Below are 72,089 nucleotides of genomic sequence, written 5' to 3'. Positions count from 1 at the left end.
TGATTGTACCGGTGCCAGCTGAGCAGTACTGACTTGTCGCATTAATGTCTGCTGACACTGCATAATCTGTGCTTATTTATTTATTTATTAACAGTTTCTTATATAGCGCAGCAAATTCCGTTGCGCTTTACAATTTGAATCAAGATTAACATTATACTGGGTTGTAAAAGACATAGATACATGACATACATAAGGGTAAGAGGGCCCTGCTCACAAGCTTACAATCTATAGGGAAATAGGTGTTTGAACACAAGGAGAGGTGCTATTGCAAATAGGTCCAGCCCAATTGCAGATATTCTTGGTGGGCTGTATAATCCAATCACACTGGAAAGTTGGCCTAGGGTTAGGAGGATGTTCAATTGAAGAAAGAGAAGATGTGATAGGTGTTTACTATAAGAAGAGAGTTAGATAGGGAGCTATAAAAGGTTAGGTGGGCGGTCCTGGAATCTGATAAGCTTGTCTAAAGAGGTGAGTTTTCAGAGAACGCTTGAATGTTTGGAAACTAGTGGAAAGTCTTATTGTGCATGGGAGGGCATTCCACAGGGTGGGTGCAGCCCGAAAAAAGTCCTGTAACCGTGCATGGGAACAAGTAATGCGCGGAGATGAGAGACGCAGATCTTGTGCAGAACGGAGATGTCGGGTTGGAAGATATTTTGAGATAAGTGAAGAGATGTATGTTGGTGTGGTTTGGTTAATAGCTTTATGTGTGAGTGTAAGTATTTTAAATTGAATACGGTAGAAGACCGGCAGCCAATGGAGGGACTGACAGAGTGGATCAGCAGACACTGAACGTTTGGTGAGAAAGATCAACCTCGCAGCTGCATTCAAAATGGATTGTAGTGGGGAGAGCCTGTTTTTGGGAAGACCAATAAGGAGACTATTGCAATAGTCAATGCGGGAAATTATGAGTGCGTGTATAAGAGTTTTTGCAGTGTCTTGAGTAAGATATGATCGAATTTTGGCTATGTTTCTTAGATGTATGTAACAGGATTTAGAGACAGATTGAATGTGGGGAACAAAAGACAGTTCAGAGTCAAGGATGACACCTAGGCAGCGAGCTTGTGGGGTGGGGTAGATTGTCGAGTTGTCAACAGTAATAGAGATATCAGATTGGTAACTGCTATTGGCTGGTGGAAATATAATTAATTCTGTTTTGGATATATTAAGTTTGAGGTGGCGAGATGACATCCAAGATGAAATGGCAGAGAGACATTCAGTGACACGGACCAGCACAGATGGTGACAAATCTGGGGAGGATAGGTAAATTTGAGTATCGTCCGCGTACAGATGATACTGAAAACCAAAAGAGCTGATTAGTTTGCCAAGAGAGGTGGTATATATTGAGAAAAGCAGAGGACCTAATACTGAACCTTGTGGTACTCCAACTGATAGAGGTAGCGAAGTGGAGGTAGAATCAGAAAAGCGAACAGTGAAAGAGCGATTAGATAGGTAAGATGAGAACCAAGAAAGGGCTGTGTCTTGAAGACCTATGGATTGTAGTGTTTGTATGAGAAGAGAGTGGTCAACAGTGTCAAAGGCAGCTGAGAGATCTAGAAAAATTAGAAGTGAATAATGGCCTTTAGCCTTGGCAGTGACCAGATCATTTACTACCTTAGCCAGTGCTGTCTCAGTGGAGTGTTGGGAACGAAAGCCTGACTGAAGTGGATCCAATAAGTTGTGGGTGTTAAGAAAGTGTGTGAGGCGAGTGTAGGCAAGTCTCTCCAGTAGCTTGGAGGGGCAAGGTAGCTGGGAGATAGGATGGTAATTTGAGAGAGAGTTAGGGTCAGAATTTTGTTTTTTCAAAATGGGAGTGATCACTGCATGCTTGAACAGTGATGGAAAGATACCAGTAGAGAAAGAGAGATTACAGATTTTAGTTAAGTGTGGAATGAGCACAGGAGACAGAGCTTTACTGATTTGTGAGGGTGTAGGATCAAGAGGAGAGGTAGTAGAGTAGGAGGATGAGAAGAGTGTAGCTACTTCATCTTCATTAGTGGGGTCAAATGATGAGAACGTGCCATTGGGTTCAGGTAGGGAATTGAACAAGACCCTGGCTGAGGAAGTGCATACCATTTCATTTCGGATATTATCAATCTTGTTTTTGAAATAGGAAGCAAGATCTTGTGCACTGATAGTAGCAGGTGGGTTGGGTGATGGAGGGTTAAGAAGTAATTTAAATGTATTAAAAAGTCGCTTGGGGTTAGAGGCTTGGTCAGAGATAACAGATTGGAAATATATCTGTTTGGCATTATCCAGTGCATTATGATAAGAGTGGTAGATTGTCTTATACGTGAGGAAGTCACTTGGAGTATGAGACTTTCGCCACTGACGTTCTACTTTACGTGAGAGTTTTTGTAGGTGTCTTGTGCTTGATCCTGATCTTGCTTCTTGACTCTAGCAAGTAAGTTCTCGAGCAGGTCTCATGGTGATGGATTACCAGCAGCATCCATGGTTTGGGCCAGAGTATTCTGTCACAAACTCTCGGACAGATAGTAGATGCAACACGTATTCAGGGAATTGGCTAGACCTATTCCTGAGGCGCGGGGTCTAATGTGCTGGCAGTGTTCACCAGGGACCCTCGCAAGAAGGTATGGACTTTCGACATACAGGTCGCAGCCCTCTGGTTAGGTTTCCCTATACAGGTGCTGGTGTGTACTAGTTGAAGTGCAAAGAACTTAAGCGTAGTCGACAAGCCGGGTCAGAGCCAAACAGACGAGACAGTACCAGGGAGCAGGCGTAAACGGGTCACAGGGAATAGCCGAGGTCAGAGCCAAACAGATGAGACGGTACCAGGGAGCAGGCGTAAATGGGTCACAGGGAATAGCCGAGGTTAGAACCAATTATGAGGATATGCACAGGAATGCTGGAGTATGGTAATGGAGCCTATACTCTGGCACTGAAGTGCTCCTAGGAACTTCCTTATATAGGTTAGGGTTCAACCCAGCCCCAATCAGCAACTCCCTAATCCTACCTGTACCTTTAACTCTACTTGCAGTACAGCGCGCGCGCCCCTAGGGGAGCTGCGGCCGTCTGCACATTCCACAGTAGGAGCCAGTGGTAGCAGACGCTGGGATCTCCCTGCTTGCTGCTCGCCGAAGAACCTGACAGTAGCCAGGGTGGACGCCAGCGGGTGCGGGGATCTCCCCGCCCGCTGTCCGTCAGGAAGCCAGTGCTGCCGGAACCGCTAAGTGACGACCGGTGTCCGGCGCACTGTGACACCCTGCAGTATTTTCAGGACTTAATCAAAGTTGTCCTTCCTGGACAAGTATAGTCATCAATTATTTGGATGACATTCTTATTTACTGCACTTCCCTTTGTCAGCATTGAGGTCATGTTAGTTTGGCATTACAGAAACTCAGGGAAGATCCACTTTATGCAAAATTGGAATAAGGTTTTACATTTCCAAAGTGGTATTCTTAGGATATATTATCTCAAATCTTAAGGTCATTCAAAGGTCTCAGATGTAACTGCTGTGATTAAGATCTTTGCACATTGTTGAGGTGATGTTGTTAATGTTTAGTCCTCTAGGAGATAGTGTTTTCAGTGTGTATATCGATTTTAATTATTGTCTATTGATTCAATCTAGAAAATTACCTCTTCTCCAATTCCCATGGACTTCCTCTATAGTGAAATTTGTATCTCTGTTGTTTGCTGGTTATGGTGTTCTTTAACCACTTAACTGGATAATAAAAAAAATTAAAAAAATAGCTCAGAAATTGTAATTTTTTTAATGATTGAATTAGGTCAAGAACATATTTATAACGTATCCAACATGATTTTATTACATAAATGTAATTTTTTTAAACACATCATATTGGTTTAAATATTATATCAACAATATGTCGGACCATCGATGATCTGAACATGATCTGAACATTGAGGCTTTACATTTTTCAGATGGCTGATGGTTTTCAGGTAGTTTATTTTTTTTTTAACTTTAGTATACTGTATACAGAGGATGCAACAAAGTCAGGTAACAGCAGAAATTCGAAGGTTAAATTGCATTGAAAATGGATAGCATCTGGTATGAAATCAAGCTTTTCATTTTTAATCTGAGTATGAACCTGTTATGAACACTGAATAAAGTAGCTTAAAACAATACTTGTAATTTAAATAAAACATTAAATATTTTATTCAAACTGCAAACAGTGTGACAGGAAATACTGGAGAAATACTGGAAACAGCTTTTTAAAGGACTCACAGATACAGCTAATGTGGGCAGTAGAAATACTGCAAAAATCAGGTATACAAACACAGAACTTGAGGAAATATCTGGAAGAGGCTGAAACTGTAATCTACATGATAACAAAGCATGTCTGACAGCAGTAAAGAATCTAGAGCCAGATTTCCAAATGCAATACAAATAAACTATAAACCAGAAGAGTCCAGACACAAGTGATGCAAGCTTGGAATTAGCAGGGTATGTAGTAATAACAGAAATCAAAACAAGAAAATTAATTAAATGAAGTTGATACTCTTGATGCAAATCCAGTACAAACAGATAATTACTCATAGGATGATTATTATCATTATTATTATCCTTTATTTATATGGCGCCACAAGGGTTCTGCAGCGCCTTACAAAGTACAGAAACAAATGAGCACACAAGACAGTTATTAACAGTAAAGACAATGCAGGACAAGTACATGATTTATAAACAATGCTGCATAACACTTAAATAAGCAGCAGGGTGTCAGTAACCAAGTTTTAGGTGCCATTGTAAAAGTAAGGCAAGAAGAAGCACGTGAGGAAAGAGGGCCCTGCTCGCAAGAGCTTACATTCTGAGGGGAGGGTCAGACAAACAGGGGTGACACAGATGGGGAGCATAGAGTAGTGGGTTAGGATGAGCGCTGGAAAGCATTGAGGAAGAAATGGGTCTTGAGGGCCCATTTGAAGATTAAGAGTCAGGAAGCCAAGTAATGGAGGAATTTTGCAGGAGCAGTGGTGTCAGAAAGGTATATCCAGGATTTGGTGATGGCAAGGAGAATCAAGGCATTGCAAATGAAGTGCTCATGAACGGAAACCAGTTTATTATAGACAAAACTGGCTTTCCAGAGGGAACAGGAGAAAGGGACAGAGTTAAGAGGCGAGAGGAGAATGAGATTATTAGGGTTGATGTAGTGTGGAGGTGATATTGATCTAGAGAAGGGGGATAAGGAGTGTGGGGTTATGTAGCTGGCTTCTGAATGAGGAAGGGTGACAGCAGGTGGTGGGTAAGGTGGAGGTTTAGTGTGGTGTGTGGGGGGGAAAGGATAGGTAACTTGGAGAAAAGAGAGGGTGCAGGGTTTAGTGGTGGTGCAGCAGGATCATGGTGGAAGAGAAGTTAATAATACTGGAGTTGTGGGAGATGCAGTGGAGAGACTGACATGTGATGAAGAGAGACAGAGGAGGGGAAGGAGGGGGAGAACGTAGAGGGGACTATGGATGGAGAAAAGAGGTGAAAACTGGTGGTAGAGGAGAAAATAATGAAGCAGCTGAGTGAGGGAGGAGTATAAGAGAAGAGACATCGTGTAGATGAGGCAGTTGGGGAAAAACTCAGTAGTAGTAATGAGTGTGAGATGAGGGAGCAGTACAGGTCAAAATCAGATAAAAGGAAGAACAGTGCTGGAAGATGTAAAGGCACAACTACAATAGTATATTATAACCAAATAAGGAGTATAGAGCTGTTAAAGTAGCAAGACTTGAGAATTAGTATACAGTATGAATATATAAAAAAAAATAAAAGGTATAGGTGTGAAACAATGGTAGATACTACAGTGGTATAAAGATAAATTGACAGTGGTATTGGAATGACTTAAACAATGTAGAGAAGAAACACAAACATACAAGAATTAAATGTTCAGTAAGCAGGTAGTTGCTTGCAATGCTGAAGCAGGGTGTTGGCAAAAGGTGTGTCCAGGTTATAATGGAAGCTGGTTGCTGAGTAGCAGGGTTTCCAGAAGCTCAGAAGATCCTTTGTTTTTTTTTCCAAGTTATAGAGAGTTCTGCTGTACATGTAGTCCCACTTAGAAAAAGACCCACTTTGAAATAAAACCTAGCAGCCTTGTTCAAGCCTAAAGCCTTGTGACCTACTGATTATATAGTTAAGCATAACATGTGTAGTCACTGATTACACCCACCCTTAATACCCTCACCCACACCAGATACAAGTCATAAAATTCTAATACAAACAAGCAGAGCCAAAACAGCAACCCATGAAGCTAGGAGATAAGATCTGACTATATAATTAAATTTAAAGTTACTCTGGAGTTTACTGATATTAAATAAAGACAGTATACCTAGCAAATCAGACAATTCCAGACAGCATTGGTTTTTCTACAATAGATGCCTGGTGCAAATATATGATTACCTAGCAAATCAGACAATTCCAGACAGCATTGGTTTTTCTACAATAGATGCCTGGTGCAAATACAGTCCATAAATATTGGGACATTGACAGAATTTTCATATTTTGTCCTCTATTCACCACCACAATGGCTTTGAAATGAAACAAACAAGATGTGCTTTAACTGCAGACTTTCAGATTTAATTTGAGGGTAATTACATCCAAATCAGGTGAACGGTGTAGGAATTACAACGGTTTCTATATGTGCCTCCCACTTTTTAAGGGGACAAAAGTAATGGGACAAACTAAACAATCCTAAATCTAACTTTCACTTTTTAATACTTTGTTCCAAATCCTTTGCAGACAATTACAGCCTGAAGTATGGAACGCATAGACATCACCAGACGCTGGGTTTCATCCCTGGTGATGCTCTGCCAGGCCTCTACTGTAAATGTCTTCAGTTCCTGCTTGTTCTTGGGGCATTTTCCCTTCAGTTTTGTCTTCATCAAGTGAAATGCATGCTCAATCGGATTCAGGTCAGGGGATTGACTTGGCCATTGCATAACATTCCACTTTTTAGCCTTAAAAAACTCTTTGGTTGCTTTTGCAGTATGCTTCGGGTCATTGTCCATCTGCACTGTGAAGCGCCGTCCAATGAGCTCTGAAGCATTTGACTGAATATGAGCATATAATATTGCCCGAAACACTTCAGAATTCATTCTGCTGCTTTTGTCAGCAGTCACATCATCAATAAATACAAGGGAACCAGTTCCATTGGCAGCCATACATGCCCACGCCATGACACTACCACCACCATGCTTCACTGATGATGTGGTATGTTTTGGATCGTGAGCAGTTCCTTTCCTTCTCTTCTCATCACTCTGGTACAAGTTGATCTTTGTCTCTTCTGTCAATAGGATGTTGTTCCAGAACTGTAATGGCTTTTTTAGATGTTGTTTGGCAAACTCTAATCTGGTCTTCCTGTTTTTGAGGCTCACCAATGGTTTGCATCTTGTGGTGAACCCTCTATATTCACTCTTGTGAAGTCTTGTCTTGATTGTTGACTTTGACACATATACATCTACCTCCTGGAGAGTGTTCTTGATTTGGCCAACTGTTGTGAAGGGGTTTTTCTTCACCAGGGAAATAATTATTTTGTCATCCACCACAGTTGTTTTCCGTGGTCTTCCGGGTCTTTTGGTGTTGCTGAGCTCTCCGATGCGTTCTTTCTTTTTAAGAATGTTCCAAACAGTTGATTTGGCCACACCTAATATTTTTGCTATCTGTTTGTTGGGTTTGTTTTGATTTTTCAGCCTACTGATGGCTTGCTTCACTGATAGTGAAAGCTCTTTGGATCTCATATTGAGAGTTGACAGCAACTGATTCCAAATGCAAATGTCACACCTAGAATCAACTCCAGACCTTTTACCTGCTTAATTGATAATAAAATAACAAGGGAATAGCCCACACCTGTCCATGAAATAGCTTTTGAGTTGATAGTCCCATTACTTTTGGCCCCTTAAAAAGTGGGAGGCACACATTGAAACTGTTGTAATTCCTACACCGTTCACCCGATTTGCATGTAATTACCCTCAAATTAAATCTGAAAGTCTGCAGTTAAAGCACATCTTGTTTGTTTCATTTCAAAACCATTGTGGTGGTGAATAGAGGCCAAAATCTGAAAATTCTGTCAATGTCCCAATATTTATGGACCTGACTATATATGGTTACCTAGCAAATCAGACAATTCCAGACAGCATTGGTTTTTCTACAATAGATGCCTGGTGCAAATATATGATTACCTAGCAAATCAGACAATTCCAGACAGCATTGGTTTTTCTACAATAGATGCCTGGTGCAAATATATGATTACCTAGCAAATCAGACAATTCCAGACAGCATTGGTTTTTCTACAATAGATGCCTGGGGCAAATATATGATTACCTAGCAAATCAGACAACTCCAGACAGCATTGGTTTTTCTACAATAGATGCCTGGTGCAAATATATGATTACCTAGCAATAGGAAGAATCAAAGTGAAGTACTAGCACAAACCAAAAAAAGTTTATGGCTTACAAGCAGGGTTTTCCACCAGAAATATCTAACAGCACAAGGTAAAATGCATGGAGACACACACATCTAACATGAACAAATAAACTGCACTGAGGGATAAGAGAACCAGTCCTAAATAGCCAGTACACAGGTGCAGATGATGAGGGATAATCAGTCGGGTGAAGCTGGCCATACACCAGACCAACTTCCACCAACCATCCAACTAGTTGGTTGGTTGGAATGAAAATCCGGTAATGCATGGGAGAAAATGACAATGTTTGGGAGCAGATTGCTGATTGTCATTTGCTCCCATGCATTACCGGTATTTCATTCCAACCAACCAACTAGTTGGATGGTTGGAGGAAAGTTGGTCTGGTGTATGGCCAGCTTAATGCTGGGTACACACGGAACGATCTGTACAGGCGCAGATCCACTAGACGATATTAATGTGCAATCGCTCATTAATCGTGCACTATAAAGTAAGAAACGACCAGCGATGACTGCTCCCGGTGGTCGTTTCCGACATCAATCATCGCCTGAAAATGCCGGTAAATCTGCCGATAAGGACAGATTGACCATGTTTGGGAATGATGGAGGGTGCCTACACTGAACGACTAATCTTTTCCTAGTCGCCTAACGGATGTGCGGCTTACCACCAATGACTTGAAAGATATCTTTCAGTGACGTCATCCTGCCACATCTCTGAACAGGCAAAGTTGACGATATCGTCCAAAGTGGCCTGCATGTACAAACGATCATAAATATCGTTTTCGTTCATGCGGGAACACATATCGTTGGTCATTCACTGCATAAAAATGAACGATATATCTTTGAACAATATCATTATCGTTCATAGAAATCGTACCATGTGTACGCACGTTTACTCTTGAAGGGTAGTGAAGACTGTGTAGGACAGCAGCACCTCTGGTGGACTAGAGGTACTGCAGCCCACACCAAAACAACAGTATATCGTAACAGGATCGAGTTCAATTTTGCACACAAACTAACCTGACCTGTGTGTATGCACCATGACTTGTATCCATGCCACAATTTTGTCCTTGGATTGAGATTGCCTTTTTGAAAGTTCAGTCTTATGCACACATGTGTAATAAGCAAAACAATCTTGAAAATGTTTATTTTCTGTGGTAAACATTGTGTACTACTGTTACAAGTCAGTATAAGTAACATTTTTAAATTTAAAATAAAAATAAAGGTTAAGATCAACAGTTGCCTTGCCTTATTTATCAATGAGTTTTATCATTCACAACGAGTAAAAAAAACTTGTTGCGTATGATAAATGGTGTTTAAGCCAATCAGCTCCTAACGGTCATCTGTTTGAAAAATGACAGTTGGGAGCTGATTGGCTGGAGCACCATTTATAATACGCAACGGGTTTTATCATTCATTATGCATGATAAAACTTGTTGATAAATGAGGCCCTTTAGTGTGGAATATTTAATTATACCTGCGATGCATGATTATCAAGTATATTCAACTAATACAGTGTTATCAGTGAAAATAGTAATCGGCATATGCCTTAAAGAAATAATCCTATGCATACCAGCTTATTATACGTATAACACTGTAATTACTTCTAAATTAAATGTTTGTTTGCCACATTTTTAAATGTTAAGTTGGACCTAAGCCTACATTTTATTTATTTAAATACGCTAAAAAAAAGCAAACTTACTTGTAATGTTTGTATTAAAAAAAACGTAATCTTACTTGTAATGTTTGTATTAAAAAAAAAGTAATCTTACTTGTAATGTTTGTATTAAAATAAAAAAGTACAAAAATTGTTTACAATGTTGTGTATATGGCATTCAGTAATAAATACTCAATGTGGATATTTCATTGGGTTTTTGTTTTTATAGACATACGAGATAAAGAGGAAAAAAAAGTAACTAGTGCCATCTAGTGACAACACAATTAAACAATCTAGTTTCTGCATAGAATAATCTTGACATTTTTAATATTAATAATACTTACATTTATTATGTTTTATGCATAATTATATTAATAAAATGATAAATGTATTAATTATTGGATTTTCTCATTCTGAATTACATTAGAACAATAGAGAAAATGATGTAATGCACGACTAAAAAAGGTAATCTACAGGTTTTATTATAGACCAGAGAGAAGAGACAGGGAAGGACACCCTATAAGGTATCATTTGTGAGAAAAGAGTTCAGGAAGACAAGAACCAGGATAGGTCCAAATTTGTAGCCATTTCTGACCTCTAAGTGTAACAAGCACTGCAATGTATATTAATGTGTCTGTCTATCACGGCACAACTGGAACAAAAATTGTTAGAAATTACTAGAACATCAAGTAAAAGGGACAGTGTAAACCAAAAGTTGCATCCCTAAGTATCCTGACATTTTCTGTCATTTGTTTTCAGGGAATATTTCCAAATTCTTTTGGAGTATACAGGTTTTGTAACATTGTGGGCAAAAAGAGCATTGCCAGGAATGAGACAAAGGCATAAAGGCCATGTGGATTAATGGTTCATTAATTATTATTCTTTTACTAGTATATTGGACACATCAGTCTCCACCCCATTCCACCAGTCACTGTTGTTCCTTCCCCACATAATTCTCTCCCCCCCTTCCCCACATCACTCTTCCTCCCTTCACCAGTCTCTTTCTATAGAAGGAACATACATGGCAACAGTGTAACTTGATATGTATTAGAAATACATTACAGTGTAAATTGACATACAGTATCTAGGGACAAAAACCAGCAATAATATGACAGACTAGGTAGAACGAGGACACGGGACAAGGATAGGACAACGCACTATCATGTACGGCAAGCAGTGGTCATATGGAGATGGGCAGTTCACCACTTAATGAGCCTTTACACAAAGTGAGTGTTCGGTGTCAGAGTCACTGAGAGGACTTGTAGGTAGATTTACTAAAGCTTCTAAAAAAAGACAAGTGGTGGTGTTGCCCATATCAACCAATCAGACTATCATTTTCTAGAATGTAATAGAGAAATTATAGCCACCATTTGTCTGTTTTAGAAGCTTTAGAAAATCTACCCCCTTGAATCAAAAGAAGCACAAGTGGCATGGGTGAGATATAGATAAAGTTAAGAGACAAAAATTTCTCTCTCTTAACGAAGCGGACACGGTGAAGCGCGCGTCAGCTTTCTGAAGCTGGGTGTGGGCTCTGCCACTGTGTCCTCATATACATACAAATTGTATTTGATTATTTCCACCTACACTGTGTACTACCTACCAAACCTGGGAGGGATTGTAGAGGGAGGGAGCTGGAACTACAGCTGCATAAGGAATATCTTCATAACCATGCTATGCAGATCTCACTGTGACAGATATAGGGCAGCACACAGCACTATGACAGTAATATCTGGACTGTAAAGTACAGTGCTTGTTAATGAAAGATTACGGATATCCATATAGTAGATTCATCTTAATAGATGTGTACAAGAGAGGGGGATTACTTTCGTGCAGATTCATATTTATATCTGTGAACACATAATGTTCTTCCTGAACCTTTGAAGTGAATCACCCAATTAAAATGTAAGAATTCTCTTGGATATTAGCAACAATATTACCACTCATTTAAAGAATATTACAACACAGTAGATATTACACCACACTCTGGATATCCTCTGCAATGAATATTTTCCTTATCTGATACTAAAGTATCAATTTATTTATACAATACAATATTAATAGAGACACAGTGGTATTCCTGCACACAGCAGCTTTTAATCACTATTTCCATTTCTGTAATCTGAGTATTATTTTGCAGTCATTTTTATTCATGGTATTTTAATATATGAAATAAAAGTTATATTTTATTAAATTCTATTCCTTTGCACCACAGAACACAAATCTTTCTCTTAACTTTTTCTGTATCTAAACTAATTGTGAAGTGTTAGCACCTAGCCTAATATGCACTTATATTTTAAAACATGGCAGTAGGGGTTCTATAATTTATATGAAATAATCTACATCCTGTGCAGTTGGTTTCTTTATTTTTCTTGTATTTAAATGGATAGGATATATAAAAAAAATGAAAGGAAGCAGCATTACTCAATCCAAATACAAGATGCAGTACTTTACATGAGACGGTGCCCGCCAAAAGCCAACTCCATGAGAGATGCAGTATGTAAAAGTTCCATGATGGCGCCAATCGGAATTAATATACAGGCAGGCTGGATTACCAATGTTTCAGTGCTTTATGTGTTGCATTTTGCCACCATCATGGTCCAAGTGGGACTGTGGCAGCTAGAGTCCAGTGTGCCTGTAGGCCAGTGTCCAGACCTGCAAAGGGGAAGGGAGGACCACAAATCTCTGACTGTGTTTATGTGAATTTGTGGCAGCCAAGCCAGGCCAATGGGCCTTGAAGCTTAAGGCCAGAACCATAAGAGACTTTGTGTGACTATACCTGTGAGAGACAAGACTATAAGAGACAGTGGGCCTGATTCAGTACAGATCGCTATTGAGATCGCAGCTGTGATTACGCACGCAGATCTACTGCGAAAATATGCTGTTTGCAAACGCACCGTCAGCATAGAGATGCCCACTACCGCTATCTTGCATCCGTAATACCTCACAGACCTGCGTATACATCGGTACCATCGAATAACATCAGACCCTCATGCAGAATTACAGCAGGTCTGACCTTACTTAGTGGCTTATTTATGCACACCTAGGAAACAGCGTTCAAATGGACAGGCACGCCTGTATTTCCCCAACCACTCCCCAATCACCACCCACAAACACTGATGTCCCATCCCTCGATCTGCGAAGGCTTTGTAACTGCGTGATTGCAGTGCAATCGCAATGCTAACTCACGCACGCACACTGAGGTGCATAAGCATGCGCAGTCTGCACCATCGGCTGATCTGCATACGCTGTTGCATTTGCAATCTGTAATGAATCAGGCCCAGTATTGTTTGCAGACTAGCTGCCCATTATAGTCAGGGTTCAAGCAGTGAACCCTGAATGGGGGATAGGTTTCTGTTATTTTGTTCCTGAATGCGGAGTGTAAAGCTGTGTGGACCCTTATTTAAGCACCTAGACACTGCACCACTAACCCATCTACCAAGCTAATAACCCCAGGTCATCATAATTATATATATATTTTTTGTATTATTGTTTTTTCAGATGGGAGGTTTTAACAGGTAAGGTTGCCGGTAGGGAAGTAGCACTGGGGAGAGTAGCAGGCAGCATGAAGCTAACAAGCGGCCTCTGTGACCAATTCAGAGATGGACTCTAATGCGATTTTCATGCAGATCAAACATTTGCCATTGCACATGCGTATAAGCCCAGAGACCGCATTGCAATTACCGACGCACAGAGGATCCCATCACAGAGTGACTGACAGGCTGTCAGCGTTTGGGTGTGGTAACGGGGAGTGGTCAGAAAAACGCAGGCGTGCCTGTCCATTTGTACGCCATTACATGCACACACATAAATTAGCCACTGTGAGTGCATGCACAGCGCTGTGTCAGAAGAGCTCCAACGGCTGCGGCAGGTCAGACTTTCCGCAAGGGTCAGATGACCGCTGATGTGCATCGATGTTACCAATATTTCCACAGGCATGAGTCGTCACATGCAGGTAAGAAGGCAGCAGTGGGCGTCTTTATGCTCGGGTGATCTTTGCTAACATTAGCATGATTTCGCTGCCACGTTGTGTTTGAAATTGCAGCTGTGATCGCATTGGCGTCCATCTCTGAATCAGTCTCTCTATCAACCTGTCTCTGGCTCATCTCTCACACTTTCAACAACATTGTTTAATGATAATGGACTAATATCTGCCAGTCATTAAATTCTAGTAGAACTTAGCGTAGCCTCCCACAGCAAGCAGCGGCCATCTCTCCACATTTACAAGTGTAAAATGGGAACTGAGAGCGAAACTAGATTATGTTGGTTTTGCCCTACTCCATACCAATCATCACTAACTATAAAAGAAGCTTCACTAAAATGTTAATGTTTTGTTTGATTCATACAGATTACATTCACAGATTGTGTCAGAAATCACAGTTTGTCTGTAAGATGGCATGGTGGAGTAACCTATGGGTCCTGACAGGAAAAGCGGGATAAGCACAGGACATCGTTTGCATGGAAGGAAGGCTGGAATCAATCTCTACTTTACAAAACTACAGTGCAAGCTAGCACTCCTTTCCAGAACTCAGGCTGCTGCAGTGCTCTACTCCTTCCTATAATCACCACTGCTTTCCTGTATTAAATGAATCGCCATACCAACTTGTTGTTGTATGTGCCAAAGTGAAACACAAAGTATACATACTGGAAGTCATTGGGAGAGCACGGCTATATCTGTGGGGCAGTTCTTTTGAAAGCTGTGAAATGTATATATGTGGTTATTAAAGATCCTCATTTTATTTTTGGTTTGGGAATTCCTCTGAGGTGAAAAACAAAATAATGACCATATTTGCCTAGCAGGTTGCCACTTGTGTAGACATAAGGGATTCACAGGTCTAGTCTACACAACGCATCAGATTAGGGAAAAGATAAATGTATTAATGTACATTTTTTAAGGTATTTTTGTACTGACAATTTACAATTTTTGCAACATTTTTTGTCAAGTTACTGCTCAATTTAGTACAAGTAACAGGTGGCTTATGTTTGTCATAATAGAACAGTGGGAGATAATACAAATCCCTACCTACTCCACAGGCTTATGACTGTATGAATTGCAAGTATCTACATGTCAGTCATTTGTCATTTTGCAGAAACCAGAACACAGTGTCCTTTGTACTTTTCACTGGAAAATTATCAAACACCATGAACGTGTTGCTCAGAAACTGCGGCAACCAAAAACTAAACGTGTTCTGTTTCTGCAAATGTACCTTTTCTTTCTTTTGTCTCTGGAGACCATTGATTAACTTAGTTTGGTAAAGTGAACAGTTAAGCGCCAATCCCTGATATACAAACTACTAATTAAATGCGTAATAAAGTGTATAATCAGAACTACTGTTTTGAGATAATTACATTTATATAACAGTGGCAGGTTCATTTTAAACCATCTGACAGAAACACATTTCCATTAGAGCCCTGTCACCGTAAAATGTACCTACTCATGTCTCTTTACATTAGCTGTCAGTTTCAGTGAATGCAACAACAAATGATATTGAACTAGGCCGCTTTAAATGCTGTATTGGCTTATCAGTACTTTTGTTTAACCGAGCTACAAAAATCTGCCTTAAATTTTATTTTTGCATCACCTATTCGTTTTTAGACAGTAACTCGTTACTTGTGAATATGCATTTCTCCTGTATCGGTGTCTGTCAGAAGTATACAAGTTCCATGTAGTAATCTTTAAGAATATTTATTATATGCAAAAAAAGTTTAAATATAACTGGAGGTTTGATTGTCTAACAATTAAAACATTTTTATTGTTTTTGCCATTTTAAAAATATTTTGATCAAATTGACAATATTAGTTTTTACAGTAGCTATTTCCAGAAAATAAAACTAAACAAAAACAAGAAAATCAATCAAACATACCAAAAGTAAAAAAAAAAACTAAGAAAAACAAACAGGCAAGTATGCACTATGCATGTATAACAGCAAAATAATGCGTTTATCTGTCATTCAGTGGATGCAAGAGACAAAAAAACCACTTAAAACATAATACAGAATTAAAAGGCAGATTGTGAATAATGTTTTGGAAGGTTTCTGGAACACAATCTTGTTGCAGTTCGGTCCTTTACAAATGAAGGTGCACACCGGAATGTCAAGTAGCTAAACCGTTCACATTCATTACTACAGCGGGAAACTAATCTGAGTCTTCATCATCAAGATATTCTTCTGCATTGCTGGATGTCCGCACAATACCTATAAAAAGAAATGATAGCGAATTCATGACAGCAGTAACCTATTTTTTTTTTCTTTTTTTTAAGATATAGTCTATAATTTAAAGCATTAAAATTAATTAATAATGCTGATCCTGTATACGTTTATGGTAGAGTTTTGAGATACTCACAACTTGCGTAATTAGTATTTCATACATTGCTCTTCCTTTAGGTTCATTCTCCTCAGATTAATGTACTTCCCACACACATCCCTTTATATTGGAATGGGTATGAAATACCGCCGGGCACATTCCCGTCAGCGGCAGCCCGACAGGAGCAGAGTGCGACGCAGCGGAAGCCCGACAGCGCTGGAAATCCCGATCGTGGATAGGAAAGTATCCACTAACCTAACCCCCCTAACCCTAACCCTCCTTAGGGGTGCCAAACCCTATCTTCCCCCCCAAGTACTTAACCCTAACCACCCCCTTCCCCACTACCTAAACCTAAGTCCCCGGGGGGGTGCCTAACCCTAAGTCCCCCCCGGGGGTGCCGAACCCTAACCCTCCCTCCCCCTAGCCTAACCCTCCCGGGGGGGTGCCTAACCCTAAGTCCCCCCCGGGAGCCCTAAACCTAACCCTCCCCCCCTGCGGCTGTCCGCTCGCGGCGCCCGGCATCACTACGATCGTGATGCCGGGCGCCAGTCTCCTGGCGTCGGGGAAATGCGGGCGTCTACATCTAGACGCCCGGCATTTCACCCTTGCCGTGATAAGACAGTCGGGAAGCCGGCTGCCGGTATATAGGCAGTCGGCTTCCCGATTGCTTCCCCTTTATATTACATGCTACATGTGTTCTACAAGGGCGGACTAAGTACAGAATTTATCAGACACATATGATTAAACAAAGTCAGACGCTAACCCATATGCATGGATCCAGGGCCGGATTAAGGTTCTTGGGGGCCCCTGGGCAACAAATATGTGGGGGCCCCAATCACTAAAAGTTGTATGTGTGTATATTATATATAAATACATATTTTATATATAATTATATATATATATATATATATATATATATACATACACACACACACTCACAAACATACACACCGGGCTACTATATATATATATATATATATATATATATATATATATATATATATATATATATATATATATATATATATATAGATAGATAGATAGATATACATACACACACATACATACATACAGCAGCATTCCATGCAAGGAAGGAATGCCGCCATATGCTGGTTTTGGATACATACAGTGTGTGTATATATACACAAATACATACATACATATATATATATATATATATATATATACACACATACATACATAAACATATACACACACACACACACATGCATGCATACATATATATACATGTATACATACACACACACATACAGTGCTGCTTACCTCTCCTGGTTTCAGAGGCAGCAGCAGCAGAAATCATCGCGATTCCCGGCTCTCTGAAAAGGGGGCGGGCCAAATGCAGGGGGCGGGGCTTAATCACGGGCCGCGGAAGTCGGCTCCGTCGAAAGAAAAAAAAATGTTCATCAGGGCCCTTGGTATGTGGCCGGGTGCTGGGGACAGCGTGTGGGGGCCCCCTATGTGTGGGGGCCCCGGGACGACCGCCCCTGTCGCCCTGCCTATAATCCGGCCCGGATGGCATCACTACAGCTGGGGGCATATGCTCCAGAGAATGTCTGTAAACTTGTAAATCAAGCCTAGGAGACAGCATTGGTTTTCTGCATACTTACCTACTTTTTGTTCTTCCTCCCAGAGAGAAGCTTGGGGAGGAGAAGCAGGTGGGAGGTGATGGGGACGGATGTTTCTTGTCATTAAGCCACGCCCCCAGCGGTAAATTGACACGAATACCTCTTATTTAAATAGGGGGTAGAGAGAAGTGATGCAATTCTTATAGAATTACTCTCGGACCGCCGATCTCCAGGAAAGTTCTCCCAATTCTGCCCACTTCACTAGGAAGTGGGCTGGATATGGGGGAAGTGCATACTCTTATGTGGGTATGGGGGGCAACCCGAAAAATGTGAGCCTCCCGCAGGTTCCGGGAGAGTAGGCAAGTATGCTTTTGTGTAACAAAGTCAATTGCCCGATATGACTGCAAATTTTCAGATGTGCTTAGCTGTAAATATTATCCACTGAGGAACTTTCATCATGCAAGGTATTCAAATCAACAAAATATGAGATATGGTAAGAACTTACCTTTGTTATCTCTATTTCTACGAAGTCCATAGGGTTCCACAGGATACCTTGGGGTATAGGTGATGACGTCAGGCATCGGGCACCATTGAGTTAAGTTTTCAGTCCTCCCAGGAAGCACTAGGGTCCCCCTCCTATACCCCGCCCCCGAGCCACGGCATCTCAGTTAGTTACCTTAGCCATAGGCCGGAGGAGGAGAAGGAAGAGAGAGAAAAAAGATCTGGACACACACAAGAATCACATTCTCACCAGAGGGAGACAGAAAAAAACGGTGACCAGAGTAAAGCCCATCTGCAGCACAGGTGCGACAGGGCGGGAGTCCTGTGGAACCCTATGGACTTCATAGAAATAGAGATAACAAAGGTAAGTTCTTACCATATCTCATATTTTCTACTTCAGGGTCCATAGGGTATCCACAGGATACCTTGGGGATGTCCCAAAGCAGTATCCTTTAAGGGCGGGGACGCTCCTGTGCTGAAAGGAGAATCCGCCGCCCGAAGGAAGAATCCTGAGAGGCAAAGGTGTCAAACCTGTAATACCTCACGAAGGTATGGACAGAGGACCACGTAGCAGCCTTGCAGATCTGGACTGCAGAGGCACCACGTCGAGCTGCCCACGAAGGACCCACAGACCTAGTGGAATGAGCCCTCACAGAACGAGGAACCGGCAGGCCTTCATGAAGATAAGCTTCAGAAATAGCCATACGGATCCAGGCTGCCAAAGTTTGTTTTGAAGCAGGCCAACCCTTTTTACGGAAGCCATAGAGGACAAACAAAGCGTCTGACTTCCTAAACGAAGAAGTGCGGTCAACATAAGTCCTTAAAGGAATGCCGCCATATGCTGGTTTTGGATACATACATCCAAAGTGGCCTCACCCACTGAAAGGCCAGGTGAGTTAAAGGCCGGAACAACTATTTCCTCGTTAACATGAAACTGGGAAACAACTTTGGGAAGTAATTCAGGATGAGTGCGCAGCACTGCCCTGTTCCCATGAAAAATCAAGAAAAGGGGTCTACAAGAGAGAGCCCCTAAATCCGAAACACGTCTGGCCGAAGCTATGGCCAGACGGAAAACAGTCTTAGCTGTTAGCCATTTAAGATCCACTGAGCCCAGTGGTTCAAACGGCGGTCCTTGGAGAGCCCTCAGGACCACAGCCAAGTCCCAAGGCGCCACAGGTGGAACAAAAGGTGGCTGAATACGCAGAACGCCCTGCATAAAGGTGCGTACATCTGGGATTGTAGCAATCCTACGGTGAAACCAGACAGACAGGGCCGAAACCTGTACCTTCAAAGAAGCAAGGCGAAGCCCATGGTCTAGTCCCGCCTGTAGGAAGGCGAGTACCCGAGACAGACGAAACTCCCGCGGTGCATAACCTCTCGGTCGACACCACTGGAAGAACGTATGCCACACGCGATGGTATATTCTCGCGGAAGACGGTTTCCGAGCTCTTAGCATGGTCCGCACTACAGAGCTGGAAAACCCCCTGGACCTTAACATCGCCGTCTCAACAGCCACGCCGTCAAAGACAGCAGAGTCAGGTCCGGGTGAAGACAAGGACCCTGTGACAGAAGGTCCTGACGTAGCGGCAACCGCAGAGGACTGTCCACAGACAGACCCTGAAGATCTGAGAACCAGTGCCGTCTGGGCCATGCGGGAGCTATCAACAGAAGCGTCCCTCCTTCCTGTTTGAATTTCAGGATTACCCGTGGAAGAAGAGAAACCGGAGGAAAGAGATAAGCAAACCGGAACGTCCACCGGACGGAGAGAGCATCCACCAGAGACGCCTCTTCGTCTCTTGTGCGAGACCCATACACCGGCAACTTGTTGTTGTGCCGGGACGCCATGAGGTCGATCTCTGGAAGACCCCACCTGTCCACCAGCAGTTGAAAAACGTCCGGGTGCAGGGACCCTCCCCCGGATGAACGTCCTGGCGACTGAGAAAGTCGGCCTCCCAGTTTAGCACTCCCGGGATGAAGACCGCTGATATGGCCGGAAGATTGCGCTCCGCCCATACCAGGATCCGAGACACCTCTACGAGAGCTGCCCGACTTCGGGTTCCTCCTTGCCGGTTTATGTAGGCCACGGTGGTAGCGTTGTCCGACTGGACCTGCACTGGGCGACCCTGGAGAACCCGATGTGCCTGCTGGAGAGCATTGAAAACCGCTCGGAGTTCCAAGATGTTTATTGGAAGCTCCGCTTCCGCCGGAGTCCACCTGCCCTGGAACAAGTGTGGACCCGAAACTGCTCCCCAGCCCTGAAGACTGGCGTCCATTGTCAACAGGACCCAATTCGCCACCCAGAACAGACGACCCCTGTTGAGATGGGTCGTCAGCAACCACCAGGCCAGGGACAGGCGAACCTCCGGAGTGAGCACTATCGACTGGGATTTCAGAGACTGAGGCAGTCCATTCCATTTGGACAGGATCATTCGCTGCAGAGGTCTTGAGTGAAACTGGGCATATTCCACCATGTCGAATACCGACACCATGGAGCCCAGTAACCTCATCGCCGAGTGCAGAGACACCCGGCGGCTCTGCAGACAACTGCGTACCCTCGACTGTAAGGCAGCGATCTTTTCCCCCGTCACAAAGATCCTTTGCTGTCCCGAGTCCAATAAGGCTCCAAGGTGCAGAATCCGCTGAGACGGGATCAGGGTGGACTTCTGCCAGTTTATCAACCAGCCGTGCCGTTGCAGTAGCGCAATGATCAGGTCCAAGTGTCGGAGAAGGAGCTCCGGATATCCTGCCACTAAGAGAAGGTCGTCCAAGTACGGCAACATGCGGACCCCCTGCAGCCGCAGGGAAGCCGCCATGACCGCCATCACCTTGGTGAAAACACGAGGTGCTGTTGCCAGGCCAAAAGGTAACGCCCGGAACTGGAAGTGGTCGCTGCGGATTGCAAACCTGAGGAACTGCTGATGGCGCAAAAGAATAGGGACATGCAGGTAAGCGTCCTGTATGTCCAATGACACCATGTAGTCCCCAGGTTCCAGCGCCAGATTTATGGACCGTAGGGTCTCCATCCGAAACTTCGGTACCCGCAAAGATTTGTTGAGAGCTTTGAGGTTGATAATCGGACGAAACGACCCATTGGGTTTCTGCACCAAAAAGAGATTGGAATAGAAACCCTGGCCCCTCTGGGAGAATGGAACAGGCACTATAACCCCAGCCTGGATCATAGTGTGCAAAACCTTCCGCAGCTCCATGGCTTTGTTCCGGTCTGATGGTAGACCCGTGGTGAAGAATCGAGCCGGGGGTCTGTGCCGGAAGGAGAGGGCATACCCGTGTGAGACCACCTCGAGAACCCAAGTGTCTGTCGTGGTGACCGACCAACACCAGGCGGCCTCCCACTTTGGGATCCCCCAAAGGGAGGCCCGGACCGTCAGGCCGCAGGCTTGTCATCTGGCTTAGGGACCGTACGTCTGGTACTCCAGGCCTGCTTTCGAGGCTTGGCCGATTTTTTGGGGCCAGCCTGATGTGGAAAAGACTGTGCTTTAGGCCTACCCTGGGCCCTGTAAGCCCGAAAGGACGATGTACCTGAACCAGAAGGAACAGCAGCCGACGGGAGACATGCTGATTTAGCTGCCGCCAGCGTGGCTATAATCTTGTCCAGGTCCGGACCGAAGAGAACCTCTCCGTTAAAAGGCAATGCCTCCAAACCCTTTTTGGAATCAGCATCTGCCTTCCAGGATCGCAACCACAAAGTGTGACGAGCAGCCACCGCTGCCGAAGAAATTCAAGACGCCAGGGTACTAATATCTAAGGCCGCTTCGTTGATAAAAGTGGCCGAATCCCGGAGATTGCCTATCAACTCCGCCTGCTCAGCCAAACAGTCGGGATCGAAGGACGCCTCCAACGTATCAGCCCAGCGCTCCATAGCTCTGGCTACCCAGCAAATGGCCATAGCTGGCCGTGCTGCCCCCCCTGCAAGGGAATAGACGGACTTCAGGCAGATCTCTACCTTGAGGTCCGTAGCATCCTTAATGGAGGACATGGATGGCATGGGTAACGTGGCACTACGGTCAAGGCGTGTCACATGAGAATCCACCTGTGGAGGTGATTCCCACTTAGCAAAATAATTGTCCGCAAACGGATACGCCACTGCTAAACGCCTTTGAGGCTGATATCGTTTGCCTGGCTGTTTCCACGCTTCCTCTAGGTGGTCAACTAAATGTTCCGAAAGAGGAAACACTGTGGCATCTCCTTTACCCTCTTTGAAAAAGGCATATTTGGACTTAGATACCGGAGGTTCCTCATCCTCAATAACTAAAGCAGTCCGGACTGCACGAATAAGGCCAGGTATATACACCTTAGACTTAGCGTCCGACTCTTTAGGACGGGAAGGTTCCTGTTCAGAAAGATCCAGAATCTCCCCATCATCGGACGTCCCGTCACATCCTCATAAGGAGCGGACTGACAACTGCTGTACAGAGCTTGTTAACGAATTAACCCACGCAGGCTCATGAGAGACCTGAGGAGGAGAAATAGGGAGACCGTGGGGTACCATTAATTGTCTCGGGAAACCCTGCATGGGTGACGACACCACTGACTGCTGGGACAATCCCATCTGAGTGAATGGAGGCTGCGGAGCTAACTGGCCCACGAGGGTTGTAAGCGCCTTGGCGAATCAAGCCCAGGGCGGCTCCTGTACCGTGCTGTGACCATAATAGGTCGCGCCAATAAATAACACGGACGGCATAGCCCTTCTGCGCTACCCTCCCCCTCCGCTATAGGTGCCTTGCACGTAGCACACCGAAATCACTCAGGGAAATCACTCTCAGACATAATGGTAAATATGTGACCCCTCTCAACAATACTTGTTCGTATAGTGAGAGACCACCCTGCAGCACCGCACCACAAGGGCTTTAGCAGAAAGACAGGGACAGTAATAAGGCTGACAGTAATAGAAGTAAAGTACAGGCAGCAGCTCTAGCACAGTCATGTACAATGCAAAGAAAAATCAATTCCTGCACTATCAACGCTGATTCTCAACTACCCAGACAGAGTCTGGTAGGACACAGCGCTGCATACACAGACCTGTACCAAAACGGAGGAGAGGTATGCGGGGGGACCCAGACCACGATGCCTCTGATTCCAGGCTTCCAGCAGCATTCACCATGCGGTTGTGAAGATGGCCGCCGAGGAGCTTAGGGGAAGCTGGCCTGGGGGAGGAGCGCTGCCACAGGGCCAGTCGGCGTGTGTAGAGAGGGCTGTGTGCAGCGGGGGAGGCGCCGGCTGTGAGACAGGGAAGGCGCGCTCCCCTGGCATGCATTTAACCCCCGGGTCGCTGCAGCGCTACCGCTGTCCCAGGGGCGTAGTGGAAGCGCAGGTTATATACCTGGCTCCACGCTGCAGCCAGTCCCCAGGGAGCCCCCTGCCTGGGGACTCTGGACCATGTAACAGCGGGGACCCACTGCGGGACCCCGCTGCTTACCTTACTGTCCCCCTTGATTCCGGCCATGGTCCTGAACATCTGGGGTCACCGCTAGTGGTGACCCCAGATGTCTACCAGCATCCCCGAATCAGTACCGGCGTTCTGGTACCGGCGGGGGTGTAGGGAAGACAGCATGGACGTCAGGACTGACTGTCCATGCTGTACTTCCAGATGTGCAGCCACAGCTGCTTGAAGAAAACTTCAGGGGCTCTTCTTAGCCCCCACTCCAACAGGTGCACCCGACTCCGGCCGGGCACCAAACTAAACTGAGATGCCTTAGCTCGGGGGCGGGGTATAGGAGGGGGACCCTAGTGCATCCTGGGAGGACTGAAAACTTAACTCTATGGTACCCGATGCCTGACGTCATCACCTATACCCCAAGGTATCCTGTGGATACCCTATGGACCCTGAAGTAGAAAGAACAAAATACATTCACAAAGAAAGACCATCATGTATGAGTCCTTTTGGTTACTTAACAATATTCTTAAGGTCCGTGTTCATTGACCTAAATACATACCTGTTCGCTGGCAAGATTTGGTGCACTGTATGGGTAACATGCTATTCGATTATGTGACAAATAATTGCCCAGGAAACTACTATTCATGGTGAGTTATTTATGAAGATTGCTGAAAAGGTGCAAATCTTCATTAACTGCATAGAAACAAATCAAACATTGGCTTTCACTGTCAAACTTCCACCAGACAGGTAAAACATAATCGCTTGATAGTTCTTGCCGTATTTACGAACTACTATTTATTAACATTGATCAAAGGGTACAAATATTTAGTGTCTGGAAACAATAATCAAGGTCTTTCTAAAAAATCTAGTTATGGTTTTCTCCAGTGAAAACCTGCAAGTGCTAATCCAGTAGCACTGGAAGATAAATCTTCATACATCCTATATTCATTATTGTGGGTCCCAAACTGGGTACCGTGAGGTTCCACGTGTTTGTGTTCAGGACCAAATCAAATTATGTATGTTTACTGTGATGGGCAAAACTGGAGCTAGTGGCTGCCAATCATAAAATATGTGGACAAATAGAAGCACAACCCTGTCCACCATCAAATAACTGAACCTAAGGGTGACAGGTAAGCATATTTTTTTTGAATTTTCCAATAAGAAACTTTTGGCCTAGGGGGTGCCATCAAAACAATGGTAATACTGTAGGGCATCTTTATTCAAGAAAGTCTGGCAACCACTGGGTTATAGCTTGCCAGAATTGGCTGGAGCTTTAACAGTATGCAATAGTCTTTAAAAGGAGAAGTTAAAGTACAACTAAACCCCAAAAAGAAGGGAAGATTTGGAATGTAAGAAGTGGTTATCAGTTATAGAACCAAACTTACTGACACAGCCGACTGGAGAGGTGTGCACATTTATTTTAATTAAAGATATTTCAAAGTAGATCTCCCCTTCTTCAAAGGACACAAAAGGTCCATCAAAGAGAATCAAATAAAAAATATATATATATTACCTTGTGCCTGTCTCTTTTTAAGCAGGGTTGCGCACTGCGCATTTGTAGCCATATCCAAAGCCAACTTTTTCTCATTATTTCTTAAATCTGTTCTTGATCCTGCAAAGTTCAATTCAAACAACCCAACACAAAGTCAGCTAATTGAACTAAATGATAATGTGATAAAAGTAAACTATTGTGTGAAGTATATAATGGCCACTTACATTTCAATAGAATATTTAGATAAAACTACTAAACCCAAATTGCGTGACTGAGCAACAAACAATCAGAGGGACAACTACTTCTAAATATAGCAGAGGTATGATTGTTTATCATGTAAAAACATTTTAATCTCAAAATTGTGTTTGTTAAGCCATTAGAAAAATATTCTGATCAAGAAAAATTATAACAGTAAGAAATTGCTGAAAGACAATATTAGGTAAAGTTCGTATATCCAGAAACAAAAGATGCAAAAAGTAATAAAAACAAAAAGCTAGGTGGAGGTAACCTTGTTCTGGATGGAGCAAAATTTGATTTAAAGCATCTCAGTTACTATTATTATTATTAGAGGTAGGCAGCTCGGCTAGGACTCTGTTCTTCCTGTTAAGTTCGGATCTGAAAATGGAGCAAAACGTCAGTTTCCCGGAAAGCTCGGGTCTTGCATGTTTTGGCTTGCTTTTAAATTACATGCAATTCAAAAACGTGAGACCCAAGCATTCTGGAAAAATAAGTTTGACCTTGTTTTCAGATCCAAACTTGGCATGAAGAACAGAATCAAATACAAACAACTCTTCTGTAATTATTATAACATAGGGTAATGTAGCAACATTATTAAAGTAACATAAGGTACAGTAGTCCATAGCAATAATCACATACCGTACATACGTATTTGCTCTTTTAACTCTAACTTATACTTGATTAATCAAAGCTAATATACAATTTGCTAATATGGTTACTAAACTTTTTGCTATTTCTTAATGGAAATATGAGAATAAACTCTCTAGTAACAGTGAGCATATGTTAAAAATAGGTTGTGGTTAGATTGTCGATAATCTCTATGAGGACAGTTAAATGCCAACAGCGTTACAGCAACACATTTCTAAAGCTGCAAACAACATTTTAAATGGGTTGGCATTATAAGTTTAAAAATGATACTTTAACACAGCACGTTTAAACTTATAAAGCGTTCCCTTTAAAATGTGGTTAGCAGCATTACAAGTGTTGTTATACCAGCCACGGCATTTCAGTGTCCACGCAGTGGTTGTCGACATAATGACTGTCGATTAATCGTATCAATCCCGTTAAAAACTATCTTATACAAATTTATTATAAACTAAAAGCTGAAATAGGAAAGCACAACATTTCAGTTACTCCACTTCAAATGGAATCGGTATGAATGACCGCAGGACCTATGACCGGCGGTTCAAGTACCGACAGTGGATGCCGACGGAGGAGATCCCGACAAGATAAGATTTAACCTATCCCTAACCCTCTCCCCCCCTAGCCCTAACACTCCCTTAGGGATGCCTAAACCTAACCTCCCCCTAGTGCCTAACCCTAATCCCCCCCTTCCCCGCAGCCTAAACCCAAGTCTCCCGGGTGTGTGTGGGGGGGTGCCTAACCCTAACCTCCCCACGGGGGTGCCTAACCCTAACCCTCCTGGGTGGGTGCCTAACCCTAAGTCCCCCCGGGAGCCCTAAAACCTAAACCTCCCTTCCCCCCCCTCTTTCATATTATGTGGCCCCTTACAATATCACAAGCGCTATGCAAAAAGTTACTTTTCTATAGATGGGGAGGGCACATTGAGCTGGACGGTATGGAAAAAATAGAGCACACTCATGTTTGTTTGAAAGAGGGGAGCCTGCTGTTTCAAATGATGTGCTCCTTTAGTAGTTATTTTCTGGTGAACACTATACAAATTACATACAGTGCATCCAGAAAGTATTCACAACGCTTCACTTTTTCCACATTTTGTTATGTTACAGCCGTATTAAAAAATGGAATAAATTCATTTTTGTCCTCAAAATTCTACACACAATACCCCATAATGACATTGTGTAAAACGTTTTTTTGCGATTTTTGCAAATTTAATAATCAAAAAAACAAACTAAGAAATCACATGTACATAAGTATTCACAACCTTTGCTCAATACTTTGTTGATGCACCTTTGGCAGCAATTACAGCCTCAAGTCTTTTTGAATATGATGCCACAAGCTTGGCACACCTATTTTTGGGCAGTTTCGCCCATTCCTCTTTGCAGCACCTCTCAAGCTCCATCAGGTTGGATGGGAAGCGTCGGTGAACAGCCATTTTCAGACCTCTCCAGAGATGTTCAATTGGATTCAAGTCTGGGCTCTGGTTGGGCCACTCAAGGACATTCACAGAGTTGTCCTGAAGCCACTCCTTTGATATCTTGGCTGTGTGCTTAGGGTCGTTGTCCTGCTGAAAGATGAACCGTCACCCCAGTCTAAGGTCAAGAGCTCTCTGGAGCAGGTTTTATCCAGGATGTCTCTGTACATTGCTGCATTCATCTTTCCCTCTATCCTGACTAGTCTCCCAGTTCCTGCCACTGAAAAACATCCCCACAGCATGATGCTGCCACCACCATGCTTCACTGTAGGGATGGTACTGGCCTGATGATGAGCGGTGCCTGGTTTCCTAGAAACATAACGCCTGGCATTCATACCAAAGAGTTCAATTTGTGTCTCTCATGGTCTGAGAGTCCTTCAGGTGCATTTTGGCAAACTCCAGGCGGGCTGCCATGTGCTTTTTTTCTAAGGAGTGACTTCTGTCTGGCCACTCTACCATACAGACCTGATTGGTGGATTGCTGCAGAAATGGTTGTACTTCTGGAAGCATTTCCACAGAGGAATGCTGTAGCTCTGAAAGAGTGAACAACGGGTTCTTGGTCACCTCCCTGACTAGGGTCCTTCTCCCCTGATCACTCAGTTTAGACAGCCGGCCAACTCTAAGAAGAGTCCTGGTGGTTCCGAACTTCTTCCATTTACGGATGACGGAGGCCACTATACTCATTGGGACCTTCAAAGCAGCAGATATTTTTCTGTACCCTTCCCCAGATTTGTGCCTCGAGACTATCCTGTCTCGGAGGTGTACAGACAATTCCTTGGACTTCATGCTTGGTTTGCGCTCTGACATGCACTGTCAAGTGTGGGACCTATATAGACAGGTGTATGCCTTTCAAAATCATGTCCAATCAACTGAATTTACCACAGGTGTACTCCAATTAAGCTGTAGGAACATCTCAAGGATGATCAGTGGAAACAGGATGCATCTGAGCTCAATTTTGAGCTTCATGGCAAAGGCCGTGAATACTTATCTACATGTGATTTCTTAGTGTTTTGTTTTTTTTATTAAATTTGCAAAAATCTCCCAAAAACTTTTACACTTTGTCATTATGGGGTATTGTGTGTAGAATTTTGAGGACAAAAATGAATTTTTTCCATTTTGGAAAAAGGCTGTAACATAACAAAATGTGGAAAAAGTGAAGCGTTGTGAATACTTTCCGGATGCACTGTAAACAGTATAAAAAGAAAAATTATACATCGGGGAGATATAAAGCCCAGATCTCCCCCATTTTATGTCAAATAAAAGGGGTGTTCTTATTTAATGTGGTAGGTTTTCTAGTTTAAAAAAATGGATATTATGCGAGTTTGTTTAAAGGAACAAAACTGTAGAAGGGACATCTCACCTTTCAAGAGCAACAACTCGACAATGTCTGCATACCCTTTCCATGCAGCAGCATGCAGAGCAGTGTCACCGAGCTTGTTCTGAAGAGAATAGGATAAAAATAGATCATCATTGTCTTAATGCAAAAATGATATATTATATATATATATATACATACACACACACTTTTTTCCATTTTGTCTGGAGCGACTCCGAAACTGGTCCACTCTGCTTATTTGAAGGTTAACTTGTTATAATAATTCAAAATCTAATTATCAAGTTAAGATGCACTCTCTGACAAAGGCTTGGTAGGAAGAGGCAACATTCTAATGTCGACAGGTTCTGAATGTCGACACTCAGATTGTCAATATGGACTTAAAGCCAATAACCAATGTCAACATGGTCAAAAATGAGTCATGTTCGTAATGTTGACATTTTACATGTCAACATTTTTGAATGTCGATATTCCGACCAGATCCCCTTACAAAAGAATCAATGTTCACTTGATCATGTTTATAGATAAAAGTGAACAAATAGTACAGTTTGTTGTCTTTGTCAATTGCCAACTTAAGGTGGATCCACTGTTCACTTTAGTCTGGTCACATGTGCCAATTCTACTACAAGGGGAAAGTGCTGAGCTACATGTTCAATATCCAATTAAAAGAAAATCAGCCATTCGGTGCTCTGACACAATGGCCAGCTCACTTGTGGACTACAAATGTGTTCACATACACCTATCTTCAAATAACGCCAAATAGGCAAATTTAATACACCACAGACTTAACAACTTAGACATGCAGGCAACTTTTACTTAAACTATGCATTTTAATCTACTAGTAGTTTATTACAATTCTTTTGTGATAAAAAATACTATTCCTAAGTACTTAGCACACTATTAGCGAAATAAGACAGAAACTTTTGGAAAAGTACTCAAGCACGGGAATCGCTGCCCAAGGCAGAGCATTTAAGTCACACCACGTTTCTCGCTTCATATGGCGTAAAAAAGGATAGGTGTATGAGGAGACATCTATACATTTGTGGAGGTTATTCTGGTGCACACAAGCCGATAATGGTCATCTTCCAACCACATTTATGGGCAAAGCCTATAGGAATCCCGATTATAGCATATTATCAGGGCGCAGTGCTATTTTTGGGGTTAGTAACATTTGCAATATGCCCACATACGTAACATTATCTACAGTGCATTTATGTTTTGCAATTGTAAAATTTGACCAAGAAATATTTCCCTATCGCACGTGCCTGGTAAGTGATGAATATACATTTATCAGTTATATGTGCCATTTTAACATAGGATCAGACTTCTTACATGGGTTTACCTTGAAATAACCAATTGTTAGAGCTACTAAATTGTTATACTGTACATATTAAACACAAGTAAAAACTCACTTGCTGGTTGAGTTCAATACTTTGCTGTGCAAGTAAGACTTCCACAACATCTAGGGGATAAAAAAATAATAATATTATAAATGGTAAATGTATTAAACATAGATTAGGTTCCTTGGAATGCATTTTTCAAAATGATTAATTACGTATACACCCATCTATTAATAATACAATAGTTTCAACACTTAAGTTCTTATCCATCAGAAGACTGCAATTATCCTCCTTTGGCACACTACACATGCAAACTAAAAGGTGTCCAGAATTTAAGTAGAAAGTTATTACATTTGTGGCTCCTTAAGCAGGGATGAGTTGGGGGTGGGTACTGTAAGGGTACACAAAATAGCAGACCCTAGGAGTTTCAGCCAAATTAGATTAGGCCACATCTCCAGATAAACCTTTTAGGGGGCATACCTATTGCGAGAATATGTATTATATACAAAGCCGTATTCAATTAGAAGCGAAAAGCCGTTCACGCGTGGTTTTTAGCGATAATTTCACCTTCTTTTTTTTACTCCGTATTCAATTCCATTCCGTTTTCGCTTAAGCAGAAAGTCAAGGCACTGAAATAGGAGATACTTTTTCTGCACAGAATAGCAGGTGAAAAAAGTGTAAAATCTATATTTTGGGGTGCAGATGTTGGGAAACCACTCAAAACCCTTGGTACACCCCCCAATGGACAATTCACTAAAAAAAGAATTACAAAATTCCAGGATCCTCCCAAAAATGCCTTTGAAATTGGGGGGCAAAAATTACAAAAGTGGGGGGACAACTTCAAAAACTAGCGAAATAAGCTTCTGGGGGTGCTCTAAGAAGGAGCCAAGTGTTTCTGGGATTGCAGGTGCTTGTATGACTTAGGAATTTAACTTTTCTAAAACTTCACTTTAGAGACATTAAAATATGTTAGTACCCATTTTCAAGTACCCCAAATTTGATGGAACTACTTATTGTCGCCTAAAAATACTGCTTAATGCCATTCTACACCACTTTTGCAAGGATGCCAATAACAAGTATTTTAAACAACTTCAGTACCCCCAATTAGTTTTATTAGGGCTATTGGAACACTTCTACATTGATCCCCAATGTTAGTGCATCTTTTTTGGGGGTTAAGGCTGATTTCCCCAAGTCTGACAGTACTTTCCACCTGTTCTGCTTTAGCCATGGGACACTTATCCTTTGTGCGAATGCCCAGATGCCGCCCACGTACAATCACTACGCCAGTGGAAGTGTGGATGAGATGCATGTGACACTGAAAATCCTGTAGTTGCTCAAAGTTGCACCTGCAGGCTAAGATGCATGTGCAGTATGAAAAATTGTGGGATCCTTTTGCAGAACATACTTTTGTGCAACTTTGGGCCATATTCAATTAGGTGCGAAAAGGCCATTTCTGCGGAAAAGTATCGCTGGTGACGTCATTTCGCCAGGTGAAAACTTATCCCCGTATTCAATTCCAAAGACTTTTCGCCGGTGGGGAAAGTCAATGCATTGTAATAGGTGAAAAATATTCGCCTTTGAAAGTAAAAAAAGTGCAGAATTGGGGTTTTGGGGTGCAAACTTGCGGGAACCACCCTGCACCCTTGGGACAGCCCCCCAAGGGTAAACTGTGTCAAAAAGATGAAAAAATACTTAAGAACACCCCAAAAAAGGACTTCGAAAAAGGGGGCGAAAAAGTTCAAAGTTGGGGGACAAACTTAAAAACTAGCAAAATAGACTCCAGGGGGGTCCCCAAGTATGCCCCAGGTGTTTTTAAGTTTGCAGGCGGTTGCGGTAGGTGGATTTTTCAAGTTTTATTAAAACACCACTTTAGCAACTTTAAAATATGCTAGCATCCATTTTCATGTACCCCAAATTTGCTGGGACTACTTATTTTCTCAAAAAAACCCCCTGCAAATTGCAATTCTTCACCACTTGTGCAAAGACGCTAATTAGCAGCTATTGAGAGCATTTAAGTACCCCAAATACCTTCAGCAGGCCTACTCGGGAGTATCTATAGTGATCCCCAATGTCAGTGCATCTTTTGGGGGGGTGTCAGGCGGATTTCCCCAAATCTGACAGCACTTTCCACCAGGTCAGAACTCGTCGGGTCCCGTTTTCGCCGATTTCTAATTGAATACGGGGATAAGCGGGGATGAGCGCGATACTTGTTCCCATGGAAAGACAGCAATGTCGACGAAAAGTCCGGCATGCGAAAAGTATGGGACTTTTTGCACCTAATTGATCATGCCCCTTTCAATCAAGACTGGAGTGCCTGTCTACTACTAGTTCTACAACAAATTCTAATATTAGTTAAGAGAAGGATCTTCAAGAATTATTAGTCTGTAAAAACACGTTTGAGCTGCAGTATAATACGATATGTTAAACCAAATCAAAATGGTACAAATCTACAGTTAAATTAAAGGGATAGCTTTATATGAAGCAATTATATGTGAAATTATTTCAACATGGCATCTTCTGAAAAGGTCAATACTTATCTTTAGTTCATTACAGTACTTAACAAACATTTTTTGCTGCTTCACCTGTAAAATATTAAAATAACCCCATTTAGAAAGTACCTTTATGTCCTCCATGGCATGCCCAGTATAAAGCAGTGCTTCCAGCTTTATCCAAACCGTTCACCCCAACTCTGTTGTCTAGGCACTCTCTTAACCAGCTTAAGTTACCTGAAAATGTTGTAAGAAGGAGAAATGTATCCAGATACATTGGAGTGCAATACACATAGCATGAAGACTTGAATATAAATGCTTATCTTATCCTGAATATAAATCATTAATCAAAAAATTGTTGCTGTGAAATGCTGACAATAAGGAAACCTATAGCCTTTAGTGGTCTAAGAAATCATCTTATTTATAATAACTGTACTCTTATTCTCTCACCTTCGCCTGCCTTAACTAATGCAATTGCATGCTATCTCCCATTCCCCTCACCTATCTACTTCCACTTTGCAAAACCCTACATTGACTCCAAGGGGTAGATTTAATAAAGCTTCTAAAACAGACAGAGATGTTGCCCATAGCAACCAATCAGATTATAGCTGTCATTTCTTTACTGCATTATAGGAAACGATAGACAGAATCTGATTGGTTGCTATGGGCAACATCTCTGATTGTCTTTTGTAGAAGCTTTAGTAAATCTGCCCCCCCCCCCCCCAGTGTCCACCAGAATCCAATTCAAATTACTCATTCTTACCAACAAAGCCCTTGACAATCCACCCATTTACACATCTCAAATGTAATATGAAAATACACTCTCTATCCCTCACAGGTCTACCTCTGACCTGCACTACACCTTCTCTCTAATGGCCACCTCTCTCTCCCAACTTCTACTGTGTCACTCTATCACGCTCTAAAAGCCTCCCTCTCATCTGTGCTAATGTTCAATAGGATCCATACTTACTCCTCTTATAAGCTGTGCCCTCTTCTAATTAGAATACAATTTCTTTCACCTATCCTATCCTTTGATTCCTGCATTTATTTTCTCTATCTTGCATGCCTGTTTAATGTACAGATGTGTCTTCACACACCATTGCTGAGTTGTGACAAACAGCCCCTTTTGGGGCACCAGGTCCCGTTCTGCCCTGCTAGCACCAGGCACCTCTTTTTTGGGGAAAGTGTGTTTTAGTAAATTTGATATGCGACACTTGTATATCTGAGTGCAACTGAGTGTCTTAATCTATATGCGAAGTGCTATATAATGTAGTGGTCGCAGCTTTTTTCAATGCCAAGTTCCATTGTGCTTCGTATACGGACTCGCACACAGACATACAAGTGTCGCATATTAATTAGCACAGTCTGCTAATAAAGGGGTATCCAATTAGCCGCGATAAATTACCATGGCTAATTACCTCGCCCAGGGCTATCCAGTTAGTCCCGAAGCCGCACTTATCAGGGATATTGAGGCAGGTGAAACCAAATCCCCGATAACAAGGTGTTTTTCTCCCGATCGCGGCAGAGAAAAAACATAGATTCGCGACGTTTCGTGGATCCTCTGTATTTTCGGCTGTAATAAACGGAGTTTAATTGGATAGCACAATAAAAAAAAATCATCGAAAAATACCCGAACATCGGCGAAAAAACCCTGTTTTTTTACAGCCAAAGATTTTTCTGAGCTAATTGGATACCCCCCTAAGATGTATTTTCCACAAAAAAAGATGCAAAAAAGCCTGGCGCTAGCAGAGTGGCACGTGATCTAATTAACAAAAATTGCCATTTCAAATAAAAAATTCCTTATTTAATAAATAAAAATTCCTTCACTTGTGGCACCCAGCTGCTTCCTCCTTTATTGTCAGATTTGTTTGTTATAGCTTATAACGCTTGTTTAAAATGTTTTCTGTGATGTTATTACAGGACGGTGTCTATTTATTTGATTACATGTATTGTTTTAACTTATTATTGAGGTTAAAGGAAAATGTGAGACTCTGTAGAGGGCTGTCCATGTGGCCCCAAATGTGTATTTGTAATTGGCCAGCCAGTACTGTGTTAGAAACTCAGTACTACTTGAAAGGTTAATGAAAGCCTAAAGTCATACTAGAACTAATGAAGACTGCATATTGCATAATCCCCGATAACACTTACCCCTTTTAGCTGCCTCATGCAGTGGATTGTCAATAGATTCAGCTTGCTCAGCAACTGAGAAAGAAATGTTAAACAATGTGTTTACTGCTGATTTTAGTACCTGGTAGAATGGGCTCAAATTATTTATACAGTCAGGTGCATAAATATTGGGACATTGACAGAATTTTCATATTTTGGCCTCTATTCACCACCACAATGGCTTTCAAATGAAACAAACAAGATGTGCTTTAACTGCAGACTTTCAGATTTAATTTGAGGGTAATTACATCCAAATCAGGTGAACGGTGTAGGAATTACAACGGTTTCTATATGTGCCTCCCACTTTTTAAGGGGCCAAAAGTAATGGGACAAACTAAACAATCTTAAATCTAACTTTCACTTTTTAATACTTTTTTGCAAATCCTTTGCAGGCAATTACAGCCTGAAGTCTGGAACGCATAGACATCACCAGACGCTGGGTTTCATCCCTGGTGATGCTCTGCCAGGCCTCTACTGTAAATTTCTTCAGTTCCTGCTTGTTCTTGGGGCATTTTCCCTTCAGTTTTGTCTTCATCAAGTGAAATGCATGCTCAATCGGATTCAGGTCAGGGGATTGACTTGGCCATTGCATAACATTCCACTTTTTAGCCTTAAAAAACTCTTTGGTTGCTTTTGCAGTATGCTTCGGGTCATTGTCCATCTGCACTGTGAAGCGCCGTCCAATGAGTTCTTAAGCTTTTGACTGAATACGAGCATATAATATTGCCCGAAACACTTCAGAATTCATTTTGCTGCTTTTGTCAGCAGTCACATCATCAATAAATACAAGGGAACCAGTTCCATTGGCAGCCATACATGCCCACGCCATGACACTACCACCACCATGCTTCACTGATGAGGTGGTATGTTTTGGATCATGAGCAGTTCCTTTCCTTATCCATACTCTTCTCTTCCCATCACTCTGGTAACAAGTTGATCTTTGTCTCGTCTGTCCATAGGATGTTGTTCCAGAACTGTAATGGCTTTTTTTAGATGTTGTTTGGCAAACTCTAATCTGGTCTTCCTGTTTTTGAGGCTCACCAATGGTTTACATCTTGTGGTGAACCCTCTATATTCACTCTTGTGAAGTCTTCTCTTGATTATTGACTTTGACACATATACACCTACCTCCTGGAGAGTGTTCTTGATTTGGCCAACTGTTGTGAAGGGGTTTTTCTTCACCAGGGAAATAATCCTTCTGTCATCCACCACAGTTGTTTTCCGTGGTCTTCCGGGTCTTTTGGTGTTGCTGAGCTCTCCGGTGCGTTCTTTCTTTTTAAGAATGTTCCAAACAGTTGATTTGGCCACACCTAATGTTTTTGCTATCTCTCTGATGGGTTTCTTTTGATTTTTCAGCCTAATGATGGCTTGCTTCACTGATAGTGACAGCTCTTTGGATCTCATATTGAGAGTCGACAGCAACTGATTCCAAATGCAAATGTCACACCTAGAATCAACTCCAGAACTTTTACCTGCTTAATTGATAATGAAATAACGAGGGAATAGCCCACACCTGTCCATGAAATAGCTTTTGAGTTGATAGTCCCATTACTTTTGGCCCCTTAAAAAGTGGGAGGCACATATTGAAACTGTTGTAATTCCTACACCGTTCACCTGATTTGGATGTAATTACCCTTAAATTAAATCTGAAAGTCTGCAGTTAAAGCACATCTTGTTTGTTTCATTTCAAAGCCATTGTGGTGGTGAATAGAGGCAAAATATGAAAATTCTGTCAATGTCCCAATATTTATGCACCTGACTGTATGTGACAAATAAATTACAATCAGTAATGTTTTAATACATACAGATCCTTATTTTTAAAAATGGAAAAACAAGAGATATGGTAAGAACTTACCTTTGTTATCTCTGTTTCTACGAAGTCCATAGGGTCCACAGGGTTGACCTTGGGGTATAGGTTGGGAACCAAATCCGGGCACCACGCAGTTAAAGCTTTTAGCTAGCAGGATGCACCGTGTCCACTCTCCCTATAACCTCACCCCCAAGCCAGAGGCACCTCAGTTTGTAAGTAGCCAAAGGCCGGAGGAGGAAACAAAGAGAGAGAAGACTGGAACACTCAATAACCATACTCACAGAGAAGGAGACGGGAAACCGGTGAGCAGTAACACAGCCCATATGAAGCCAGGTGCGTCAGGGCGGGCGCCCTGTGGACCCTAAGGACTTCGTAGAAGCAGAGATAACAAAAGGTAAGTTCTTACCATATCTCTTGTTTTCTACTTCAGGGTCCATAGGGGGTCCACAGGGTTGACCTTGGGGATGTCCCAAAGCAGTCCTTATAAGGGTGGGGACGCTCCTGTGCTGAGAGGAGAATCCGTTGCCCAAAGGAAGCATCCTGAGAGGCAAAGGAAACCAATGCATAGAACCTTAAAATGGTGCGGACAGAAAACCACATGGCCACCGTGCAAGGCAGAATAGCCGAGGCGCCACAGTGATCCGCCCACAAGGGGCCCACAGCCCAAGAAGAATAAGTATCAATCAAAACAGAAAGGCCTATCCTATGTGTAGGCCCCTGAGATAGTCATACGAAGTCATCTAGTCAATGTCAAATTATTGGCCGGCCATCCTTTCCTGTAAAATCCAAAGACCACAAATAAGGAGTCTGATTTCCTGAAGGAATTTGAACGGATCACATAAATCCGGAAAGGCCGGACCACAGTCAATGAGACCACACCAGCCGAGAGAACTGGTGACTGAAATGTCAGTACCATAAGTTCCAGAATAATATGGAATTTAAAAACCACCTTAGGAAGAGGCACAGGGTGAATGCAACTCACAACCCTGACATGGTGGACTAACCAGAAGAGGGAGCCACATGAGAACGCTCCCAATTCCGACAATCTCCTAGCGGATGCAAACGCCATAAGAGAGAGAGAGAGCCTAAGCTATAGACCATGTAATGGCTATCAAAGCTAGTGGTTCAAATGAAGGTCCCAGGAGGGCACGAGGAACCAGTACTAAATTCCAAGGAGCTCCTAAGGGAGATAAAGGGAGGCAGAATCCAGAAAAAACACCCTAAAAGGATGAACCGGATAACAGAGAGTGGAGCAATTCCACATTCAAACCATACTGACAGTGCAGAGATCCGCACTGACAGGAAGGCCAGGCAGAGGGCGAGACCCAAGCCAGATGTAAGGAATGCCAGAACTTCTGGAAATCCTAATCACCGACGGATCGTAGCAACAGGTACGATACCATAAGAATTATGTATGCCACAGTCTGTGGTAGATCCCAGCAAAATCTGGCCTATGTGCTCTAAACATCTCAATGATGACAGAGCCAGGGAAGCCTTAGGACCACAGTAGGGACGCAGTCAAAGACAAACGATCCAGGTCCAGGGAAAAACAATGACCCTGAGACAACAAGTCCGGATAGTGAAGCAGTAGGAACGGAGTATCGATGAGGAGACTCCGAAAATCTAAGTACCAGCGACGTCTGGGATGATCTGGAGCCACCAGAAGGAACTTCCGAAGGCCTCGAGGACGAAAGGAGACCGGAGGACACAGGTACACAAAGTGGAAGGACAACTCACTGACAAAGTCACTGAAGGTTGCTTCAGTACCCCTAGTGCTGGACTGTAACACCGGTAGTGTGTGATAGAGTCAGAAGGCCATGAGGATCACCTCAGGGAGGCCCTCTCTGCTCACCAGGAGTTGAAACCTCTCTTGGAGAAGAGACAAGTCCCCGGGATGCACGTTGTGACGGCTGAGGAAGCCCGCCTCCCAATGGAGAGCTCCCGGAATGAACACTGCAGAGATGTCCAGGAGGAGACCCTCGGACTATGTCAGAATGAGTGACATTCCTGTCATTGCCACCCAACTACCAGTGTTGCCTAGATGGAGGTGACACTGTTGGACTGAACCTTTTCAGGTTTACTTTGACATATGTGTTAGGCCAGAGTGAAGGCCCAAGACAGCCTAAAGTTCCAACAAGTCAATTGGCAGGGCGGAAGCGACAGACGTCCAACTGCCCCGAAATGAATGCGGACCAGACAATGTCCGTAGCAAAAAATACCCTGGACGAGGATGGCCATAGCCACCCGGACAGAGACCGACCGTCCACCGGAGAGAGCATCATCATTTGAACAACGATCCGATAGAAAAAAACTCGATCCATCTGGAGAGGAGCCAATTATGGCAAGGCCTGGAATGGAACTGAACACATTCCACCCTTCCAAAAGAAGACACTCTGGATATTTGACCGCGCATCACAGAGAGTAATGACATATATGTCGACTGCGTAGACATCCGCACACTCCTAGCTGAAGGGTGAAGATCTTGTCTTACGCCAGAAGAATTCTCAGATTCTAAGAATCCAGCCGGGCTCCCAGATGAAGAATACCCTATGAGGGATGCAGAAAGGACTTTTTCCCCGTTGATTAAACATCTGTGCCCTGAAGAAGCCACGGCTATCCTGACCTGGCTGTAAAGTACCTCGGTGATCCTGCTAAGAGCAGGAGGCTGTCCAGATACTGGAGCAGTCGGATACACTGAACAGGTGAACTGTCAGAAAATCCATAAAGCTGGTAAACCCTGATGGGGCTGAGGACAGTCCCAAAAGGCAGAGCCCGAAAATTGCAAGTGTTGCTGTGGCACAGCAAACCTGAGCCCATGTTGATGAGAGGGCTCTATATGTACCCGTAGATACGTGTCCTGAATATTCAGAGATACCATAAAGTCCCCAGGTTCCAAACATCGGATGATGGAGCATGGTGGACTCCTCCTGAGTCCAGGCACCCTTTGAATCAGATTCAGGGATTTGAGACAGAGGATAGTCAAATGAGGACCAGTCGTCCACTGCCCCAGAAAGAAAGTAGAACAACCAGTCCCTCGCTGAGATAGTGAGGCTGGCCTAAATAGCTCTGCGTACTGCAAAGACTGTATAGCTTTCTGGATTTGTAAAGCCTTGATCGGGTCTGAAGAAGGGCCCATGTAACAATGCCTGTGAGGAGGCCGCCTGAGCAATGATAGGCCTTATCCGTGAGAGATTACAACTCCTACCCAAGCATCCGTGGTGACTTGACACCAGCACTGGGTGAACTGAGAAGTTCGGTATCTCACTCTGGAATCCCCCAGATGTAGACCTGCCCCGTCTGGCTGAAGGTTTATCCTTAGGCTTAGAAGCAGGGTTGTGTGGAAGTCCAGGTCTGCTCGGTACTGGATATGATGGTCCCCGTGGAGGCGACAGCCTAGGAAAAAAAGGCCTTTAGACTGACCCTGAGGACCAAAAGACTTAACAGATTTAATCCGATTGTAGTGGGAGTAGCTAAAGACGGTATCTTCACATTAGTGATACTGCCAATGATGCCACAATCTTGTCAAGATCAGGACCAAGCAAGATCTTCCCCATAGATGGTGTCTGCACCTCTGCTTTCCCAGAGTGCAGCCATAAGGTATTGCGGCGGATACAATCGCAGCCGAAACCCTGAAGGTTAGAAGACTGGCATCCAATGTAGGTATTCCCACATATGACAACTGTATATTTCATGTGAGCGGCAAAAGACATTTGAACCCCAGACGTGTTGGAGAGGAAAAACGTTACAAATGCATGAGCCCAGTATGCAATAGTATTAACCAACCATGTGATGGCCATGGTAGGATGGGCCAACAGCTCCTGAAAGCGAGTATATTGATTTCCGGCAAAGTTACCACCTACGGATCCATAAAATCCATCCAGGCCGGAATGGGAGGCGTATTAACGCCTGTAACAGACAATTAACATGCAAATCCACCCCAGGAGGTGATTTCTATTACTTGTGATGACCCCCAGGGATAATAATAATATTTGAAATCGGCTCCCCCCATGTGAGAGGGAAGATCCCAATACATCATCCAGTTCACGGCAGAGCCAACTGGGAAGTAACCACAGGGCGCATATCACGCCATTTTGTATTTTGTAGAAAACGACATCCACACAGGATGGCTGTTGTGGTAATCCCTGCAAGGGGAATGACAGACTGTTGTGGTACCGGAGGTAATTCATGTACTGTGAAAAACCCTGGCAGGGAGCGATAGTCTGTGTCACAGGGGTAAAGTGCAAGAAACTGCGAGAAACCCTGAGATGACAAAGGGCAGTATGGTGAAGTAACCCCAAGTGAGTTACGACAACAGGGCCGCCCGGCGATCATGAGATACAAACTGCCCAAGGGGGTCGTGTAAGGGGCCCGGCACCAGATTGCGCCTCATACATAACCCTTTGAGAGCCAAATCCTCCGCACTAACACCTGCAGTCCAAGACTTGCAGGATAGCAAAAATGGGTGCAGTATCGCGCTCTATCCCCTGGTCAGACATATCTGACTAACCATCTTGGCAGAAATAATAAGCAGCGCCATACCGGTCCTGACTGACGCTAAGATTAGCTGCAAGGACCCATTATCAGCGTATGCAACACATGGTTCCACCTAAAATATGGCAACGTGCAGCACGCAATAGTATGTGACAAACCTCACAAATATTGACAAGTATATATATGTGAGGTCTCAGAACCACCCTAGGTACACCTGTATTAGGGCAGATAGAAAGAAAAGGGATAGATATACACTGACAGGTGAGAGAAAAAGCAGACAGTCAGCACTAGCATAAGTCACATACAATGCAGAAAAATATATACATACATTAGCATGACATATAATATACTGCAAAATGTCGCTACATTCAACTGCCCAGATTCAGTGTCTGGGAAGGCTATAGCGCTGTGTACACTCACCCAAATGGCTGGGAACGCAGGGGGACTGGGCTCACTGTCATCATAGGAGTTCTGCAGCACCTAAGGGAGAAAATGGCCGCCTGGAGACCTCAGAGTAAGCGTGGCCCGCGGAGGAAGCAGCTCAGCGACGACAGACTGTAGTATTGAAAGACGCGCTGAGCTGAGGGGAGGAGCCGCTAGACAGGGAAGGCTTCCTCCCCTGGCTAGCAATTAACCCCCTGGGATGCCGGCTCCCGCTGCCGCTATAATCCCTGGTGGGCTAGTGGACACGCGGGGTATGCCTCACTGGAAGGGGAGCCCACCGCCACCGCTAGCGCCTCCGGTCCGTCCCCAGAGACCAGAGGCATAAGGCTGCATGTACACGTGGGTCACCGCAAGCGGTGACCACGCGACTTACCTGTCTCCGTCGATCCGGCAGCAGCCCAGGGATTCCTCCAGAGCCCGGCTAGTACAGACTCTGGGGTCCCGCTGCGATCCCCAGATCTGTACTGGCGTCGCAGCGCCGGCGGGGTGTAGGAGCGGCAGCTTAGACGTCCATTGGACAGTCTGATGCTGCCGCTCTGAAGAGTAGTAAAAAAGAATAAAAACAAAATAAAACTGTTAAAATAAATTTTAAGCTTAGGGGCTGTAAGCAGCCCCCCTGCGCCAAGGGTGACCTGACTCCGGCCGGGCACCAACTAAAACTGAGGTGCCTCTGGCTTGGGGGTGGGGTTATAGGGATAGTGGACCCGGTGCATCCTGGGAGCTAAAAGCTTTAACTGCGTGGTGCCCGGATTCCCAACCTATACCCCAAGGTCAACGCTGTGGACCCCCTATGGACCCTGAAGTAGAAACACCACTTTTTAAATACCACAATATTTGGATGTATCAAAAGTTTTGTGCTATGCAGTTATGTGTATGTTTAATGGTCCCAATATGACAAAGCATGTGACAATAACCAATATAAAACACATTAATATGTGAAAATTCTACATATAACAATTTGTAAAGATTGCAACAGAATAAGGAATTGTCTCCATCAATGGGGAGAGAATATTTTTGCTAATGTTAAACACACCTATGTATATTACAATGAAATACTATTAATTGCTTTAAAACACTTATTGCACGACTACCCAAACTGTACCCTATTAACCAGATTCCAAAGAATGCCACTGTAAAGAAAATCTTTTGAAAGCCTTTTTAAAAGTGGAGGTTCACTTTTGTGAAGTTCAACCCTTTCTAATACATTAAGGTAAGGGTCAGGTGGGATCAATTGAACAAGTACTCCATTGTAAAAACTATACAGTAAACATAAAAATAAAGTATTCAAATGTCCCTATATATTAGAATTGCTTTAAAAAAATACAATTAAAGAAACATTATGAGCAATGAATGTATAACAGGAGTAGACAGTTATCTTTACAAAATGTGGCACACTACACTAGTTTACATATATCGCTAATAACAAGGGTAAAATAACACTGCGCATAAAACTACATCTGATAACCAGGGGCGCCGAGAGGGGAGGGGGGGGGGGAAGAGCAGGTACTATTTACCTGGACCCGGGATTGCTTGAGGGGCGCGGCGTGGGCCCGGCTCCGCCCACCTCCCTCACAGCAGCCCAGCACACAGCGTGCTGGGCTGTAGTGGAAGACTGCTCGCGGCTGCTGAGCAGCAGCCAGAGCAGTCTCCTATGGCTCTGGGGGGGAGCAATCACACTGATCGCGCCCCCTCCTGCTTAGCGCTGGGCTGAGGGGCTTACATCATTCCCCTCCCCAGCGTGCTACGGCGCTGCAAAAAGTGTTTTTTTTGGGGGGGTTTCATCAAGGGGGCATGGCCACATCTCCCTCGATTAGGCCATGCCTGCTTCACCTGGGCCTGGCCAGGCTCTCTACGGCCCTGCTGATAACAATTATTGCACTGCAGAGTTTAAAACAGATCGCATGCCACTGTGGTAAGCAGTTAACTGAAATACATTGCAAGAAGCCATATAACAAGATCTGTTGTATATCTCATCTATTCTAATATGTGTTTTAAGCTTTGAATGGCATATTAACTTCTATTAACTATCTATTGGAATTAATGCTAATATTATCCTGCAAGTGGCCAGCTTTAAAATTAGGATCAAGTATTTTTTACCCCACATAAGGGTTACATTTCTGTAGTAATCTATTAGAAATGTATTTTGTTTTGCAGATGTTAAATTATTTGTTTTACTGAAATTGGAAGTATAACTTGCTGAAACATATTTCATTTATTCAAGCCTTTCATGAATTGAACAAAATTGTATAACTCAGATACTGCGTTCTTCCTATGAGGCAACCTCTAAAAGTCAGGAACATACTGACATAATAAAACATTTGCTTGAAGGTCTGCTTGAAGTTAGGGTAGATCATATTTGGATTAACCATTTGCAATATTTTTTCTTAAAGTTATAATCACCTCTAATCTAGCAATGTTCCATTTTTATGTTTATGGTTACTTGACTCATTCCAACTTTCCACCTAAGCTACTTCCTGAATCATGTTCATAGTTAAACAAACAAAACACCCGCACAGATTCCAGATCTCAGTGGTTCTTCCCTACTATATTAAATTTTGTATAGTATATTCTAATGATATATTATAATTATCATGGTAGGGAGGTGCACCCAGGAATATAATATTGAACAAAAATACGAAGAGAAAGAAAAAGCGTTCCTATGTGGGGAACTCTTGAACCTCAGAGTAATATTATTGTATCATGTTCCATTTCTCCTGGGATCCAACAATATACTAAAATATAACTTTTAATAATATATTAAAATAATGCCAGCGAAATATAAAAACAAAAATGTGACACAAATAGTAAAAGTGATTCTTAAAATAAATATGAAGCTTTCAAGACTAATGAAAATGTATTATCTCTTCATCGTTCCTTTATAAATCTCACATGACACAAATTGCCTTATAGGTTCAATATACCACACCACTTATTTATATATAATATTCTCCTGTAGAGGGTTCTCTTATCAGGATTCAATTAATCTAAAAAAAAAGCAGTGAGTTCTGTGACCATAAATGCTTAATTATTCCTATTATTATTAATAGTTGCTGTTTGTAAGTCCATAAATGGTAGTATTATTCCTGTTTGTTCATCCAAAATTGGAGTTAGTATTCAAGGATATCTATATTCCAAGAATATCACTTTTGCATATTGTCATCTTTATTGTGTGTAATGATATTTCACAACGCGTGTTGGTTTAATCTGACTTATTAAGAATGGTCAGTCAAACTTGGTACATCACTATCATATTATTTGTAATGAGTTTCACTGTCTCTTATCCAACCCTGAAGCTGAGTATTCTTATGTCAAAATGTCAGTATTTAGTATATAAGGGCTCTGGATATTTATGTTATATTATGGCAACTGTTGCAATTTAATTGAAACAGGAACTCATTCTGTTGATTAATGATAACAGTTCTTCCAGTACTCATGCGTCTCCTACACACTATTCAGACAGCGTTGTGAATGTAACGATCACATGTGCAGTCTAAAACAGGTTCATACATTCATATGTATGATAAGAGGACCCTCTGTTTGAGAATATTATATATAAATAAGCGGTGTGGTATATTGATCCTATAAGGCAATTTGTGTCATGTGAGATTTATAAAGGAACGATGAAGAGATAATACATTTTCATTAGTCTTGAAAGCTTCATATTTATTTTAAGTATCACTTTCACTATTTGTGTCACATTTTTGTTTTTATATTTTGCTGGCATTATTTTTAATATATTATTAAAAGTTCTATTTTAGTATATTGTTGGATCCCAGGAGAAATGGATCATGATAAAATAATATTACTCTGAGGTTCATGAGTGCCCCACATAGGAACGTTTTTTCTTTCTCCTCGTATTTTCATAGTTATCAGCTGTAGTTACAAATTATCATCACACTTAAGCATGCAAATTACTATTACCAGCAAAATCAAAGGAACAAAAAATAAAAATATTTAAACATTCTAGTTTCTAGGGCAAAATGTGTTTTAACAAAACAGGAATTCACAAATAATTATCAGTGTGTAATATTTGTAAGATATGAAACTCTTACCATAATTACTTGGTATGAGTCCTGTTTTCCCTTTACATGTACCTTTCCACCAATTTGTATCACTCTGAGAATAGAAACAAACAAACATTTTCTTTGACACAAAAAGGGAAATCCAGTACAATTTAACCACATACAAGTTGGCTATTGTGCAGTATAATTTTCACACAAACAATATCTCACTTTAATTGGATTGACTTCTAGGTATAAGCAGTTGGTATGAGCAATATCAACAGATATCCAAAGACAATCCACAACAATAAAGCAATCATAAAATGTGGGGTACACACTTGGCCAACAGCACCACCGACGGATTTTGGTAAGCATACACACTTACCAACTGGCCGCACGTTATATCTGGCCAGACATCACAACTGCCTGCCAAGTTGTGTATTGTCAATATGGCTGGTTTCTGTAGCCAGCATATGCGTTGGTTGGTCGCCTGTTAACAGAAGCAGCTGTTAACAATCTATCTTTCAGATATATTGCATCTGCCGTGCTGCACGTCTGATGCAGTATATTGTGTGTACACAGCAGCCGATGCACTGAACAATATATGCTTCGTCCGCTGTACGAACAATATATCGTTCAGTGTGTACCCAGCATTAGCCTGGCTTAGGTCAATTATCCACAGGAATCACGTTACCCACGGTAGTAAAAATGCATGCGTTTGACCTGGGTTTGGAACTCACCACCTGGAGCTCTTTCCCTGGATGAAGACCTATGTCAATCATCCATTGTCTCATAATAAGCAATTGTAGCAGACCCCTCCTTTTACCTCCACCCAAAACATGAAAACATTAATATTCCATCTTATTTATTTTATTAGCACAGTGAGTGGTGTTTCCAGATTTCCGCATTCTACAATAGTAAGGAAAGAAAGATAAAAATGAAAAAAGAAAGAAAATAGGATTCTGCAGTAGTTACTGCATTACATCTGCCCTCAGAAAGTATTGCGTCCATTATTTAGCACCAGAGGAAAAAAATAACAGTAGTATTCTCAATTTGCTCAACTAAGCTTTTAAATTGCTACACTAATACAAACTCATCACTAGGCCATCAGTCTGTTAGGATACTTTTTAAGATTCAAATGATAGAATTTACTTTGAACAGACTTTATGCAAGACATAGCAGCAGCCAATAAGAAGAGGAAAAACGGATAATTCATTTCTTTAACAAACGGAACTGCTCCGATAGCCAAAGAGATGCAAGACGATGTTTCTATACTATACAAGAATAAAGCATTATTTTTAAAGGGCAACTAAACTTAAAAAACAGACACACAGTTTTATAGATTTATGAATGTCAAATATCTGAGAGCTTGTAAGAACTGAGGATATTTCTTAATGAAGCTATGCTCATGGGGGTAATTTTTTTTCTACTATGCACACCAGAATTTTTTCTCTTATACCTGTAAAATAGTTACATGTAAAAATAGTGGTGGACACTTTCACGGAAGGATAATGTGTGCTTAAACAAGATATAGCAAGCGGCTTTAAAGATTACACTGTGAGAATTAGTTAAATATATATTTTTTAATATTATTATCAAGTGTTCCGCAGCGCCTTACATAGTACAATAATACGCCATACAGTACTTCTTAATAGCTTTTATAGTAAAAAAAAAAAAAAAACTACTTACACCACAGGTTTTGTGATCAATGGCATTAGGAGCAACCCAACAACTGGTGTTGTATTGGCACACTTGTATATAATATTACCTATATACTACAATAAAACTCACCATGTCTGAAATGTAAAGAATATCCCCTTCATCAAAATACAGTTCATCAGGCTGAAAATATTAAAGCAAAAACAGGTATATAGATTAAAAGATAATGAAAGTGACTTCAGTAACTAGTATATCAGCAAGTATGACTGATTGCTTGTCAGCAGAACAAGTTGTGGGTAATACCAGTGACAGAAGGTGAGGTCAATGCCTGGAGAGGCACACATGGAGATGGTTCTGAGTGCTGGGAGCCTGTCTCAGTCCCTACTCACTGTAATGCTCCCCTAACTACATTAAGCTTCAGTGTCCATTGATTATCCTACCTGCATCACTGTGAGTTATCTTGCTTCTGCTAACTAAGCTCCGATCTCTATACACTGCAGTTCAATTCCTGGTTACATGACACATCCAAGGTGTCCATCAGTGCTCAAGGCACCTCCGCCCCCCCATACTCAGAGGCATGTCTCTATTAGCTTTCTCTCTGTGCGGTTTACTGCCCATGGCGTGGCCCCATCCCCTGCTCTGCAAGCAGTGTCTGACTATGCAGATGCAAGGCTAAGCAGTTGTTGACTCGTCTCTCTTCTCACTGCAGTCCCAGGGAGCTCCATAAAGCTGGTGAGTATTAACTAGAAAAATTATTACAAGAAACAAAGAAGATGTTTATAAGTTATAAATATCTTCTTTGTATTTTGCTAATCATTTTTATATCAAATCTCAGGAGTATAACACGGGAGGCTCTGTCTTATAAAACCATGTATTTGCTCTTTCACATCACCCTGCTATAATGGTTTGTGGTCCAAAGAAGCAGCAGCCTTTTCTTACTTTACACAACTTCCTTATGCATGGCTCATGTGAAACCTAGGGAAAATGGTGATAAATAGTTCTAATATAGAACAATAAAATGCAAAATGTATCAAGAAAATTTAAAAATTGATCTATAATTTTACAGTTAAATTATTTAACTTGTAGTACTGTGAGGTTAATTTTTTCCATGAGTTAAGAAAAAAAAAAAAGGGTTTCAATGAAGACTAAAATTAAACAAGGAATATGTATCACTGCAAATGGGGAAAGCAGGGTAGTTACCGTTCTAGGTTCAAATGTATATAGAGCCCGGAATACTTTCACTTGCCCTGAAAGAGAATGGAAAGCAGAAAATATCAAGTATGTTAATGAAATAATACCATTAATTATGAATCTTTTTACATATTTCAAATACAAATTAAAAAAATAATTATGTAGAAAGTGTAAGAAAATGGTGTTACTATTACAGTGAGTGCACTCTCAAAAACATAAATCGCACAATGCGAAATTGTATTTGCACTTTTAATGAAACATATTTTTAGACTTTGAAAAAAAAATAATTCTACCACAATAATTACCTCCAAATAACCATTTAAAAAATACAGCCAAAACTGTATGGATAAAGATTACATGGGTGTCGAATTGGACATAAAAGTAGAGAATATGAGAAGTAAATTAACGTCAGGGGAATACAGCTTATTTTAATAGATTTCCTATAAATGCTTAAAACTTTTCTTAAAAAGTCAATATAAAGGCAAAAAATAATACAGAATCTAACTAGAAGATTACATAGAGCATTTAATCAGTTTAATTAATATAGAACAATAAAATGCAAAATGTATCAAGAAAATCGAAAAATGTATGTATAATTTTATTTTATACTATATTTATATTATTTTATAACTTATTTTAAATTTATAGTACTGTGAGGTTAATTTTTTTTCCATGCATTAAGACAAATGATTCATGAAGGCTAAAATTAAACATTAGCAACATAAACCATATTACAGCTCTATATTTACTTTCTCAACTGTAAATGGTTTGGCCAAAAGTCTAGCATCCATAATTATACTTCTTTCAATGAAATGGGTCTTGACATAAAACTTTTCATTTTTTGTTTTAATGGTCTTTATTATTTCACCTTAAACTTTCAACACTGAAAACTACAGCTGCTGAGTGTTTCTCCCATTAGCTTTCTTATGTAGTTTTATGATTTAGCAATTGAAAGGACATCATACCAACGGTTTAGCATTTGAAATGTGCAACTATTTCCTCAATGAACCAGCTGCAAAAAAAGCCAAAGCTTCTGCTTGAATAACATAATATTATCTACAGATTGCATATTCAGATAGTTTTCCTGACATATCCTGCACATGCAGTACTGGGCTATTATAGGAACATATGAGACAACTTGCAAAGGCCCAGAACTTACATACAGTAATCAACAATGCTTACTAAGATTTATAGCAAAAGAATATTAACTTACTACTGTACAACAAGGGGGACAGCACTTTCAGAAAACAGTTTTAAAAAGTGAGATGGTTTGTGCCTATTCTTGAAGCATTTTTTACTGATTATTTTTAACTTTACAGCTGCTTTCCTTCTTAAATTAGTGATGAAAATACAATGTATGAACACCCATATAGGTGAATCCATAAATTAAACTGTACTCAACAGATCAATATATACAGTGGCTTGCAAAAGTATTCACCCCTTGGCTTTTTACCTTTTTTGTTACATTACAACCAGTTATTTATTTATTTTTTTAATCTGAATTTTATGTGATGGATCTGCACAAAATAGTCTAATTTGGCGAAGTGAAATGAGAAAAATATATATAAAAAAGAATCTTTATAAATAAAATTTGGAAAATTGGCATGTGCATATGTAATCACCCCCTTTGCTATGAAGCCCCTCAAAAGTTCTAGTGCAACCAATTACCTTCAGAAGTCACATAATTAGTGAAATGAAGTTCACCTGTGTGAAATCTAAGGGCCAAATGTAAGAGAGTTTAGAAAATATGAGTTGTATTTTCAATACAGGAAACACCTGGATGAGAGTTTAAATCTTGAGAGTTATTTGAGTCTGAAAAACATGCAAGTTTGCATGTTCTGTGACTTTTGTACATTGGCTGAGTTTAAAAATGTGACAGTTTTCTCACACATTTTCTAAACTCTCACCCTATTACATTTGGCCCTAAGTGTCACACGATCTGTCAGTATAAACACACCTTTTCTGAAAGACCCCAGAGGCTGCAACACCACTAAGCAAGAGGCATCACACCATGAAGACCAAGGAGCTCTCCAAACAAGTCAGGGACAAAGTTGTTGAGAAGTACAATTCTTGGTTGGGTTATAAAAAAATATCCAAATCTTTGATGATCCCCCGGAGCACCATCAAATCCATCATCATCAAATGGAAAGAACATGGTACCACAACAAACCTGCCAAGAGAGGGCCGCCCACAAAACTCACAGACCGGGCAAGGAGGGCATTAATCAGAGAGGCAGCAAAGAGACCAAAGGTAACCCTGAAGGAGCTGCAGAGTTCCACAGCAGAGACTGGTGTATCTGTGCATGTGACCAAAATAAGCCGTACACTCCATAGAGTTGGGCTTTATGGAAGAGTAGCCAGAAAAAAGCCATTACTTAGTGATAAAAATAAGAAGACACGATTTGAGTTTGCCAAAAGGCAAGTGGGCGACTCCATAAATGTATGAAGGAAGGTGCTCTGGTCAGATGAGACTAAAATTTAACTTTTCGGCCACCAAGGAAAACACTATGTCTGGCGTAAACCCAACACATCCCATCACCCCAAGAACACATCCCCACAGTGAACCATGGTGATGGCAGCATCATGCTGTGGGGATGTTTTTCAGCAGCAGGGACTGGGAAACTGATTTGAGTCGAGGGAAAGATGGATGGTGCTAAATACAGTGATATTCTTGAGCAAAACCTGTTTCAGTCTGCCTGTGATTTGAGACTGGGACGGAGGTTCACCTTCCAGCAGGACAATGACCCGAAGCATACTGCTAAAGCAGCACTCGAGTGGTTTAAGGGAAAAATTTAAATGTGTTGGAATGGCCTAGTCAAAGCCCAGATCTCAAACCAATTGAGAATCTGTGGTCAGACTTGAAGATTGCTGTTAACAAGCAGAACCCATGAAGGAACTGGAGCAGTTTTGCCTTGAGGATTGAGCAAAAATCCCAGGGGAAAGATGTGGCAAGCTCATAGAGACTTATCCAAAGCGACTTTAAGCTGTAATTGCCGCAAAAGGTGGCTCAACAAAGACTACTGACTTTAGGGGGGTGAATAGTTATGCACGATGACGTTTTCTGTTATGTTGTCCTAAATGTTGTTTGATTCACAATATGAAAAAAAAAAAACACAACTTCACAGTTGTAGGCATGTTCTGTGAATGAAATGATGCACACCTTCAAACAATCCATTTTAATTTCAGGTTGTGAGGAAACAAAACATGAAAATTGCAAAGGGGGTTGAATACTTTTGCAAGACACTGTAGATAGCTGCTTATCAAATAACAGTAAATGAAAGAATTTGGGGGCTAATAATGCAATGTAAAATAAATATATATGTTAATTATACTGATTAACTCATTAACCATTCAAGTAGCTCCTACTAAGTGACTCTGTAATCACTGAAGCATATATACCAATAGTATAGTGAAAAGGTTCTCAAACTCGGTCCTCAGGACCCCAAACAGTGCATGTTTTGCAGGTCTCCTGACAGAATCACAATTTAAATAATTAGCTTCACCTGTGGATCTTTAAAATGTGTCAGAGAGTAATGACTACACCTGTGCAGATGCTGGATGACCTGCAAAACATGAACTATGTGAAGTCCTGAGGACCGAGTTTGAGAACCACCGGTATAGTGTATAGCAATATACTTATAAAGAGCGCTATAATAATAAATAATGTAATAAAATATATTATAGATTTAATTGGACACAAATGCAACAATATTCAAATAATGCCCTGTTAAATATTTCTGCACTGTTTTAGTCATTGTATGGTGATCACCAGGCAATAACTACTAAGGGGCACATTGATTGAAAGAGGAGACTCTCCTCTTTCAAACAAGAATGTCCTCACATATGTTTGGGGCAGTCTGGGAGAGATAGGGCACTACTATGTAAAACAAACTTTCTGTAGCACTGGGTAATATAGACAATAGTTGCTATGTGTGTGCTCCCATGTGTAAAGGTGCAATTAGGGGTGCGATAGGGCACATATCCACTTATATTCTGAAAATGCAGGGTAATATTGTCTGATTATCACCAGGCAATAGCTACTAGGGGCCACATCATTAGAAAGAGGGTATTTCCCTTTTTCAAATGTGTGTGCCAATTAATTATTGGAAGCAAGGTTAGGAAAAATCCTCCACCCCTCCCATGCTCATGGATTTTCTGTAGTTCAAGGGGTCACCAGGCAATAGCTACTAGGGGCCACATCATTAGAAAGAGGGTATTTCCCTTTTTCAAATGTGTGTGCCAATTAATTATTGGAAGCAAGGTTAGGAAAAATCCTCCACCCCTCCCATGCTCATGGATTTTCTGTAGTTCAAGGGGTTAATTTTTGATTATCGCACCGACCATCAAACATTAACTTTAATTTGGGCACATAGGGCCTGATTCAGAGTTGTACAGTAATGCCGCAGGAGGCATATGAAGGCTAAAAGCGCCCACTGCCGCCATTGCACAACCGAGTGCTGCATCCGAAGATGCAGCATCGGCTCACTATTGGCCATCTGAGTAAGAATAAGCTAAGCTTACTCAGAATGGAAGCCAGAAGTCCTCTGCCAGGGCCAGCAAATCTGCTTTGGAAAATGCAGACCCTGGCCTCGACACGCCTTTAAAACAGAGGTGCCACGCCCGTTTTGTAAAACAGTCACCGTCACTAAACTTGACATGCTACGGTTTACGGGGCACTGCAAGCATGCTTGCAGACACTAATCGGCACATAGGCAGTACAGATCCTGCGCATGTGGAGATCAGCCACCATCGGGGTTGTACGCAAACCAGTGGGTTTGCGTACAACTCTGAATCAGACCAATAGTCTGGAATATGGACTCCGCTCTTTCAAATGAGGGTTGCTGTGGAGGATGGTGGGACTCCTCCTACGCAGTCCTGATGTATATATCCACAGCAAAAGGATTAAGGACAAAGGGGGTTGATTCAGCCCCTGACACAGTTTGGTCATAATTGACCGATGTTTTTTGAATTTTTCGATGTTTCGGCACATCGCTTGTGCTGGAACGCAGTGCACATGTCTCACGAAGGTGATGCTGCTCTGGTCACAATGCCATGTCAGCCACAGCGGATTGACAGGCTGCAGATATTTCAGGGGTAGTGACAGGGAGCTTTCCAGAAAAAGGCGGCGTATTGGCCCAATTTTCTGAGCATGTCGATGCCAGTTGCTGCGTCTTTGGCTACAGTTTCACTGGCCCCGGCAGCGTCGTTTTACCAGACATCCTGAGTAGTAACATGAGGGTCGTTCAGATGCAGGCAGCGGATCTGAGAGTAGGCAGTGGGCATCCTTTTACACAGGATTCCTCCTGCGGCTTTAGCATATTTATGCTCAGTCACTGCGTACAAAGACGCAGCGGTGGCAACAATTGTGTTCATCTCTGAATCAGGCCCATAGCTATTAAAAGCAAATACAAACTACATGGTTTTGGCTGTATTTTTAAAATGCCATTTTATTTTATATAAACCACTTTATGTTCCCTTTTGGGGAATGCTTTGCTGAGCACTACAGAATTGAATAGATTCTATCGTTTGAATAGGTAAGGATTGGTGAGAAAGCTTTGCTAATAATACCTAACTGAATTGCTACATGTCTAATGAAATCACCAACACAATAAAAAAAACTTTTTTTTTCCACTGTAAAAAGCAATCTGCAAATCATCAATTAGGGTATATAGGCATATCATATGATGAATTAGGGTATATAGGCATATCATATGATGAATTAGGGTATATAGGCATATCATATGATCAATTAAATTCCACACAGCTTTAATTTCCTTATCTATATGACTTTAAGTACACGTTGCAATTATATTTCTTCCACAACGTATTATTTGTCTGAGAGACAATGCTCTTCTTATCTTAAAGTTGTATAAATGCCAAAAGAGTAGGCTGAGGTCTGCCAGATTCAGATTTACAAATGCTCTTTTTATGCCAATGCAAATGCGACCAAAACATAAAATATTGCTCAGTGCCAATTGTAATGAAATGAAAGTTTCTATAATAGTAAAATGTGCAAATGGTTTTTAGCACCTATAAAGGTGCCACAGGACACAATACAGAATTTCTGTACAAACATATTCTATGGGCTTTCTTATAGACAATGCAAAGCAGTGTTTGGCTATGTTTAAATATATTGAGATGTAGATGAATACAGCGCTGTATTTGGAGTTTTACAAGTGCCATTTCGATTTTACTGTAGTTCATTTATGAACATTTAAGAAGCTTTGTGCTGGTAAAACTGTTCGATGAAATAAAATAACAGCATTCAGGGGCTGAATGTCATTTATAGATGTGAGTCAGATCCCTCCATACTCCAATACTTACAAAAAAAATTCAATACAGTGCGATGGAAGCAATTTACTGTTCTGCATAGCTCACACTTGGCCTAATTCAGCAGCATACGCAGTTGCCATTAAGTACGCAGATCGATCGATTGTTAAACACTGCGCATGCACCAAACTATGTGCGCGCTGCAATTGCAAAGCGATTACAGACGTACTGAGGAATCCATCGCAGAGTGGATTATTATTTCAGGTATAAATTCACTCACTTCTAATTTATCCTACTATGTTGATTCTTTTCTTCAACCTCATGTTACACGTCTAAAATCCCATCTTAAAGACACAACACATTTCCTAAATTGTATTGAAGGAATAAATTGGAAAGAAAAGTATGCCTTTCTCACACTTGATGTGAAAGCGCTATACACACATATCCCCCATGAGTTGGGGATAGATGCGTTGTCTAAATGTCTCTTAGAAGATGGAACTTTAGAAGTCCAACATCAGGATTTTATTCTTCAAGCTATTCTTTTCATCCTTACACATAATTATCTTATTTTTACTGACACGGTTTACTTACAGGTGCTTGGGACGGCCATGGGGACCAGGTTCGCCCCGAGTTTTGCGAACCTTTACATGGGAGAGTTTGAATCTCACCATGTTTGGGGGAGCACCTTCGGGGAGAACCTGGTTTTCTATGGCCGTTACATAGATCTTTTTATTATTAGGGATGGGGATCTTTCTAGTGCACAAACCTTTGTTTCTTCACTCAGTTCTAACATATTCAATCTTTCCTTCACTTACACTTACAGTAGGGACCATGTTAATTTCCTGGATTTGACTCTACAAGTTATTGATAACAAAATTGTTACTAAAAATTATTGTAAAGAAGTAAACTCTATTAACTATCGACATTTCAAGAGTTGTCATTTCCTCCCCTGGAAAGCTAACATACCCAAAGGACAACTTATGCGGGTTAAAAGAAATTGTTCCATATATATAGATTATGAGGAGCAGCCTGCTGTTCTCTGTGAGAGCTTTCAAGAGAGGGGTTATCCACCTTAAATATTAGAGAAAGCGTATAAAGAAGTAGATGCTATGGATAGGGCTGAACTCCTAAAATCAAGAACTAGGAAATTAAATGATATGGACCAAAAAAGAAATTTAGCATTTATCTCCACTTATAATGAGTCCTCTGCTAAAATTAATCAAATCATTAGGAAAAATTACCATATGTTGAAATATGATCTAACACTTAAATCGATCATTCCAGATAAACCGATAACAATACACAGGAAGAATAGGTCACTCAAAAATATTTTAGCCCCAAGTGTCCTTAAGACAGCAACAAAGATATCTTTACCAACCAATATGGACTGGTTACAAGTAAAACCAGTAGGTTCCCATACATGTGGGATACATAAATGTATTACATGTCAACACATGAATAAGAAAACAACGTCTGTTAAAGGACTGGATAAAAGTTTTCAGATTAAGCAGTTCATTAACTGTAAAACTAAATATGTAATATATTTTATTGACCTGTGGTTGTGAGAACATTAGATACGTGGGGAGAACAACAAGGTGTTTACGTGAAAAGATTTTTAGAACATAGGAGGAACATTATGAAGGGAAATGCTCTACATAGTGTCTCTAGGCATTTTGGCGAACATCATGGGGGTAAGGTGTCTTCATTAAAAGTAACAGGGTTAGATGCAATTCCATCTACAATTAGAAAAGGAGACCGTTTCAGACATCTCTGTAGATAGGAGATCTTCTGGATATTTAATATGAATAGTCTGTCCCAGACGGTTTAAATGAACAGATAGAACTGAATACTGTTCTCTGAGATATTCTGATATTAGAGTTTGTTTCTTTTTGAGCTAAATAGCTCTTTACGATCTGGGATCATTTTACTATAGTGATCCATATATTGACGAACTTGTTCCATTCCTTTTTTCAACTTTTGTTACATTACAACCACTTTCAATTTTAGATCCATCAATGCTCTTCCCACACCTCTCCCCCCTTTTTTACAATTTTCCTTTCCTCCCTTTCCCTCCCCCTCCCCCTTTTCTTACATCTGTTGGCACGTGTAGGCCCTTATCGATGTGCACTCCTTATTTTATTAAATTTTTCCATCCTGCTATACCTCCTTCGGTTTATCCAATGATATTACTATTGCACGTTCATCAATTGTTACACATACATTTAATACCCCTTCTTTTTGGTTCTTTAATATGTAATTAATTTTGTAATATTGAATATGAGGTCATCACTCAATATAGATTAGAGGTCAATATGGTGTGCATCTGATAGATATAAAGTTGAAGATTTCTGAGTAATACACCAAGTCTCTCAATATGTCCATGTCTATACGAGTATTGTTGCTCAATATGGTTGTGATGTTATTCATACACAGTCACATGATTACAGATGTATAATATAAGGTTAAGCTGATGCGCTCCACTCTCAATGGAGATTAGAGATAATGTCTCCTTTCAAATAATTTTTTTATTAGTTTAGGGTGATGTGCGATCAGTACATTTAAGAATGTAATATAAGGAACAATTCATAGAAAACATATATGTTTGTATATTTAGAATGTAATATAACGAATAATCTATAGAAAACAAATATATGTTTACATATTTAGAAGAGATTCTCTGAATAGAACCAACTGTATATACTTTGCTTTAAATACATTGATTTAATATAACATTAAATAGTGAAATGATGGGTCATTTATCATTTTTCAAATGTGTGTTATTATTTAATGTAACCTCCCTTACAAAACTACTTATCTATATCCTTATAATAATGATGGACTGAATCTATATTTTAAATCTGTCTCCTCTGAAGCCTCTTAGTGTTGTTGTTTTTTTCTTTCTAAATATAACCAATTACTCAAGTCAATTGAATCAAGTATTTTAAGTGAACAGAGCTGAATTGGATCAGACTAATGAGAGATACTATTTAAACATCACAGACTACATTGTATCTGCCTTGACAAAGACGTCAGCGTGACGTCGAAACGCGTAGGTGCTCATTCACCTGCTGAGATTCCTGAGACCAAGTCGCGGCACTCTGCTGTGTGGGAACTGGCTTTTTCTCTCTTTGGTCACTTCTATTGCAGCCGCTCACGGAGATCAGGTGGATGCCGCTACACTTCTGCCTGCACAGCTTGTGAGATCAGCGGGACTAAGAAGGACGTGCATCCCTGTCTTACCTGATGACGCTGACCTTGGAGAGTGGTTAACATCAGGTACTTTCTTGGGGTACACTCCGGTGGTTTGATCCAGACACACACTGCTGGAGCAGTTTGGATAACACGGAGATCTGTATCCCCTCCACGCAGTACCCTTCAATACACCACCTTTGTCTTTAAATCGCTCCCCGCTAGTCGGGTTGAGCGCAGTACCTGGCAGGTACTCAGGTGTCAATTGCCTCCCCAACACATGCTCTACAATTCTAGTGACTGCGGGCACTATTCACGTGCTATTTCATACAATTAACCCTATACCAACAAGGGTTCAGTATTGGTCTATGCATGCAAAATCCAGTGGTGTTTAAAGTACATATTAAATTACTTTTATTGCTACGGAAGCATTAGTGCAGTTTTAATTTAATATCCATACTGTTTATAGTAAGATCCTAATTCTATTTATCATTGTTATTATATCCTTTATGGTTGATGTCAGATCACATGTGTGACTGCCTTTTAAATGTGTTAATAAATGGTTCAGATGATTATTCATCTTGGTATTGATTTGAGTTTAATTGTTGCCTTCTAATTTTCACGACTGCTCTTATTTATCTATTTTCTACTTTTAGAGGCTGACTACCTCATTCAGTCAGTGAAGTTTTAGAAAGCTTTTTGGAGACTCTATTAAGCGCCTGGGTTTTGTGTTTATTTCTGTACAGCTTGAGTATTCACTGGGTGTGACGAGACTTGCAGTTTCTGCAGGTAGTCAGACCTGGTGTAAATGTTGTGTGACGGGCCCATGTGCATCAATGGTACCGATGTATATGCAGGAGTGCGAGGTAGTACAGATGTGAAAAAGCAGCAGTGGGCGTCTCTATGGCAGATGAGCTATGGCAGGCATTAGCATACATTCGCATCTGTGCTCCGTTCAAATTTGCCGCTGCGTATGCAATAGTGATCCTTACTGAATCAGGCCCACAGTACATTTCATTAGGGAGCCTAGTACCACCCAGGTAGCGTATCTAACACGATTTTAATGTCTTCAATTCCCATTCTCATAATGTCCTCCCAATCTTTCAAATATCATGTGCCGCCCAATCTTTCCTGTCGGGATGCTGTTGTTGGCATTCTGACCACCGGCCTCCTGTACCAACCTTTGTCAGTCTGTGTTGTGTGATGCATTATATATTGGGTAATTTGTATGCTCATTATCCCTATGTGTAATACATATTGAGTTTGGTAGAATGCAGCATCCCATTAACCAGTATTAATTATTTTCTGGTGTTAAATGGAGTTTGCGCCAGTGTCTGGAACAACTAGAACTATTCCTGGATGTTGTACAGAAGAACCTTGTGTATCACTGCTTCAGCTTCCAGAGTTTTTGTGGAAATGATTTACTTTCTTTAAGATACTGTAGGTCCCCTAACTCCTCCTGTGCCTTATACTGTATGTGATGAGTGATCTTAGCTTTGTCAATGACACAGCCAGAGACTTTCCTTGAGCAGTTCACCAACCGATCCACTGTGTCTCTCATGCAAACATTTCTCATCTTAAACTCTTGGGATGGGGAAGCCGGTGACCATGGATGACGTGCCAGTGGTAGTGCCAGTTTACCACACAGTTTTCTGCTGCAGTAGTATTTCAGCACACACTTGACTGAGTGTCATACTGTCAGTGTCACTGTCTCAATCACTGTTACCCTTGCCAGCCAGCTATGGTGGATATGGACACTGGGGGCCATATTCCTTGTCTGTAGTTTATTCAGCTCAGCTGTTTATCTCAGGACTCACTTGTCATATGATCATTTCACTTAGGGGCCTATTTATCAGAGCAGAGAGTAGCAGAAGAACATGCCTGCATGACGTCAGTGACTACTACTAGACTTAGGGGTCTATTTTCTAGGCCTTCGATGGAGATAAAGTGAACAGAGATAAACTACCAGCTCCTAACTGCAATGTCACAGGCTGTGTTTGCATAATGACAATTAGGAGTTGGTTGGTTGGTACTTTATCTCCGTTCACTTTATCTCCATCGAAGGCTTAGTAAATAGAACCCTCAGTGTCAGACAGTCACTGAGCAGCTGAGGGAGAAGACAGAATCATTGACTCCTCCCAGAAAGGCTGACCACACACACCCACATAGACAGGGAAAGACGCAAGTAGCCACCTTCCCTGTCTATGAAGATAGATACAGTGGTCGGGAAGAGGCGGGGCAAGACTGCTGAGTGTTGCCTGGCACTGCATGTCTACTGCTATTGGCTCTGTGCTGCCCTGAACTCATCTTAAGAAGACTGTGTCAGCATGCAGCGGCAGCACTGCGAGTGTCGTAGGCAGGTAAGGTCAGTCTGGCAATCCCTCCACCCCCAATTGCCAACACTATAAAAAAAAAAAAAACAATCGTCATTGGCCCCACACCCACCATTGATGGCAGAAAACCATCTGTATTTCCACCATCAATGGCAAAAGTATTTTACATTGGCCATAAACCATCAATGAATTTGAATTATCGATGGTCGATGGCCATCCCTATCACGCATCTCCCCTATTCGGGGCTAGTGGTAATAATATTGAGATCAGATCCAATTCCCGATCCACGGTGCTGCACTATTAAAAATGGATGCGAAACACCAACAGTCTGCATGTAGGAAGTCCATTGTAATTAGAAAGTAGGGTTATAATGGCGACATCAGGGTGGGCCTGGGCGAACAAGCAAATGGCATCCACCTACATCACAAGTTTTGCATCGCACCCCATAGAGATGAACAGGAAAACTTGTGATGTCGGGGCTACAGTAATTGCATGAAATGTGCAGCCAGGCATTGCGCTGAATTGAATTCTCCCCATAATCTTTGTAATCCAAAATTTTTACTCTGTACCTAGATCAATGATATTAACAGCTAGATATAGATCAAAATGTTGAAATAAAATGATTTTTCAAAAGAGTATCTTCCTCAAATATTTTTTATTGTTCCCACCCGAGAAATGCACGGAGCACACCAAAAGCTGACCCTTTAAACGCTGTTAGACACCTGTGTTTTCCTATGGAAGGACCCTTCAGATTGTCTTAGATTCACTGTGTTTTTTTAAGTTTCTACAGTGTATAGATTCTAAAATATGTTCTTTAATAGATTGCCAACAGTAGTTGCAGTGGATCAGTGTCTTGTATGAAAGTAAATGTTTGATTATTTAAGATACTTGTGGGCAATGAAAGATTTTCACCATCCAATGAATTTATTGATTTGAACATACTCTTACAGCCATTATTAAATACATTGCTTTATCGTTCCAGGTTCTATCGGGTTTTTAAGTTATATATTTAGAATAGCAGAGTTGCAGCACAACACATGCTGCTCTCTGGTACATTCAATGGAAAGAGCACAGCCAAGTTGTGGCAAGAAACAAACAACTCGCTGATCATTTAAATACATGGCTGAATAGCAAAGAGGGAAGCTTGAGAGATAATAACAAGAATTTAGAAATTAATATTTACAAACAAATGCATTACAGTTACTGGGGGGGGGGGGGATTGCAAATGTATTTTTGCGTACCCATAAGTAATGGCACCTGATGGAACAATTCAATTGTTGCTCCGATCAGGCATGAGTGCCAGGGGCGCTGTCGTGCCCAAATTAACCAGGTGTAGCCGAATAAAGAGGCTAAATCCGTCTAGTCCTGGTTATAACGCCCAAAAAGTCATTTGGGCACCCAAAAGACTGACTTTTCACGGATTTCTGCTCACCCTCTCAGGAGGGTGCAAAGCAGGAATCTGGGCGCCTGCGGCACTCGCTCCGGTTGGAGCCACAATTAAATTACGCTCTCGGGCGCCATTACTAAACTACTGAATTCCCCCCCAATGTTAGTGTCTGCAAAATCCATATAAATTTAACCACACAATTTATTTGTGACAAAGACAATGATTTTTGTATATTATTGCAAGATCCATAAACTCCACGAGTCACAGCTATATATTTCACAAGATAGGAATCCTGATTTCCATGCAACTCAATTGGACAGGACACATAATTATAATTTCCAGAAGCTACAATATAAATAAATGTTATCACTTAGAAACTTCCTGCTTATGTGGAAAACGCAGATTATAGTTCAGACAGAGGGCCTGATTCAGACCCGCTCGCTAGATGCGTTCACACGCAGCCAAAGTATGCAAATCCCGCGATCGCACAGCAAGGCATTAGCATACATAATGTCTTGGCGTGCGATCGTCGTGTATTTAGTCGCCGACCAGCCTGTCTTAAGACACCCACTTTCCTTTAGTGATACACATCATCTCCAGGAAGTGTAATAATCGGTAACATCGAGTAATATCGGATCCATACACAGGACTTGTGGCTAACCATACCCTACCGCAAGCAGTGCAAGTGCTTCAGTGTGTAATTCAGGCATGTGACATGTATTATGATGCTGCATCTTAATTATGCACGCCTCTAAAACGCCATTAAGATGCTCAGACACGCCTGCATTTGCACCACCACACCCCCGTTTCCATCGACCATCCACTATCACCACCCACAAACAACTCGTCCTGTCACTCATTCTAGCGAGGTGGCTATGCGCTGCGTGCAAACGCTTCCCGACCACATGGACTAGTTTGAGCACTGCGACTTATACGCATGCGCACATTGCAAACATCGGCAGGCTACGTGCGAATGCAGCCTAGCGAGACGATCTGCATCAGCTCCAGAGTTCAGTATATTACGTCGACGGTCACCATGTTGACCTGTTCAGCATTTCAACACTGATAAAACATTGGTATTTTCACTATGTCGACATGTCATATGGCAACATTTTATCAGTGTCGACATTTTCCAGATGTCAACATGTCGACATGAAATTTTGGTGTCAACTTTATAATTATCAACACAGTGAATTCACACGGTTCAGACAGAGTTATTCTGCACAATCCTTATTTACTGTGATCTTATGCTCCTCATCCTCCCCATGAGCTTGGTAAGTGTGGGCAGAACAGTGTACAGGTGCCGCTCAGTTGTTACTGTACATAAAAGGAATCTTTTGGCAGACGGCTAAATCTCTTTGTAAGCATTTGAGCTCCATGCCAGTGGTTTAGGTGGATCTAAGCAGCACATGACTGGACACGCTGCATCGTCTGTGCAACTATCTTACAGGCGAGTATGAGGAGACATGGGGGATGGAAATATAGGCGAGACAAGGTTGGAAAAGGGGACTTTTGACTAAAAAAAAAAAAATAACCCTGATAAAACATGAACTCTCATGGTTTAATTACAAGACAGTTCCTCACTATGAGCAGTGCTAGCATGTGTGATGGTGAATGTGATGAAACACTGGTGCCCGAGTTGTGAGGTAAAAAGGAGACATGACAGGAAGTGAAGTAAGCCTGTTGAAACATCTTTTGTTACGCTTCAGGACAGTTCAACTCTCCACTCATTACACTATGGATATTAAAGCAACATTTATTCAACTATGTATACATCCTAGGACATAGTAATATAATTTATGCTCCACAAATAAAATGCAAGGTTGTTAAAATAACTTTTTTTTAATCACTGTAATATCATTAGAATATTTTCTATACAACTCACCGGCAAAGTCAGGCATCATATACAATAAAACTTTACTTTTAATTTTCTAAGTAGTAAAAAATAAATTAGGCACTTGAACGTACATGAATCACAAAAGCTGTATAAGCCAGTTTTTCAGGCATATGTATCATAAAGCCTCTAGAAGCCAAAGTAGAACACAGAACACAGCTGTAAAGGCCCCCACACACGGTGTAATTTTTTAAACAATTTGGCCGTTTTCGACTAATTGGAACAACAACACGTTTAAAAAGTGAGGTGTGTGGGCATGAAAATGATGCCGACATGCGCGCTCCCGCTGATCAATTGAACCCGCAAAAAGATATCAACCTATCTTTCGCGATTTGGCACACATCGTTTCGTGTGTGTGCACGATGAACGATGCGATGGATGATATGTTGTCACTTTTCCTACCATTATTTAAATTCCAGCATTGTGAGGTTGTTTGCTACAACTGTTCTATATCGTTTGTACAATCGTTCCATGTGTATGCACACTATCGTTTGTCCGGGAGTGTTCAGGAGTTCAAGGGAAATCACAAACGAAATTGGATCGTCTGCAAATCGTACCCCACTAGTTCACTAATATAAAAAAGGGTCATTCTGTTTGAAAATGTCAGCTTAACTCTGGAGGTGTGCTGTGAGTATGAGATAACACACGTGAGTGATTCAGTGTGGGCATGGTTTTACTGTATATGTCCATTTCAGGCATAAAAAAAATTAATGTTGCCCAAATGTGTGAAGGCAATGTACCACTGAAAAGAGAACTTGTACTACAGTATGCATATATTAAACAAAAATATTATTATTTTATTCTTGCTCCCAGCAGGAAATCAGCATGTATGCAAATGATCATACTTGGTTTCTGAGAGTTGAGCCTTAAGCTGGGTACACACTTATAGATATATCGCCCTTTCCATTGAACAGGTGATATATCTGTAGTGCATCAGCGGCCGTGTATAACGACTTCATTCACAGACATATTGCATCTGTCCTGCAGCACCGCGCTAATGCCAATATATCGGCACGTCTGGCTGTGTGTACAGTCGACTGACCATACACTTGCTACACGGAGCCGATGGTAACTGACATCTCAACTGGATGGGTAAAATTAAATGCCCACCCAGTTATGATATCAGCGAAGACACATCAGCCAAACAATTGGTGTATGTGCACTTACCAATCCTTAGATAGGACAACAAGCCTATCTAACCACTTTACAACAAGCTGTTTTGTACAGATTCCTTTATTGTGAGGCAGAGCAGTTGCGACATAGGAGTTTGTGCTGAGCAATGAGCAGTATAGCACCACTATGATGCAACCATATTGGAGGATTCATTTAACTTCTTTTTTTTTTTTTTTTTAAAAGCACCAAATTATTTTTTGATTTATTTAATAGCTATGTATTACAGACTGAATGATAAAACTAAATAACATTAGTTTTTTATTTTCTCTTTGTATTTAAATTATTATAGGATAAGTATATTAAAATATTCATGTAACATTTACTATGAGTTCTAGTTTGTCAGTTTACAAACTAGAACTCTTGCCGCTGTTTGACCTGTGTCTGTCTGATCTATGGGATAAGGTTAAAGCCCTTTGTATACTAAAGTGTGGTGTGACAAGAATACAATATTAGTAGAATCTCATTTAAAGTATATTGAAGAATATGTACATAGCCTGGTACTTACAAGACACTTTCAGACTAGTTTGGCAGAAATAAAACTGGACATTCTTGACTTCCTAAGACCAGCCACACACTTTTCTTCTAATGCTGAATTTTAATGCATGCATAAAATAAGACCTATTCTATGTGCCCATAACCATTTGCTTTTATACTAGTGCAAATAAAGGTACAGTGGACAACTGCGCACAAGGGGGCTGCAAAGAAGGATTGACCGTGGGGGGATCACCAACCCCCAATAGATAAGTCACAAACCAAAAAGATTGGGCAACCCTAAAACTCTGCGCACTCCTTATAAAGTAGCACACACCATACAGCAAAGAAACCAATACAATACTATGAATATAGTCTTACTGCCCAAAGGGAATGTTCAATGTGATGAATGCAGTTCTAGTTCTTCTTGTATGGGATCTCGCCAAAAATGGAAAAAGAGAACAAACAAGAAAAAAATAATATAGTGTAGTAATTCATAAAAAGTCTCTCAAATAACCCAAATAAGTGGTGATTTCTTCCTCTAAATATGAACAGAAAGGATGATCGTACCGCACTCACGTTCAAAAACTATGACTTCCACATATAAAGGTATCTTTAAATCAGATGGCCTCGTCACCACTGTGCAGCATACCAATAGTGAAGTTCACCCATGCAAATGGTGTAGTATAAAGAAGGCGGGCGTACCCCAACTCACACTGATCATAAATTCATAGGCCAATAAAGGTATCTTTGAGCTTCGACACCATACAATACAAGTTTAAAAACGCGTTTCAACAATAAGTCTTTCTCAAGGTGTGACACACCTTGAGAAAGACTTATTGTTGAAACGCGTTGGTGGTAGCAGGATACAAGGGGACCCTGTGGATTTCGGCAGCAGTGACCTGTGGTGAAAAAGTCCGGACCTTTAATCCACTCAGGTCATTGTTTTTATTTTCCATCTGTTTTATTTCCACTTGGTTACCCGTTTTTAAACTTGTATTGTATGGTGAACCATTAAACTTTTTAAACTGACGTTTGATGGTTGGTTTCCACTTTATCCCATTCCATATTTATATGTTTGGAGTAAGAGGATAAGTCATCAACCACAACGAATAGAAGTGTCGAAGCTCAAAGATACCTTTATTGGCCTATGAATTTATGATCAGTGTGAGTTGGGGTACGCCCGCCTTCTTTATACTACACCATTTGCATGGGTGAACTTCACTATTGGTATGCTGCACAGTGGTGACGAGGCCATCTGATTTAAAGATACCTTTATATGTGGAAGTCATAGTTTTTGAACGTGAGTGCGGTACGATCATCCTTTCTGTTCATATTTAGAGGAAGAAATCACCACTTATTTGTGTTATTTGAGAGACTTTTTATGAATTACTACACTATATTATTTTTTTCTTGGTTGTTCTCTTTTTCCATTTTTGGCGAGATCCCATACAAGAAGAACTAGAACTACATTCATCACATTGAACATTCCCTTTGGGCAGTAAGACTATATTCATAGTATTGTATTGGTTTCTTTGCTGTATGGTGTGTGCTACTTTATAAGGAGTGCGCAGAGTTTTAGGGTTGCCCAATCTTTTTGGTTTGTGCTTTTATACTAGTACCTATGGCCCTGATTCAGAGCCGGACGCTCTGACCAGAACGCTCGCTCTGAATCAGGGCCCACCTCCATTAATATGGAGCGTCCTCCTGGACGCTCGTATAGCTGTGCGTCACCACCCACAGCATATACGAGCGTGCAGGATGATGGTCGCGAGCAAAAGCCTGCGGTTGGGTTTTTCAACCGCAAGGCCAGGAGTGATTTTGGCTCTATCAGAGCCAAAATCACTCCCACTGACATCACTAGTGATGTCAGTGGGGCCGGCTTCAGACGGTAGGCGTTCCCTTGGGAACACCTCCGTCTGGCAGGCACGCCCCCGGCACGCCCACCAAAGGGGGCGTGCTGTCAGTCACCATCGACAGCACGCCCCCTTTGATGAGACACTCCGAGCGAAGGTAAGTCCTTCGCTCGTCGGGTCTCGCGCATGCGCATGACGGAGCTCCCTCCGTCGTGCGCATGCGCAGTGGGGACCATCGACCCACTTGCGAGTGGACAGCCGCTCGCGAGTGTGTCTGAATGAGGGCCTATGGTCGTTTATGCTCCAGCGAGCTGCTTTTTTCTTATCAGCGTGATTAAAGAATTTCACTGCACTTAAAAAATGCATTGTCTTCTACGGGATTGCATGGTATATATAAGCCTAGAGGCTAACATGAGCAGTTTGACCAGTAACTTCTATGTCCCATTCATTCCAAAGGGGTTGTGTTCTAGATGAAGAACCTCCATTGAAATGAATGGGCCATTGACATGAATGAAGCTGCACAGCACTGGTGATTGTTTACCTCCAATATTGATAAAGATAAATGGAATCTCTATTGATGTGTGATCAGTCCCCAGGACTCTTCACAAGCCAATCACATTGTGTGTAGTGTGGGAAACCTGCATGAGATTGGCTCAGCAGCTAAGAGGTGTCCTGGTCAATTTGTTCTTCTCTAGTGATTTTATAATTTTTTTTAAATATTGTTTTAAATGTTTCTTTTTCAAGGAATAAAAGAAGATTTCGCTTGAGATACCCTTTGGGATAAAAGATTATCAAAATTGGAATTCCCATTGAGTTACAAATACATGGTAGATAGGGTTAGGTGAGAGTATATCATTTAGTTAAAATGTATTCCTTATAATGTAAGTTTGCAATTTATTTTTTATACAATATTTTGATAAAGATCAGGGTGTAAGGCACCCCTTAACATTGTACAGGGACCACTCCAGGTTGCCCAGGCCAAGAATTCGACATTATATGCTACCCATTGCCCAGGTGTACTGGGAAATGCCCTGAGCTTTTCAGCACATAGCTAAAAGACTCTTTTACACTACTTCCATAGAGTCTCCATTCCCATGATTAACAAGCAGACTGGTTCCACTATGACAGTACGATCCCTCGCTGTGGGTTCCCTTTTAGTAATGGGAACAGTCTGTCTAGCCTGGGTCTGGTTCGGGAATCTGGAGATGGGGGACAGGGGGGTTTTGAAGGGTACCGCCCAATTTTTATATTTTGCGCAGTTTTTCCCATTCCTTCCAATAGCTCATTCATTAAATTACACACTAAAAACATTGATATGAATGGGTAGTTGAAATAAATAAGAAAAGCTTCATGCTACATTCTGAACACATTAAATGTATTTAAAAGCATCCTGTGCATATTAACAATAGGCATACCATACGAACCATATGTAAGACACTTGTATTATCCCAGTGCATTTATATGCATTTTTACTTCCAGTTTGCACTTTTTTTTGCCATAAAGAAAACACAACTGGGTAACTTGACAATTTTGTAGGACAATTTGGCAGTATATACCAAAATGAGTGCAATAGCCCAATGGCTGCAATGCTCTCAAAATGCATCACCAGGTGCCACTTATACTATTGTTCGATTGGTTAGCCAAATGAACAGGTTCATGTGACAATTTGGCCCTACATGTATGTTACTATACTGGTAAGAGATGTAGTTGTTTAACTGTTGTGTAATCACAGCCAGTGAGAAGCAGGAAAATCACACTGCTACAGAACACAGGAAACTGTTAAGTAATGGTTCATACACACGTAGCGATTTAAAAGGCCGATTTGAATGAAAACGATATCATTATCGTTACCTATCAAATCATCCTTTTAAATGGTCCCTACCAACTTACCTTCGACCAGCAATGCGTGGGCACATATGGGCGATAGTGATATCAGCCATCGTCCCTGCATGCTGGACAACCTGCTTGATATCGAGCAGGTTATTATAGGGACCCGCGATCAGCTATAGTTGGTGGTGTGTTGGATGATCTATATAGATTATCCAACACACCAGGGAGGGTGGAGTATGTTCTGCCAGTGATATCGTATTGCTGGCAGATCGCTACGTGTGTATGCACCATTACAGTGTGTATCAGCCAGGATTTTACACTGATTCCAATTTGTAGTGATAATGGTAAAGGGAAGCTAGACTACATGCTGCCTTCATCAGAATGACCCACAGTAAAGAGAAGCACACTTAAAACAGGAAGAGTGGTGAAGGGAGGGAGTACAGGGACAGCAAGTGAAAGCTAGAGCTAAGTATACTGCAGACTAGTCATTGTTGCAATATTGATTATAAGTAACTGCTGTTTTATTCATTTACAATAGTTATATACAATAATACACTGAATATTTAAAAACGAATCAAAAAGCCATCAGCTTAAAGTTGCAAAGTCAGGGTGCTCCTGCCCTTAGTTGAAGCCCTTGGGAGGAAAGGGTTGGGATGAGAGATTGAACTACTGATTGGTCCTCCCACTCATACCCATCCCTGCCATTTAAGGACAGTGAGTACAACAGATATGCCAGTTCTGTACTACATACATAAATTTTTCCCAAAACTTTGGCTAGGGGGTAGAACACCTTTCTAAAATATTTTACATAAATGATTAATGCAGATGTAAATCTACATCTAGGCTTGCCTTACAAAAAAAACACTGCAATATAAGCTATGCAAACCCTCACATAACAATAACACACCAGGGAGACATTGGTTTCATTCCAAGTGACACATGCCTAGAACACAACCGGGAAGAGGTATACTTTGAACTATTTACAGAACTCTTCAGTTGTACATACACTAAAATTGTTAAAGAACACTAAAATTCTAGAGGAAGAATATCCTGATGTGTTCAAATAGGAGACTGTTCCTATCACATCCACTAACTTTTAATGAAGTTTTAGTAGTTAAATAATATATTATCACAGAAGGTGCCATGACAATATTACAGCTTGCGGCTTTCTTTGGTCAGTCAAAAATGTTACCCTTCCAGGCACACAATGTAAATATTTGTACCTATTTTAAGCACAATATGTAATCATTCTCCCTCCACACACACATATAATATATATAGAGACACACACACACACTTCACGATGACTGTGCTTCTGCTTTCAGCTGGAAAAATAATTAAATGTGTTTCGTCTGTTACAATATTGCTTAGTACATTCATTTTGACATAACAGAGTGAAGTAATGGAATGTATTTCTGGCCTAATAAAGCAGGTCAGGGGAGTTGGCCAGTGTTGGCTTGGTCAGTGCAGAGACAGCAGATGACAATTATAGGTGGGTAAGGTGCATAACAGGTTTTGACGTTATTCCTTAAAAGCTCCCAAATGTACTGTACCGGTGTCGTTTTTACCCAGCACGTATTCTCACAGGTATGTCTGCAGCTATGTACCAGTGGCTCATACACACACATATGCATCTAAAAACAAATAATACATTAAAGTGCATGTGAACTGAAATAATCGTGTGCCTTTAGACAAGTGCTGAGTAAGGAATTGTGCTGCTCCCATTGTTACATTATGACCCTATCCCGGTACAGGCAGCGCTAGCTAGGGTGGAATGGGTACTAGCTGCAGGGTGACTGCTGCTGCCATTACACGGGGGGAAGTAAGGGCAGAGCTCGGTGCCATCACAGGCTACAAGAAGTAGTATCACACCCATGACTTATGGGCGGAGGCGTGTGTGCATGTAGTGGGCACGAACAGGCTTCTCTCTTACCTGGTTTCACTGGTTTAGGAGGTGGCTTAGACATGGTGTCCCAAACTATTCCCCAAGCTCAGCTCGGGACAGAGGGTTACTATGCTGCTCTTGCTGAGTGGCCCCAGTGCTTGCTTCTGTGTGTAGTAGGTGAGAGAGGGTGTCACTCAGTCAGTCGTCCCCTGTCCTGAGAATGAGGAAGTGTAGGGACTGCAGGAGGAGGAGTCCCGGCTGTCACCACCCTGATCCACGCATGCACACACACATACACACTGACAGTCTGACACAGGAGTAGTACACTGGCCGGCGGCCGCCTCTCTGCATTGCACACAGAGCAGAAATTGCCGGTTTAATGGCTAAGAATGATTTGTTTAGCTGTCAATTCACGTTACAGCGATTTTATACATTTTAAACAAAATATTGTTTTCACTACCTATATTTTTAATGACTTTTAATGTGAGAGAATGAATGCTGATGATCATAGACATGGGTCATGGTAGGAAATGCATAATGGGTGTTTGCAGTGTTGGTCAGTGTGTGAGCCTCTCTTGTTTAAGACTTCCTTTATAAGTGGCCTATACATTATGTTAATTAACATTCAGATTCGCCACGAGAGCCGGAGCAATTCCACGTAGACAGTTGATCCGAAGATCAACTGTCCCCGCATGTCTGACTCTGCAGTGTTAGTGGGTTCACGCAGGCGCACAAAGCCCTGGCGACCGGCATAAGGATGAGAACAGGCGGGTGGATCCGAAAGGATCCCTCTTCGCAACCCGGGACTTCTTCCCATAGTGGGTGCGGGAGTAAACGCCATCTGAAGTTGGCAAATGTTCCCACAGTCAAGCTCCAAAAATTTTATATTTTTGGAGCATGATGAATTTAGGTCCCGGTACTAGTGTATGGGGACAGTGGGTCAGATTGGGGCTGAAAGGTAAGTAGGAGATATCAGTGATCTCTTCTGCATTATCTTTATAATGAATGGCCCTTATAATTTATACAAATGTAGGTGAACATTTTAATTTTCCCCTGCTTTTTTATACATTAAGTGATGATGAATTGACCACTAAGGGCCTACCTACTTCATTATGCTAATCAATACAGAATAAAATAATGTAACTTGCTCCCCTTAACTGCAGCTCAATCTAAAGCTGCCAATCCTCTCGGCGATTAAACCTAGCGATGGAGCGATAATGACGGTAGTTATCGCT

General features: G+C 41.6%; 1 protein-coding gene across 1 annotated transcript; it reads right to left on the bottom strand.

Moving 5' to 3' along the window:
• Positions 1–15,704: 15,704 nt before the first annotated feature.
• On the bottom strand, positions 15,705–71,140 carry OSTF1 (osteoclast stimulating factor 1). The gene is made up of 10 exons (XM_088464050.1): positions 70,903–71,140; positions 48,577–48,623; positions 47,509–47,559; positions 45,769–45,832; positions 34,954–35,007; positions 32,935–33,042; positions 30,389–30,438; positions 29,004–29,082; positions 25,315–25,413; positions 15,705–16,213 (listed from the first exon to the last, which is right to left on the bottom strand). The coding sequence occupies exons 1-10, from the start codon at positions 70,934–70,936 to the stop codon at positions 16,155–16,157; spliced, it is 645 nt and encodes a 214-aa protein (XP_088320176.1). The 5' UTR covers positions 70,937–71,140; the 3' UTR covers positions 15,705–16,154.
• Between the last annotated feature and the right edge of the window lie 949 nt (positions 71,141–72,089).

Source organism: Taudactylus pleione, unplaced genomic scaffold (assembly GCF_031769625.1).
Source record: "Taudactylus pleione unplaced genomic scaffold, aTauple2 ptg001573l, whole genome shotgun sequence".
NCBI classification, from domain to species: domain Eukaryota; kingdom Metazoa; phylum Chordata; class Amphibia; order Anura; family Myobatrachidae; genus Taudactylus; species Taudactylus pleione.
Note: the sequence above shows the minus strand (reverse complement) of the source record. Positions and strands in the feature narration are given on the sequence as shown.

What these genes read in the sequence shown, in the direction of transcription:
- OSTF1 (XM_088464050.1), bottom strand. Translation starts at nt 70,936, where the DNA reads ATGTCTAAGCCACCTCCTAAACCAGTGAAACCAG. An exon ending in CGAGTTGTTGCTCTTGAAAG is followed by an intron (nt 25,414 to 29,003) that starts GTGAGATGTCCC and finishes TGAACTTTGCAG; the next exon opens with GATCAAGAACAGATTTAAGA. An exon ending in TAAAAAGAGACAGGCACAAG is followed by an intron (nt 16,214 to 25,314) that starts GTAATATATATA and finishes TTCTTTTTATAG; the next exon opens with GTATTGTGCGGACATCCAGC.